A 63,963-nucleotide genomic window follows, 5' to 3' on the forward strand; every position below is an offset into this window, starting at 1 on the left:
CTCCTTTCTCCCAGAACATATCCTTTCCCACTGAAAGGGATTACCAGTTGGGTCTCACCTCTGTTGGGCTTATCTGCAAAAGAAGCAAAGGTTTTTCCTGACTCGAAATCAATACAGTAACCGATGTTAAGCTGATGGACATTCTGCAGAGGTCAGGGAGCTTCTGGGATGGAGAGGACACAAAGGATAAAAAACATCTTCTCCTATTCAGATAAGGAGTTCCAGCAGCCAAACACTACCAGCAAAGGAACTTTTACCTTGAAAATCCCCTAGCATTCTAGAAGTTTAGTTCCAGAGGGAAAAGTACGCTCCCACATTCTCACCTTTCCTTGTACTCCCACAGAATGAGGATATACAATCTCACCACGTGATTCTTCCCTAGCTCCTCTCAACATTTTGGATTCAGGAACAGTAGTTTATTATGTTTCTGGATCCAACCAATAACTTCCCAAGGGAAGAAGCCTTAACTTTAGTGACCTGGGTCCCCTGTCAAAACTCGGTTACTCTGAACTTCATAGGAAAGAGATAAATCTGGAAGATGAAGAACCGGCACATATATGTCATATCCTTTTCCCATTTTTCTCCCAATGAAAATACATACATCAGCAGCAGAAGTCTCTCGGCTACAGTCCAGCTGATAGGAAGGGGTGGAGTTAGGACTAATTCCGGGCATTGTTATTTGAATTGTTGTTTTTATTTTGACAATCATTTTGCCTTCTGTTTCCCAATGACTCATCGGAGTCAAGATAGGGAAAGGGACTTTACCCTCTAGTATTATCCGTGGCAACTATTGCTACTTTAACTCACATCTACATAGAGCAAAGCACATTTTTCTACTCTCACTTCATAAATGGGAACTGTTTTTCCTAAGTCCACACTTAAAAATATCTATACGAGAAAGAATCCTTAAGCTCATCCTAACCCCCAGCCTGCAGAGGTCACCACTGGCTTTACCCGGTTAGCCGAGGTCCCAGCAAAGGGGGAAGACCAGACAGCAAGGTACCTTTATTTTCTGCGGGTGTTGGCAGCTGCCCTAGTTTCGTCTTTCCTTTGCCCTTCCTGGAGTAATTCTCTGGTTCCTTGATTTTGATGTAAGTGCCGCCGCACGTCTTCTGGTGCTCGGCCCACCAGTAGTCGTGAGCAGAGGGCGCCCGGTTGGTGGCACGTTTAACGTAGCCGTAGTAGGGCTTCCTGTGCTGGCACGGGCCATTGCAACGCCACCAGTGTCGCCGGTACTCGTCCACCTCATCGTGGAAAGTGTGGTACACCTGGGCGAGAGAGCGTGTTCAGTGTTAACGAGGCACGTTAACAAGTTTAAGAAAATAGATAAGCAGCCTTTATTGTCGAAAGGTCCCTGTTTCTGTGAACTTTCTGCAGTGACACTTTGGGGAAGACAATGACTACACTGAGCTTCTGTGCAAAAGTTCATTTTAATACACTAGCAGCAGCTAATCCCTCACAAACTGTCTAAAGAGAGGAAAATCTGAGATTAGAAAAAAAAAATTTTTTAACACACAAAAACCCCTATCAACGCTAAAAGCTTTAGAAACCAAGTTTCAAAATTATCAAAATTTAGGGTAAAGACACAATTTTATATAAGCCATAACATGTAAGAATTGTTCCTACTGCTGAACCGAATTTTCTCCTACGAGTAACACCGCCCAAGGGTTCATTTATACGGAATATAAACGCTCCACCCCTACCAGCACAAGCACCTTGCCGGATGCGGCCTCTGCTATACCCACACCACATGCGCGCAGCTCTTTGCTCCTGTCTCTGTAATGAGCCCTCACGGGGCATCATTTTTATCTGCTTAAGGCAAAGAGCGCCCCAGATTTCAACTGGTTCATCTCTGTGTCCCTCCTGGCTAACACAGGCTCTGGCACAGTCAAGGTGCTCAGTCGCATCTGCCGCCTGCCTAAAGGAAAAGCTTCATTACTGATCCAAAGAATATTCTCTGCGAATGTGCTTTTCAGTCCTTACACGGGATCCTTTAGTTTCACCCTCTAGAAGGAACCTTACTTACGGGAAAAGTGGTCTGAAAGAAAAGTGAGCCCTCCCCACGCGGTGGCCCTGCGGATAGCAGGGCACCACTAAAAAATTGCTAATCCTAAATAACCCTAAATAAATCCTAAATAACCATTACTATTGTACAGGATAAGCAGCATCCATGGATGAGGTTTTTTTAACCAAAGACATTTAACTTTCTCATGAATTCCCTGAGGAAAAGAATGTGAAGCCTCTGGTCACTCTCCAGCAAGGTTTTATCCTGGCCGTCTTAAGCAAAACCCTTGCGTGACTTGGCAAGCGCGCCCAACAGTGCGTATTACGTTTGGTGCACGAGACACCGGGGGGCGGGGGTTTGGGGACAAAGATGTACAGAACACCCTCTTCCCTTACACTGAGAATTCTGCACTTAATTCACTGGCCAAACAGCCAGGGCACTGAATCCGTTTTGCTTCCAAGTCTTGTAACTCCTACAGCCTGGGGATGTGATTTCTTTAACGATGTCGTCACTAGAAGAAAATTGTACAACTGGATGCCCTGTGGAGTTTGTTATAACAGGATGTAACCTGTAAAAGCAAGGGGTGTCCACTTGATAAAACTGCTCCTCGATGAAAACACACAGATGCGCAAGATAAAAGAATATATCCTCTTCCAAATGAACAGTAGGAAGTATACCAGGACTTTGCTTACAGTGAACACCCTGATGAGGAAACTAAAAGCCTTTTGCACCAGCACCTCCACAATTCTTTTGCTAGTCGGGACTTTATGTGACTGTCTTTCAATGCAAGCCACTTTCTTGATGATGAAGTAACTCTATTAATTAAATGAGCTCTCTAGACTATTAAAGCCAATGGCTGGAAAAAAAATATACATAAGGTGAGCACTTTCCATTTTCCACCACACCGGCCTTTATGCCTTTCAAAGGCAGGAAATCTCCGCAGGAATGAATATCCTATTTGGTTCAATTCGATGCCGTACTCATTAAGCCCTCGTGGGGGCGCTGCACCACACAGCTTCTACGGAGGTGCAGAGACCAGGAGAGCCGCCCTGTGTTCAGAGGTTGGACAGCAGAACAAAATATTGGAGAAGGTCCAGGAGCTGCTGAGGACACTCAAAGGACAGAGCAGTCCTGCCTGCCGCAAAGACAAGGGGCATGTGACAGCACAGAGGAAGTGGCACATGGGAGGGAGAGCATGTGTGAGGGGCAGCATGAGGGCAGGAAAGTTCTCTCAGAATCAAGACAAGCTGTGGCTGTGGGAGGCAAAAGACAAGGAACAGGATGGTCACCTGATCAAATGAATCCGTAATAAATAAAAACTTCTAGTATTTACCTTGTACTCAAACTGGGCTAGAATGTTTGTGTGTATTTTTTTCCTTTAATCCTCAAGGACCCAAAGGTAAGTGTCCTTACGGCCCTCGTTTTTTCCTCCTATGCAGACGCCCCACCGTCTGGCATCCGTGGAGCCGGCCTCGGAACCCCAGCCTCAGACTCCTGGGTTTTCTGACCCCAGGCTCTGCTTCCTACAGGGTTAAGTCTTACAGGGACAAGTCTTGCAGAATCAAGACTTCAGGTGATAGGAAGGACACATGATACAGGAACGATCGAAGGAGACTATCACATGGAAACGAAGATGAGGGACAGTTGTGATGACCCAGAGGTAGGGCAGGCCTGCAGCCAATGTGTGTACAGTGTCGCCCTAGCCATGCTCAGAGGCCTTGCAGGGGCCGCAGGGACACCCAGCCCAAGACGGACTGGTCAGCTTCTTTTCACTTGTCCTACCATTTACTGTGGAAATGCCTCAAAAATAGTATTTGTTCCGACCCAGGTGTCTATTTTTAGTTAAATCCCAAGAATTACTGAATAAATAACTATTAAAAATCATAAACATTATACTTATTTAATATTTAGTAAGCTAACTGATTAAATTAATAAATGTTATATTTATTATTTAACTCACATACCGTTATATTAGCTCCTGTCAGGCGATTGATGCGATGCATGTGTTTACAAAACTCTGGCCCATGCCCCTCCCGGTCTTTATCATTATTAGTGACAAATAAATAGGCGTGTATCATTTCATGCAAGAGGGTCTGAAACAGAAAATAAATTAATTTGTTAGGGTGCTTTTGAAAATAATAATGCATTTTCTTACTCTACGTGGGATCTTAACTTTGCTTAGACCACAGGCTCCTTTCAAAGACTGGTAAAAGTCACAAACTGTCTTTCTAGAAAAATTACATACACATACATTGACAAAACTTTGCATATATTCTCCGAAGCTCTGCAGATCCCAGGTTAAGAACTGTGTTCCAAGAAAGGCTTTTTAACTCTTCATTGAAACCCAAAAGGAAAGATCAATGAACTCAACTACATAAGAATCTTAAAATTCTGTGTGGGGGAGAAAACACGGTGACTGAAAAGACTAATTCAGAACGATGTATGTGCAATGCATCCCTCAGGCTATTCTTAAACTATAAAGAGCTATTAAAGTCAACAGAAAATGACCAATAACCCATTTTTAAGTGGGCAAAGGTCATAGATGGATTCTCAGAGAAAGAAATATAAAGTCTCTGTCAGCGGCACCTGGGTGGCTCAGTGGGTTAAAGCCTCTGCCTTCGGCTCAGGTCATGATCCCAGGGTCCTGGGATCGAGCCCCGCATCAGGCTCTCTGCTCAGCGGGGAGCCTGCTTCCCTTCCTCTCTGTCTCTCTGCCTGCCTCTCTGCGTACTTGTGATCTCTATCAAATAAATAAATAAAATCTTAAAAAAAAAAAGCCTGTATCAACGCTGAAAGTTTTCATGTAAAATGATCAAAAATTAGGATAAACCATAAACATGAAAAAAATGGGCAACTTCATTTATAAAACAAATACAAACTAATGCTACACCAGTAGGTCACTTCTGCTTATCTATATTAGTAGAACTCCTGGAGTTTGATACCATTAGGAAAGCTAAGAGGAAACAAACATTCCTGTCTATCTCCGGTAGAACAGCAAAATGAGCCAAAGTCCACAGAGAAAAATGTGGTAACATCTCACAAAACTACAAATGCACTTATCCTCTGACCCAGCAATCCTGAAACTAACAGGAAAAGTCACATGTACCAGGCATTTTCACTGCGGCATTGTTTATTATATTAAGACCGGAAATAAGTGTTCAGCAACGGAGGCCCGGCTGAAGGAACTACGGAAAATCCACAACATAGGATTCTATACAGACTTAAAAAAGAACACAAAGATCTCTATGAAGTCATCTGGAGAAACCTACAGGGTATGTTTTTGAATGAAAAAGGCCAAGTACAAAGAAGAATGTACACAGTCTTTTGTATGAGAAGTATGTCAAGTGATCAGGAGAGGAAATAAGAATGGACATAAATATTTGCAAACAGTGGCACCAGTGAAGCATCTGACCCCTGGTTTCAGCTCAGGTCATGATCTCAGGGTTGTGAGACCGAGCCCTGTACCCGGCTCCATACACAGCGCAGTCTGCCTGAGGTTGTCTCCCTCGCGCCCCCCGCCCAAAGGCTCATGCTCACTCTCTCAAATAAATAAATCTTCTTAAAAAATTTGCAAAACAGAACAGCGAAACAACAAAGAAACTAATAACACGAGTATCTTGTAGTAGTTGGGGAGTTCAGCACAGAGAGGGAAGGGGTAGGACAACGTTTCTAGGTATACAGCTTTCGGTAGCTTTGGGATTTTGAATTGTGAAAATTTCAGAACAAACAAACAATAAAATCTACTGCTCTAGTGAATAGCATCTGATGGAAAATCCTGTGATTGGCCCAAATTTCAACTGAATTTACATAAATCTTGTTTGAATTAAAACAACGGGTGCCTGGGTGGCTCAGTGGGTTAAGCCACTGTCTTCGGCTCAGGTCATGATCTCAGGGTCCTGGGATCAAGTCCTGCATCTGGCTCTCTGCTCAGCAGGGAGCCTGCTTTCTTCTCTCTCTCTCTCTCTCTGCCTGCCTCTCCGTCTACTTGTAATCTCTCTCTGTCAAATAAATAAATAAAAACTTAAAAAAAATAAAATAAAAAATAAAACAACAGCCTACTGCTCATTTGCATACCAAGGATGCCAAAGTGTAGGTGCAAAATTCAGAGAAGTATTTAAGGTTGCAGTTTCATAATGTATCCCAAAGAAATATGAATACGTTTTTTACAAAGTGAGAGTCAGTGGGGCACAAGGGTGGCTCAGTTGGTTAATCGTCTACCTTCGGCTCAGGTCATGATCTTGGGCCCCTGGGATCGAGCCCTGCATCACGGACTCTGGGCAGCAGGAAGTCAGCTTCTCCCTTTCCCTCTCCCTCACCCTTTGTGCCCTCCTTCTCTCTCTCTCTCAAATAAATAATTAAAGTCTTTAAAATATATATATGCATATTTATTTATTTATTTATTTATTTATTTTGACAGGAAGTTGGATTTATTGGTGGGCATGAAGATGACGGGAAGGGGTAGTGCTAAGGTTCTCATGAGTGCAGAGCCCTCCATTTGTCCAAGGGACCACGGGTAGGGATGTATTTGACCCCACAGCCATCTGGGATAAGCCACTTTTCAGCCACCATGTCTTCAAATTCATCCGCATTGAACTTAGTAAAGCCCCACTTCTTGGAGATGTGGATCTTCTGGCGGCCAGGGAACTTGAACTTGGCCCTGCGTAGGGCCTCAATCACAGGCTCCTTGTTCTGCAGCTTGGTACGGATGGACATGATGACTTGGCGAATGTGGACCCTGGCTACTGTGCCCTGGGGCTTTCCAAAGGCAGCCCGCGTACCTGTCTGCAGCCTAAATTGGAGATAGCCATGAGGTCAGACCCCAGCATCCACCAAAAGGGCTGTCTCCAAGGTCCCTTAGGGCAACCCATACAATCAACAGGCTGCATACACTACCGAGGAGGCTACTGTTTGCAGCCATGGCACACTGGGCCCCCATATATATGCTTTTTTAAAAAGTGAAAGTCATGAAGGTCTTCAAGAGCAAACTTTGTTCGTAATGTTTTTACAAAGAATTTCTATCAGAAGAACTAGATTTGCCACTAATGAATTGTAGTCTTATCAAATTCTGCTGAACAGAAAAATGGGTGAATCAAACATTTTAACTTGGTCACTCTGAAAACATCCCAAAATTATCAACTCCATCTCTGAAAATGAACTTAATCGTTTTAAGTAAATGCCTCTCTCTTGGGACTTAAATTCAAAGAGCATTCTACATTTCAAAGGTTTTCCTACATTCTAAAGTAATGATCAGCAACTATTCTTATAAAGGGAAAGAAACTTAGTTCCTAATTTTGGGTACAATTTAAATACCTTGAAAATGGAATGGCCCATAGCACCATACCGAACCATTTCTATCTTTATATATCCACCATTTTCCACATTTAGGCTAGATTCAAGGCTCTAATCAGCACGGTCCCAAAACACCTCTACTTTCTACCACTGTCCTCTATCTGGACAAAAGCAACTACTTCTGGTCCTCAATACACCCTAATTTCAGGCCTCGCTTTCACCTCACCGCATGCCTCATTCCATGCCAAGGGTAGTTTTTCTCCACCGTATCTGCTTGTCAGAATACAGTCCGTCCTGTAAGGCTCACCTCCATGTTCTAATTAGCAGAAGTAATAATTATAAAGTGGTAGTAATGAGGTCAAGTGGTACAGGGGATAGGACAAGAGCTTTGGAGTCAGGGACCTAATCCAAGGATTTGTTCCTTATCACGCTCAAGACCCTGAACCAGTTACAAGGTGCTCCTCACGCCTAAAATGGGGATGCCCTGGCCTTGCAGGGCCATACACACTAGATTAACTATTGTTATTCCAAAATCTGGCCACAATATGTGCTCAACAGTGAGTGGGAGGAGTGGCGATGTCAGTAGTCACAAAATACACAGCCAGGAAGCTTTTCTTCTTTGTCCTTAACCACACAAAATCTTTTCCTTTTCTGAACCCTTTTCATGATAACTTAGGTCACACTCTATGTACAAACCAGAGTCACACGGTTCCTTCTCAGTCCTTCTCACCCTGATTTGATACTGTAACTTTCTGACAACAGAGAATGCTCCCTTGATAGCATTACTAAGCGTTTCCCATTCTCTTCTCACCCATTACCTTAAAAAAAAAAATTGTTCGTGTGTTTAATCATTTACATAATAAATACTCATTAAGCAACTACTGTTCTAATTAGAGCTCCTCATAAGGTTGATTTGGTTTAATCATGTTCAAATTTTTTTTATGCCTACTTTTTCTGCTTATTCACTGTGTTACCAAGAGAGTCGTATTAACACACAACTATGATTGTGGATTATTTCTCTTTTTGCTTCTACTAATTTATGTTTCATGTAGCTTAAAGCTGTATCATTACTTTAAGGGTCAAATTATGTGTTTTTATTTAATAGATTATTTTATCATTCTAAAATGTTAACCTTTTTTTCTAGTAAAACTTCTTCCATTAAAATCCTTAGTCTGATACAATAGCTTTCTGTTATTGTTCGGATGGTGTACTTTTTTCAACCTTCTACATGTAATGTATGTGTGTCTTTATCTTAAGCCTATTTCTTTTCATCTAGTATGTCATTCCAAGTCTTTAGTGCTTAGTCTGTTTATATGTAATATAACTACTGATATTGTCTTTATGCCTACCTCTTTTTTTTTTTTTGCAGGACTTTGTTCCTTTATCCCTCCTTCCTTTTTTAAATTATTTCTGTTGTACCATTCTATACTTAGTAGCCATTTACTTTTTTTTTCTAATTGTGGTAAAAAGCACGTAACATAAAATCTACCAGCTGAACTATTTTTAAGTGTACAGTTCTGGAATGTGAGGTATATTCCCATTGTTCTGAAACCCATCACCTTCTATTATCCTTAAAAACACCATCTTTCTTATTTCCGAGCATGTTTTAACATATTTCCCATCCAATCTCTACCACCCTATCCTCTTTATAATGCATATGCTTCAAGTGACATAACTGGGGCAAGATCAGTCACACTGGGGGCATCTTAGGGAACTTCAGGCGTGTTCTAGACTCAACTAACCTTAATCAGGGAGCCCCTACTCCTCCATTTTGCTAGTGACGCGTGCCCTCACTCATGCTGGCTGGTTATACCAGCTCAGCTAGATATTCTGGGAGGGCAGCACCACAGTGTCTGAACAGAGAATCAAAGTTTGTGTGACTTGGTTGGAAGATATGGGTCCTAATTTTTTCTCTGCTGCTAAGTATGAAACTTAAACCTGTTACTTACCCTCTCTGAGCTTTAATGTCCTCATTTACAAAAAAGAGGACAACACACGTAGTACATAAACAGGGTTGTTGCAAAGATCAAATCAGATAAAACACCTGAAAGCCTTTAGCTGTGAAAAACTATAAAAATATAAGGTAATTGTTATCATTTACCCTGCAGTTAAAGTCTGCAATGACAAAAAAGACACTTTGGTTTTGGTTTTACATTACAGGTTAAGTCACAGCAATCTAAACCAGTAATAAGCATTTTCAAATTACTCAGCTAAGAATCAAGTTTATGCAAAGAATACCTCTACGAGATCCTTTCTTGGTCTCAACTTTAAAAGAGGTTCACTGAGACGGATGGAACACATTCCACCCCTCCCTTCATAGCTGCATATCCCAGCACACCTGGAAAACAACCACCACAAAAACATTATTTACCTAATATACAACAAAAGAAATAGAGATGAAAGAGGAAATCCTTATACATTCTTGGGCAGGTCACACCAAGTACCTTCTTGGTTAGGAGAGATTTGCATTTCACCCCAGTGAGATGTGTCAACAGTAATGCATCCCTTGCCCTCGCCAGGCTGCAGGGGCCCCAAAGAGGACAATCCTGTTCTGTGGCTCCCAGTCTCCTCCCTCCAAACTGTAATCAGTTTGTGTTAACAACCAGATCTCCAACAGCACGACTGGAAAACTGTAACAGAAGCATCTGTGAAAGAGACTGGTTCTTTACACACAGTTCTGTGTCTGATTTTAATCTGTCTTACTTTAGGAACTTGGAACACAAGCACCACCGTGGTATAAACTCCATACTGCAAACCCCCTTCAGGTGCAGGAACAGATTCTTTCAAATCGGGATTTCTCAACCTCAGTGTACATCCTTTTGGAGGCATCCCCGAAGATCCTCTGGGTGCAGAAATATGGAAACGTCAAGCCCGTCCCCCTTCTAACACCGGAGCTCACTACGGAGTGGTGTTATCTCCAAGAGCGTGGAACAGGACAACGCACGTCCTTGGGAGGCTTCCCCGCCTCCTCGGCGTTCTTTCTTAGCGACTGACTCTGGATGCTTCTCCCTCCTGGGTCAGAAATGTGTTAATTTACTTTCAAACTGGAGGAGATCCAAAGACACTTCCTTTTCCCTCACTGTGTCCTCTACACATCAAACTGCTACCGGGATGGGCCACACAGCTCCCGAAAGTTGCCGGAGCGGGTGAGAGACAGAGCAGGAAGAGAGAGGAACCCCGAGAGCGGCTGCTGGTCCCAAACAAGACCCCACGTTTCACGCCCCCCCCTCGGCCCATCGGGGCGGAGCGAGAAGGGGAGCCTAGCTAGGGCCGGGGGCTGCGGAGGGGCTGCCAGCCGTTCTCGCTCCCCCAGCGGGGCTCGGGACTCACAGGGTCATTCGCATGCTCCACTTCACCTCAACGGCCTCCAGCTGGCCCCAGAAGAACCGATCGTTGAACTGCACGAACAGGGCCTGCAAATCCGGGGTTGGGTCCACCAACTCCCAGGACGCGTCCACCAGCGACAGGGGCGCCTGGGCCCGGTCGCGCTCCGACCGCTGCAGGTCCCACTCCTCCTGAAGCCGCAGCGCCAGCACAAGATCCTCATCCATCTCTGCCGGCAGCCCAGGCGGCGTGCGCCGGCGTTAGGGGCTCCGCGTCTCCGAAGCTCCGAGGGCCGGCCGAGCTCCTAGGAGATACCCGCTCTCGGGCTGCTCTCGGGTCGGCCCGCCGGTCTCGCGAGAATTCAGGAATAACTGGCTCTAGAACGAGAACTGAGGTTGCCCCAAGCCAAGATTCTGGGGCTTAAAAAAGAGAACTCGGCTAGACGCCTGCTAGTGGGCTCAAAACCTGGGTCTCTAGGGCTTGGACTCCAGGAGGGTTTCAGGAAACTGGTTACCGGCTTTACGCTTCGCCGCTAACTTCAAACACTTACGTCACGCTCAGCTCATGCGCAGTACCCACGTCCCTCTGCCTCGCCCTCCACTCTCTTCCGCAATAGCGCCTCTGGCGCATGAGCCGTAGGTGGCGAGCGTTCCTGCGCAAGCGCGCTCCCTGCGCCCGGCCCCTGCGCAGGCGCGGTGTCCGAAGCTCAGACCCGGGCGCAGGCGTACTCGTCTCCCTTCCATCCTGCTTCCTCAGCCCTGGAGATCGGCGGGGCTTGGGTGGGTCTCAACAGCGGCAGCACCGGTGGCGGCGATAGTGACAGTGACTGCGTGAGACTCGGACGGAAATGGCGATGGCGATGTCGGACAGTGGGGCGACCCGCCTGCGCCGGCAGCTGGAGTCGGGGGGCTTCGAGGCGCGGCTGTACGTGAAGCAGCTCTCGCAGCAGTCGGACGGGGACCGGGACCTGCAGGAGCACCGGCAGCGCATCCAGGCGCTGGCGGAGGAGACGGCGCAGAACCTGAAGCGCAACGTCTACCAGAACTACCGGCAGTTCATCGAGACAGCCCGCGAAATCTCCTACCTGGAGAGCGAGATGTATCAGCTCAGCCATCTGCTGACCGAGCAGAAGAGCAGCCTGGAGAGCATCCCGCTCACCCTGCTGCCGGCGGCCGCCGCCGCTGGGGCTGCCGCGGCCTCCGGCGGGGAGGAAGGGGGAGGCGGCGCGGGGGGCCGAGACCACCTGCGGGGCCAGGCAGGCTTTTTCCCCACTCCCGGGGGCGCCTCCCGCGACAGCTCGGGCCCCGGCGAGGAAGGGAAGCAGCGCACCCTTACCACCCTGCTCGAGAAGGTGGAAGGCTGCAGGCACCTGCTGGAGACGCCGGGGCAGTACCTGGTGTACAACGGGGACCTGGTGGAATACGAGGCCGACCACATGGCCCAGCTGCAGCGGGTGCACGGCTTTCTCATGAACGACTGTTTGCTGGTGGCCACCTGGCTGCCCCAGCGGCGGGGGATGTACCGCTACAATGCCCTCTATCCCCTGGATGGTTTGGCCGTGGTCAACGTCAAGGACAACCCGCCCATGAAAGACATGTTCAAGCTGCTCATGTTTCCCGAGAGCCGTATTTTTCAGGCGGAAAATGCTAAAATCAAACGAGAGTGGCTGGAAGTGCTGGAGGAAACCAAGAGAGCCCTCAGTGAGAAAAGACGAAGGGAGCAGGAGGAGGCAGCGGCCCCTCGGGCACCACCCCAGGTGACTTCCAAGGCCAGTAACCCATTTGAGGATGAAGAAGACGACGAACCTGCCGTTCCTGAGGTAGAAGAGGAGAAGGTGGACCTCTCAATGGAATGGATCCAGGAGTTACCTGAAGACCTGGATGTCTGTATTGCCCAGAGGGACTTTGAAGGAGCCGTTGACCTGCTGGATAAATTAAACCATTACCTAGAGGATAAGCCCAGTCCACCTCCTGTTAAAGAGCTAAGGGCCAAAGTGGATGAGCGTGTCCGGCAGCTCACGGAGGTGCTGGTGTTTGAACTCTCCCCAGATCGTTCCCTGAGAGGTGGTCCGAAGGCTACACGTAGAGCAGTTTCTCAACTGATCCGGCTGGGCCAGTGCACAAAGGCCTGTGAGCTGTTTTTGAGAAACAGGGCAGCGGCTGTGCACACTGCAATACGTCAGCTGCGCATCGAGGGTGCCACCTTACTCTACATTCATAAGCTGTGCCATGTCTTCTTTACCAGCCTTCTTGAAACCGCACGGGAATTTGAGACGGATTTTGCAGGCACAGACAGTGGCTGCTACTCTGCTTTTGTGGTCTGGGCGAGATCAGCCATGGGCATGTTTGTGGATGCCTTTAGCAAGCAGGTGTTTGATAGTAAGGAGAGCCTCTCTACCGCGGCTGAGTGTGTGAAAGTGGCGAAGGAGCACTGTCAGCAACTGGGGGACATTGGACTCGACCTCACCTTCATCATCCATGCCCTTCTGGTGAAGGACATCCAAGGGGCCTTGCACAGTTACAAAGAAATCATCATTGAAGCCACTAAACATCGCAACTCTGAGGAGATGTGGAGGAGGATGAACTTGATGACCCCAGAGGCCCTCGGCAAGCTCAAAGAGGAGATGAAGAGTTGTGGGGTCCGAAACTTTGAGCAGTACACCGGGGATGACTGCTGGGTGAACCTGAGTTACACCGTGGTTGCCTTCACCAAACAGACCATGGGCTTCTTGGAAGAAGCCCTGAAGCTCTATTTCCCAGAGCTGCACATGGTACTTTTGGAGAGCCTGGTGGAAATCATTTTGGTTGCCGTGCAGCATGTGGATTACAGCCTTCGATGCGAGCAGGATCCGGAGAAAAAGGCTTTTATCAGACAGAATGCATCCTTTCTCTATGAGACCGTCCTCCCTGTGGTGGAGAAGAGGTTTGAAGAAGGCGTGGGGAAACCCGCCAAGCAACTCCAGGACCTGAGGAATGCATCCAGACTTATTCGTGTGAACCCTGAAAGTACAACGTCAGTGGTCTGATGCCCGTGGTTCTGTGTCTATGTATGCCTATATATTGCTTATACGTTATTTATATTTATATTAAGTTGCATTAGCATATTCTTTATAGTCTTAAACACAGATCAAAAATAAAAGACGCCCTCTCAAACAGAAATGCAGAATCAAAAAGAAAAAGAAAAAAAAGTTAAAATTAAGCCAAAATAACAAAACATTGGAATTATTAAAATATACGCTTTCCTTTTAAATTATGCTAACTCTCTAATGAATATGTTGTCACACTACAGCATTTCAGTGTATCCTTTTGGGTCAAAACACACTTTCTTCCAGTCTGTATTATGCAGCTCAGAGAAATCGTTATCTATAAATACATAGAATTTAAGTATGTTGTGAGGTTTCCCAGTTCGCTAAAATGTTAGGTCCCTTAAAAGAGTACAGTGCCATACAAACACCCTGCTTCACACACTTCCCCACCTTAAAATGTGACTGAAAAATTTGGGGGGGGCGGGGGGAGGAGTTGAGAGCATTGGTTTTAGCATAAATTTTGGTCAAAAAAATTCCTTCTTGAAAGTGGCCAGTTTGTGGACTCAAATACTTGGATAGCTTTCATGAAATAGCTCTGCAAACATTTTGCCAGTGTGATTTCAGTGACTAATTATTTTCACCTGCTAATTAGCAACTTTCTAATACTTGATTCGGGAGCATTTACTTGAATCTTAAGGACTATGGTAACTTTTCTTTCAACATATTCCTGAACTGCGTGAATTTCTAGCCACAGCTTTTGTCCTTACCATACTAAAACCACCAAAACAGGACAGACTGAGGAACCTGGCAATGGCCAGTGACTTTTAGCTGCCTTCCCTCAATCTCCCTGTAACATATAATGACTCAGACTACATGGAAACGGGAGGAAAGTTTTCAGTGAAATATTTATTGAGATTTCAGGGCCTGGGTGGATGGGAAATTAGAAAAAAAAATCATATGCAAACCCTACTCAAGTATGACTGTTTTGAGCAGAGATTTGGCTTTTGATTTTTTGTAGCAAAGTAGAGAACAAAAAGGTGAGACAATGTGCCCAAAGCCAAGGGAAGAAAAGAACTTTTGGTGACTCCTACTAGAATGCTCCATACTGCCTTTCTCTTGTTTTGTGTTTTCCTTTGTTATGAAAAGTAAATATAATGCTTACTTCAGGTTGTTTCGTAAAACAAAAATAGCTGAAGAAATTGGAGCTTCCCAGGATTTCTGAACTACTGCTTCCACTGTGCATTGATTATATAAGATTCCCCATATGTGAAGAGAAATTGTGCTAAGATCCACCATTTTTCCCTCTTTCCAGTTGTGATTCTTGTCCAAAAGTGCCATTTCTGATGCTGAGGACTTCCAAAGTTCTTTTATCTGAATTAAAATAGTGGTATTAACTGGAAATTATGTAAAACTAAAATAGCTTCCAAGAGTGGCTTAGGGTTTGTGAAGCTCCATGACTCAGTTACTTGCTGTCAGAGGAGCCCTTTTATGTGTTTTTAGCTATGCATTTTTTTTAAAGATTTTATTTATTTATTTGACAGAGAGAGATCACAAATAGGCAAAGAGGCAGACAGAGAGAGAGAGGAGGAAGCAGGCTCCCTGCTGAGCAGAGAGCCCGATGCGGGACTCGATCCCAGGACCCTGAGATCATGACCTGAGCCGAAGGCAGCGGCTTAACCCACTGAGCCACCCAGGCGCCCCAGCTATGCATTTTAAAGGTTGAAAATTATCAAAGTTACAGATTTTCTTTAATTTTTTCACATAAATTTAGAATTTTCTAGACAATAACCATAACTGGATATCTCAGCTGAGCAAAAACAGTTATAATTTGCCTTTTTTAAGATCACTGGAAACTTGAATTTGATAACAATGTTATTATTTTGTGCAAGTTAGTTTCTAAAACTATATTGTATAAAATGTGTGTAAATACCTGATGCTGAGTCCATGAAACGATACTTCTGAAATCAACACTTAAGGCATGAAGTTGTAAAAACGTAAATGTGTATACTCAGATATTTAAATGGTTACTTCTCCATAGAACTGTCTGCTTTTTAAAACTGGAAGTACAGAATTTTCTTTGGGTAAACTTTGTGTGTTGCTTAATCAGAGTTGTAGCTGGAGGAAGTCCGCCGGTGGTGATTCAGTTAGTGTGGGAAGTGGATCAGAGACCGTCAGTGTCATAATGTATCTTTGTGCCAAGACAGAGCCATGGTGTACCATTCCTCAGAGTGGAGTCGGAGCTCTTCCCTCGTTCTTGTTTCATTAGACTCCAAAACAAGTCCTAAAAATCGAATACAGTTAGAGATTATCCAGAAATACAGCACATACTGTAATCCACCACTGTAAACTTGATTGCCTCTTCTTGTCTGCTTCCCACATCACACTGTCACTCGAGCTTGGAATCACAGAGTTGATTGAATTAATTACTGTTGAGAAAAAGACACCGTGTAGAATTAAGTCTTTTTGATTAAAGCCTCATTTCACTTAAAGTGCTGAACACTTACTTTTGTTTAAAAGACTACCTTTAGTTAAATAACCGGCACTTGTATTTTGCAATTCGCTTACCTAGGATTGGGAATTTGGGACTTGACATAAGGTGTAAAATCAGTATATGTACATTTTGCTTATTGATATGCTGTGATATGAGGGATCCTGAAATGTTTATCAAAATAAAGCTTAAAATTTTTCTTACACTGGATAAAATTGGCATTACAATGTTGTATCTCCTTTAATTAGGCCTCAATATTCTTTTTTTTCCTAAAGATTTTATTTATTTATTTGACAGAGATTACAAGTAGGCAGAGAGGCAGGAGGAAGCAGGCTCCCTGCTGAGCAGAGAGGACACTGGGATCATGACCTGAGCTGAAGGCAGAGGCTTTAACCCACTGAGCCACCCAGGCGCCCCTAGGATTCGATATTCTTAGGTTCTTGTTACAGAAGTACCGAGCCTTTTAAAGATTTTATTTATTTATTGACAGAGAGCAGAAGCAGGGGGAGTGGCAGGCAGAGGGAGAGGGAGAAGCAGGCTCCACTGAGCAGAGTCCAATGTGGAACTCGATTCCAGGACCCTAGGATCATGATCTGAGCTGAAGGCAGTCGCTTCATCACGTGAGTGCCCCTGAAATACTGTTTGTTTGTTTGTTTGTTTGTTTTAAAGATTTTATTTATTTACTTGACAGAGAGAGACATCACAAGTAGGCAGAGAAGCAGGCAGAGAGGGAGAAGCAGGCTCCTCGCCTAGCAGAGAGCTCGATTCGGGGCTCAATTCTAGGACCCCAGGATCATGACTCAAGCCGAAGGCAGAGGCTTTAAACCACTGAGCCACCCAGGTGCCCCTGAAATACTCTTTTAAGAGCCGAGGTGGTTTTTGTTTTGTTTTGTCTTTGTCTAGGGGGATGACAGGTAGGAAGCTGTTAGCTAATTTAAATATATGTTCTGCTTACTGTCAGAATTGTGATTCAATCATATCTCAGTTGTTTTTTTTTAAGGACCCCTTTGAATGGGAAATTTCAGATACATAAAATGAATTTGCTCTAAAAAGTGGATTTTATGTCATCTGCACATCCCTGAATGAAGAAAATATAATGGAGGCCATATGACCTAAGAACTGGGAGCATCAATGACAAGGATCTGTTTTTTAATACATATAGACCCTGAGGGAACTTTTACATAAAATTGATTTAAAGCTATTTATAAAAAAATATATATATTCCATGTTATTCCTTACATTGACTATAATGTGGGATGGGGAAGACAAAATAAATTTGAGCATGCTTGCTCTGAAATTCTTGAGAATTGGAAAAGATGGAGGATAAAAAGTTGGAAAAACTAGGTTAGGGAGTCAAATACACAATAGTGTGTTGCAAATTACATTAATGAAATAATCGAATGCAGACAGCGTGTTGCCAAAAAAACAACAGCCCTGTGTGTTGTCATTTTCATGCTCAGTATTTCATGGGAATACTGAGAAGGAAGAGGGCAATGTGTTTTTGAGCAGTTTGGAGAGTCTACGTGGAATTGTTGGCATTTGAGACAAAAAAATAATATTTGACATGAAAAAAATTCACGTATGAGAAGCGATGTGAGAACCTTCCTTTAGGGAATCACTTACTAATGATTGCTGTGTTTCAAGCAGTGTGATAAGCACCTTTATCGGGTTATTTTATCTAATCTTCACATCGGTCTACCGAAGGAGTTGAAGTTTTGTGAAGTAATTTGCAGGTAATTCAACCTACAAAGAGTTCCCTAAGTGGCCCGGATGGGATATGAACTCGGACCTTATCTAGGGCTGGCTTCTGAGCCATTGAGCCATACTACTGGATTGTGTCTGCTGGCTGACATCTCACTAGGGCAGGTGCTCTTTATTTCGAAGACTTACCCATTCACAAGTGTATTCTGTTAAAATTAAAGGTGTTACGTCACAGGATATATAGATTTTTTAAGGTTTTATTTATTTGAGAAAGAGCACAAGCAGGGGGAGAGGCAGACGGAGAGGGAGAAGCAGGCTCCCCACCAAGCAGGGAAGCTCGATTGCAGCACCCTGAGATCATGACCTGAGCCCTAGGTAGACACCTAACCAGCTGAGCCACCAAGACGCCCCAGGATATTTTTTTAAAGATTTTTTTCATTCATTTGAGAGAGAGAGCATGAACAGGGGGAAGGAAGAGAGAGAGAGGGAGATGACAAGCAGGGAGCCTGACGTGGGGTTCAATTCCAGAACCCCAAGATCATGAAGTAAGAGGAAGGCAGATGCTTAACCAAGTGAGTCACCCAGGTGCCCCTGTCACAGGATATTGTAATTTATAACTGCCTTAAAAAAATAAAGTAGCAGACTTGAGTTAATGAGATTGTTAAAACCAGATTGTTTCCATTGACACCAATTTGGTTTTGTTTAAAACATTTCATTGAGGGGCAGGTGTCCGTCGGGCTCGTTCAGTGGAGCATGCGATTCTTGGTCTCAGGGTTGTGAGTTTGAGCCCCACATTGGGTGTAGAAGTTACTTAAAAATAAAATATTGGGGGCGCCTGGGTGGCTCAGTGGGTTAAGCCGCTGCCTTCAGCTCAGGTCATGATCCCAGGGTCCTGGGATCGAGTCCCGCATCGGGCTCTCTGCTCAGCAGGGAGCCTGCTTCCTCCTCTCTCTGCCTGCTTCTCTGCCTACTTGTGATCTCTGTCTGCCCAATGAATAAATAAAATATTTAAAAAAATAAAAAATAAAATATTGGGTGGCTCAGTGGGTTAAGCCTCTGCCTTTGGCTCAGGTCATGATCCTGGGATCGAGCCCTGCATCGGGCTCTCTGCTCAGCGGGGAGCCTGCTTCCTCCTCTTTCTCTGCCTGCTTCTGTGCCTACTATGCTCTCTCCCTCTCTGTCAAATAAATTAATTAATTAAAAAAAATAAAATCTTGAAAAAATTTTAAATAAAATATTTTCTTTCTTAAGTAATCTCCATGCCCAACATGGGTCTCAAGCACATGATCCCAAGTTTGAGTCACATGCTCTGCGGACTGAACCAGTCACCTGCCCCATTATCATCAATCTGTACATTACTGAATTCTTTGTAATTGGTAAAATTAAGTAGCCTTGAACTTGAAGAAATTTCTTTGGGCATTAAGATACATATAACTTAGATCAAGAGTCTCTGTCTTTGGTTTCATCTTCTTTCATTTTCCCTGCCTTCCCCTATGATCCTCTGTCTTGTTTTGTTAGGAAACAAACTGAGGGGTGCTGGGGGGTGTTGGTGGGAGGGATAGGGTAGTGGAGTTATGGACACTGGGGAGGGTATGTGCTTTGGTGAGTGCTGTGAATTGTGTAAGATTGATGAATCACAGACCTGTACCCCTGGGGCAAATAATACATTATATGTTAATTTTAAAAAGAATAACTGGAAGTGCTCTATAAAAATGCAGATTCCTGGGTCCCCTTAATCAGAGTTTTGAGGACCAAAACCACACATCTGAGTATATAACAAGCTCTATAGGTAATTCTTTCTTACACAAAGTTCTGACAAAGTTCTCTGCTTGGCACAGATGTTCATAATTGGTGCACGTATGAGAAACGAAGCAACGGGAATTGCTGCCCTAACCTCTGTACTGGCCATTTTGCCTTGGGAGATATGAAAAGGGTCCCAAAGAGCCTTCCCTTGCTTTCTCAATGGATTTTGGTAAAGTAGCTTCAGTTGAACATAATTACACTGACCTTTAATAGGTGAAAAAGTTCTCAGGGCAAAAAAGTTTCAGAAATGCTCAACCCTATTTTCTCTTTGATTAACATGACACACATTACCAGCATGGGATGCATTCTGGGGAATCCTGCTTCCATAAAATTCTTAAATTTTGATGGGGGAAAAAAAAAGATACATGTAACTTAGCTCCTGTGGTAAGCAGCCAAGCTCCGGAACGGCTGGGTGTGTGTCTCTGATAGAGGACAGTTGCCGGACAAGGGCTTGTTTCTTTAAATGCCACGCTTGATTAGTTTCACCTAATATGCTGACTTTTTCTCAGATTTACACCTACCTCACTAAACACATTAAACAAAGTTACATAAGCCAAGTCAGTGTTGACAAGTCTCTAAAATATTTGTGTGTGTTGTCTCAGACGTTGCTGGTGGGAATTACTGTGAACTGGGCACTGCCTATTTGGCAAGCCTTAAAACCACAGAATTATACAAACCCTTTGACCCCACAACCCACTTCTGGAGATTTATTCTACCAAAAAAAAAAAAAAAAACCTTCCTAAATTAAATTTACCCATGAAATTCATGTGATTTATGAGTAAGTTTTGAAGAACCCTTCTAGTTTCCGCTTTTGCGTGTAAGCTCAGGCGAGGCACTCAATCCTGATAAGGAGAAAGCTGAACAGATCGAAAAATCAACAAGCCTTCTTGGATCCACAAGAGCGGGGCGGGACACAAAGCAAACCCCAGCCAGAGACCGGAGAGCCCAGTGGGCAGATGCAGGAAGTCCTATCCTAGGGGAGCAGGGGCTCAGGGAGAAACCACTGTGGAGCCCAGTGCGGGGGTGGGGGAGCCGTACAGAAACCTCAGTCGTAAGCGACAAAAGCTGGAGACTCCGTGCCCACAGCTCAGAGTTTAAAACTCCAGGGGGATCCAGTCCTAAGGGGAAACCCCACAATATTGTGAACTAAAGAACCCTTTCCAGGTTCTCACACTGAAGTTTCAGAGGGAAACCCCTCGGGCTTCCAGCAGGGGGCGGGACAGGGAACCTTCTGAAAAGGACTAGAGCCCTCTGTTTTTCTGAACAAGACCTGCCCTTAGGGGATCCCGACTAGTTAACCTGAGCCTAACCTGCTGGGGAGTACCAGAGCCTGGCTGACCAGCAGAAGGGAACTAGCCCACCCCACAGCCCACTCTAGCCATCCTGTCCCCCGAAGGGGGAGAAAACATCTGAGAAACTCTCACGAAATTCATTGACAGACCTAATCACTAGATGACAGAACTCTGCTCCCCCACACTCAGGGCACTTCAGGAAAGACCTATTTACAGCAGTCCCCCTTTCCGGGTAACTCCACATCCAGCTACCGGGAAAAATTGCAAGGCACACCAAAAGGCAAAAACACAATTTGAAGAGACAGAGCAAGCATCAGAGCCAGACATGACAGGGGTAGTGGAACTACCAAACTGGGAATTGGAAACAACCACGATTCATACCCCAGGGGCTCTGACGGATCAAATAGACAGTCTGCAAGAACATATAGGCAATATTAGCAGAGGGATGGAAATCTGAAGAAAGACTAAGAAGAAAGGCTAGCCGGGCGCCCGGGTGGCTCAGCTCAGGTCATGATCCCAGGATCCTGGGATCGAGCCCTGTCAGGCTCCCTACTCTGTGGGAAGCCTGCTTCTCCCTCTCCCTCTGACTCTCCCCATGGCTCATGTGTGCATGCTTGCTCTCTCTCTCTCTCTGTCTCTCAAACAAATAAATAAAATCTTTAGAGAGAAAAAAAAAAGAAATGCTAGAGATAAAACAACAATAAAGACCCACACTGTACTAGAAATGAAGAGCGCCTTCGATGCGCTGCCTAGTAGACTGGACCGTGCTAAGGAAAGAATCTGAGCTGGAGGATGTATCAATAGAATCCTTGAACACTGGGGCGCCTGGGTGGCTCAGTGGGTTAAGCCTCCGCCTTCGGCTCAGGTCATGATTTCGGGGTCTTGGGATCGAGCTGTCAGGCTCTCTGCTCGGGGAGCCTACTTCCCCCTCCCCCTCGGCCCGCCTTTCTGCCTACTTTTGATCGCTCTCTCTGCGTCAAATAAATCTTAAAAAACAAAACAACAAAAACGAATCCTTGAAAACTGCAAAGCGAAGAGAACAAAGACAAAACAAAACAAAAACAAACAAAACCCCAGCATATCCAAAGACCGAGGAACATCCGTAAGAAGTATGACATGGTGGGGGCACTGGGGTGGCTCAGTCAGTTGAGCAACTGACCTTGGATTTCAGCTCAGGCCACCATCTCAGGGCTGTGCGATGAGCCCCACACTGGGCTCCACGCTCCAAGGGGACTCTGCTTGAGATTCTCTCTCTTTCCTTCTCTCTGCCCCTCCTCCTTCCACTCGCCCTGCTCTCTCTCTCTAAAAAAAGAGGAAAAAATAGCATCAGATAATATAATGAGAATACCAGAAGGAGAAGAAAGAGAAGGAAATAAAAATATTGGAACAGGTCTTACTAAACAGGTTACAAATGTTGTAACAGCAGGAGAAGAGACCGCCCAGAGGCGTACAGAACTTCAGGGCGCGCATACAATGTACCACCACGCAGCTTAACAGTGACAGCCCTGGCCAGGTCTGAGGTGGAAAGATGTCTATAACAGGTTGCCACCAGGTGCCTGGTTCTCTCAGTGGGCAGAGCATGTGACTGCTGATCTCAGGGTTGTGAGTTCAACAGTCAGACCCTCAAGTGACTGAGCCACTGAGGGGCTCCTAAGGATACTTATTTTTAGACTTTCATTTTGAAATTTTTCGGTGTATAGAGAATAACAGAGGCACATAAAGAATAAAGAATCCCGGGGCGCCTGGGTGGCTCAGTGGGTTAAGCCTCTGCCTTCGGCTCAGGTCATGATCTCAGGGTCCTGGGATCGAGTCCCGCATCGGGCTCTCTGCTCAGCAGGGAGCCTGCTTCCCCCTCTCTCTCTGTCTGCTTCTCTGCCTACTTGTGATCTCTCTCTCTGTCAAATAAATAAATGAAATCTTTAAAAAAAAAAAAAAAAGAAGAAGAAGAATAAAGAATCCCATGCCCTCATTACCCAGCTTCAACAACTGTCAACATTCTGTCATTATTTCGACTATACCCAGCAATGGTCCATGCCCTCCACACCCTGCCCAACCCCGCTGGGTTGTTGTTGATTATTATTATTACCTACAGTTTTGCTGGAGATAAACTTTATACTTTTGTCTTTGTTCTCTTATACACATATTGTGATGTATGAATCTTAGCTCTAAAATTTTAGAAAGTGGATCTATTTACGTAACAACTCCCCAGTAAAGATGTCCACCATTTTCATTTCTCCATGTGGTGATGAGGGTGTCACCTCTCTCCTGTATAGCTCTTCTTCATGTTCTTTCCTGTACCTTAGATTATTTTTCTGGAAAAGAAAATCATGTTTTCCTACATAATTGAGAGTTGTAACTTTTAGACCGTGTTGCCTGGAGGTTGAAGGTCTCGGTGAGTTATTCTGAGGAGCCTGATCGACAGAGGTACGAGGCACAGTCCTACAGCTGTAGACTTGCAGCTCTTGGTATGCTGGGAAGCTGGGAAGGATGCAAGGGGAATGTGGGGTGGGAGGTTCTAGTCTAAGTGATGAAACATCCAGTCTAAGGTCGGACTGTCCGGTATGTAGTTCCTTTGCCACGTGTGGCTGTTCAAATACGAATTATCTAATAATCATCATCATAATAAAACTCAGTTCCTCGGATATCCTAGCCCCATTACAAGGGCTAAATAGCCACAGGTAGCAGTGGGCATCCCACCGGACTATGCAGACAGTGGACATCTCCATCATTACAGAATATTCTAGCAGACAGTGCTCATCCAGGAAAGGTGGAAAGACGGGTGAGACATCAAAGAAATGGAAAGTGAAGTTTGCAAAATGCAGAACTAAAAGCAAATGCTGCAAGTTTTATCTTTGCCCCAAATGTGCCCTCTACCCTCAGTTCCTCCTTGTAAATGATCATTCCTGTCTTTGTGCTTCATTTCTTTTTACCTGCTGCCCCACCCCATTTGACTTGTTGCTGTGAAAGGGTTCCCAGTCCCCTACCACCTGCCCCTTCCTGGGTCTCCAGGGCAACACAGGCATCTGGCTGACAGGCGGGCTCCCCAGACAAAATACAAGGGACAGCTCAATTTGAATCTCAGATAAACAACTTTCAGCATAAGTATGTCTCAAATATTGCCGTACTTGGGACAAATACGAGCATCCCTATACTTAGGTTAAAAAAATAAAGAAGAACGCCATTCCAGGCTAGCTGCCCGCAGGACACAGGGCCTTGGCTGAGCCCCTCCTGACCGGCTAGGATTTGGCATGAGGGGAAGAGAAACAAACCCGCTTCTGCCTATGCACGGTCTGGAACCCAGTTTTATCAGGAATAAAACTATTTGGCTCTCCATCCATCCAACACTCGGGTCTCTTTCTCAAGGAGCTCCAGACCTAAGGAAGGAGCAGCGCCTGGTTCAGGATCATCATAAACTCTAACCTTAACCTGTTGGTTAAGCAGCTGTTGGGGCTGCTGTCCCCAGGACACCCGGCACAGCGCTTTGTGTGGTGTGGTCACCGGCCCCAAGTCCAGAGGGTTACTGCACGGTGTCCCCGTCCCCCCCCGCCCCCCCCCCCCGCCGCGCCTCCCAGGGACTCCTTCAGAGGCTGTCACAGCCCCATGCACATTGGGGGACCCTTTTCTGGGAGATGGCTCTTCAGCATCCTGCTGTGTTCTGATGTGGCCTGGGAGACAGTTTGCCCACGACGACGGCAGCCACTCCACCAGCCCGGAGGAGCTGCTTCCTTTTCGGGGTCCGTGGGGGTCAGCGGGGGCGGCGTCTCTCCCTGCGCGCTCTGTTCAAGGCACTCCACTTCTTTCTGCAAATTCCATTTCCTGCCTTGGTTTTGTTTAAATCACAGGAACAAAAGTTTGCTGGCGACTTGCTCCCATCTTGGCTGCTAACTTCCCTCAAGACAGGGAAAACGAAGTCTAACTGTGTGCTCCGACGGTAAACAAGGAGAAAGGAAAATACAAGGAGAAAAAACCGAGAACATCAAAAAATATTATTCATCCATATATGTAATAGGTATATACACCAGTTCTCGCCAGGATGAGGGGTTTAAGTACAGAGAGTAGGGGGGAGAGGGGATGGGGGTAAGAGAGAGAGGGATCCAAGCCCCCCCCCCCCCACCAACTACTGCCCCCAAATTAAGCGCTTCAGTCTCACAACTGTTGCCCAAGGTCGTGGGCTGGGCTAAAGCTGCAGGTTTGTTTGTTGTTGTTGTTGTTGTTTAAGATTTTATTTATATCTTTATTTATTTATATCTTTATTTATATCTTTGACACAGAGAGATCACAAGCAGGCAGAGAGGCAGGCAGTGGGGGGAAGCAGGCTCCCTGATGAACAGAGAGCCCGATGTGGGACCATGACCTGAGCGGAAGGCAGAGGCTTTAACCCTCTGAGCCACCCAGGCGCCCCAAGCTGCAGGTTTTTGAGCCTAACGTTACCGTCCAGTTTAATCAAGCCCACAGCGGGGGCTTCACATGCGTTAGCTGCTGTGATGGCTGTTGCCATCTGAGCGCCAGGGCGCCAGCAACACCCCCTCCCGAGGCTCAAAGGAGCCGGGGCATTGCTTGGCCCTATGTCCTGTTCCCACAAAGTCGGCAGAGAGAAACAAAGCAGCTGCTGGCGAGCACGGAGCAGTGTTGTTTCTTGTGAACACTGGTGCGGCACGCCGAGAACCCGCAGCTGGAAAATACGTAAGTTGGCACTTCCAACACGAAAGGGGATTGAGATTTCCTAATTTTAAACCTTTTAAGGCACTTTTATTTTTTTTTAATTTTTAAAAAAGATTTTATTTATTAATTTGGGAGAGCGAGCGAGCATAAGCCGGGGAGGGGCAGAGGGAAAGGGAGGAGCAGGATGCCCAGCGTGGGAGGCGATGCCAGGATTCTGGGATCATGACCTGAGCCCAAGGCAGAGGCTTTAGGGACTGAGCCACCCAGGCACCCCTTTAATGCATTCTGAAGGAGTCTAGTCCCCATCCCCAAAAGAAACATCAGGAGGAAAAATCAGATCAGAATTTTTTTGTTGTTGTTAAAAACCATGCCTTTGAGAACATGTAGCTATTGATTCTGCTTTGGCCCCTGAACCAACAAGTGCCCTGCTCCGGTCCCAGAATATCCTGTTTATTAGCCTCAAATGCATGTGCGAAGCTGCCACTGAGCGCATGCGCGCAGGGGTGCCACGTGCCTCCACTGCTCTCCCCGCCCCCAGCCCGGGTCTCAGATCCCACCCCTTCTTGCACGTGGATGGTGTGCTCAGCACACCGCCAGAGCTTTTGGTCTGGCTCAGCTCCACGTGCTCGCAAGCGTATCCCTGGGATGGAGATGGATGCCCCCCGAAAGCCGTCAGACTTGGGCACCACACCTACACCCCAGCCTGCCCCTATGCCTACGGGGGACCAGCGGGCCGTGTGCACACAGATGCCCCCCGCCCCCAGCTCTCCGGGCGCGCCGCCTGCGCACTAGCGAGAGCGTGAAATGGAGCGACTCACAACCAAGTCTACAGACGTGGTCTGTATGCAAGGTCAGTGGGGATGTGCTCCCCAAGCCCGGCTTAAGGAACTGATGAGGGCTGTGACGAGCCCCGGGTGTTACAGCGACTGATAAATTATTGACCACTACACGGGAGCTGATGATGTACTGCAGGATGGCTAGTTGAATTTAAATTTAAAAAAAGAAAGAAAGAAACTGAGGAGTCGTTCTACCTCTGGGACCAAAAAGCTGGACAAATCTCTTTGCCTCTTTGTCAAACTGAAACTGTCAGAAAACTCATTTTTTGTTCCCAGCTCAAGCAGCAGAGGCAGGCTCAGACTCTAAGAAATTTCATTATCATGTGTTTGCGATTTGTGGGGTTGTTTCCTTTCTGCTCTCCGTATTCCGTGGCCCAGCTTCCAAAGAAAGCACGTTTGGGACACGGAAGCAGCACTTTATGGACCCCACAATCCGTTTCTCCCACCCCATGAGAGGATTGTGACCTTTCCTCTCCTCTTTCTCTCACTTCATGGTCAATACCTTCTAACAGGTTTCTCTTTCCTGACTCCCGGGAACTGTTCTCCATCTGGTTTTGTTCCAGACGAGGCAGAAGATGCTAATTCAAGCTTCTGGTACCGACCTGCCCAGTAAGCACAGTTCGGCCTCAGAGACGTGTGGGTTCAACAGCTGTTTGCAAATCCGTAAAAGCTGGGCTTTGGGGGCCCCCAGTGGCCTTCTAGACTGTTCCAACCATGCTGGTGCAGACTCTGATAGTACATTCAGCCAAAACCTTTCCCTTCATGGGCAAACTGGTTTTACAGATGGTCACCTATTAGAAGTCACAGTAAGAATGAAAAAAAAAAAAAAAAGTTCAGAAGGGCCATTCTTTCACAAGGAGATAACATGCCCGCTTTCAATGACCAAGCCTTTGCTTTCTCCATGTAGGCGATGGAGAGAACACCAGCAGAAGGCAGGCAAGCTGGATCCTTGCAAGCTGAAAGGCAACAAATGAGCGGTTGGCTTCACTGACTTAGGAGGTCCCAGCCTTAACCTGCTGGGGACAAAGCCAACCACCGTGGGCCAGAGGACCCGAGCAGGGCTCAGACACTGGGTGTGCGGGAGAGGCAGGGCCATGAGGGGGAGGTCTGCTCTTGGGAGTCTGTGAGAGAAGAAGTTCGCACCCCACACAGCCTCTGGGTGGGGGTTCCTCTGCCTCTAGATGAGAGACGTGCTTTCTGAAGAGGTTGAACTAAACTTTCAGTAGTCTTGGAGTCACTGAGCACAGCTGGGTCTAGATGTTGTATAAGCATATTTGCTGAATGAGACCCTCAGCAACCCACCCCTCAACCCCGGCCACCGCCTCCCCCAATGCAGGCAGGACTTGCAGAGATGGAGTGATTCCTCTCTGGGGAAACTGACTGGCCAAACAGAAAAAGACCACAATCTACCGAAGTTCTGGATCTCTCAACAAAACACTGCCAGGCTTCTGTCCTAGGCCCTCCCTGGGCAGCCCACTCTGGGGAGCCTGCCCCCGCGGAGAGAGCTGCTGACTGCTCCGTGGTGTCTCAGGGCTGAGTGTGAATGGGTAGGCAAAGGCCACCGGATGCTCTGGGGGATTTCAAACCAGAAAGGGGAAAGCATAGCAAAACCCTGGCAGAGGTGTGACTCAAGAGGCAAAGAAAATGCCACAAACCGTCAGTGTAATCAGCGAGAGGAAGAGGATAGCCCCTCCGGGGGACAAAGACAGGGGGTTAGAAAGTCAGAAGCCAGGAGGCCCTAAAATAAAATAATACAAATTTTAGCAACAAAGGGTCGAGAAAACAGAAGGGAGCCAATGATAAAGGAAGTAACACAAGAACATTCTTGAAGAACTGAAGAACACGCATCTGTTAAGTACCCACCGAAGGCCCAGAATGAAGGATTTATTTATTTATTTATTTATTTTAAAGATTTTATTTTTTTATTTGACAGAGAGAGATCACAAGTAGACGGAAAGAGAGGGAGAGGGAAGCAGGCTCCCTGCTGAGCAGAGAGCCTGATGTGGGACTCGATCCCAGGACCCTGAGATTATGACCTGAGCCGAAGGCAGTGGCTTAACCCACTGAGCCACCCAGGCACCCCAGAATAAAGGATTTAAAGACGTTATTTATTTATGAGAGAGAGAGAGAGAGAGGAAGCAGGGGGAGGGACAGAATCTCAAGCAGACTCCTCACTGGGCACGGAGCCCGATGTGGGGCTAGATCTCATAGCCCCAAGATCATGACCTGAGCCAAAATCAAGAGTCAGATGCTCAACTCACAGAGTCACCCAGATGCCCCCAGAATAAAGGATTTAAAAACACAGACAACCAACCAACAGAATGAAAAGGCAACCAATTGAATAGGAGAGAATGTTTGCAGATCACATTTCTGATAAAAGGGTTACTATCCAAAATACATGAAGAAATCCCACAACTCAATAGCAAAAAAACAATCCAATTAAAAAATGAGCAGAGAAACTGAACATTTTTTTCCCAAAAAGGTCAACAAGTACATGAAAAGAGGCTCAGTGTCACTCATCATCAGGGAAATGTAAGTTAAAACCACAGTGACAGACGCCCTCACATCGAGTAGAACGGCTGCCTCAAAATCTGAGAAAGAACGCGTGCTGGCCAGGATATGGAAAAGGGACCCTTGTGGGCTGTCGGTGGGAGTGTCACTGGTGCAGCCACTGTGGGAAACCGTGTGGAGCTTCCTCAAAATATTAACAAGAAAACTACCATATCACCTAATAATTCCACTTCTGGGGATTTACCTGAAGGAAATAGACACAGTAGCCTGAAAAGACATCTGCAGCCCCATGTTCACTGCAACGTGATTTGCCATGGCCCAGACATGGAAGCACCCTAGATGTCGTTCACGTCCACGCATGAATGGATAACAACGTTCTAACACACACACACACACACACACACACACACACACACACACACACATTATTCGGCCATTAAAAAGGAAACCTTGCCATTTGCAACCATATGGATAGAACTTGAGGGTGTTAGGCTAAATGAAATAAGGCAGACAGAAAAAGATAAATTCTCCATGATCTCCCTAACAGGTGGAATCGAAGGAAACACCAACCCCCCCAAGAAAACCAACAAAAAACCAAGTTCACAGACCTAGAGAAGAGATTGGGGGTTGCCTCAAAAGGGCTTGGCAATGGACAAAATTGTTGAAAGCAGTTAAAAGGTACCCATTTCCAGTTACAAAATAAAGTCATGAAGAGGTAATGCACAGCACGGTAACTATATTTACTGCTGCATCACATATTTTAAAGTAGACAAGTTATGGGGTTGCCTGGGTGGTTCTCGGGGTTAAGCCTCTGCCTGCAGCTCAGGTCATGATCTCAGGGTCCTGGGATCAAGCCCAGCATCCGGCTCTCTGCTCAGCAGGGGGCCTGCTCCCCCCCCCCCGCCGCCCACCTCTCTGTCTGCTTCTTTGCCTACTTGTGATCTCTGTCAAATAAATAAAATGTTCAAAATAAATAAATAAATAAATAAAATCTTTAAAAGAAATTAAAAACATTTTTTAAAAAGTAGACAAGTTACATCTTGAAAGTTCTCATCACAAGAAAAACAATTTTTTTACCTTTATGGTGACAGATTAACTGGACTTGTTGTGATCATTTTGCAGTATATACAGATGTCAAATCCTTATGTTGTACTCCTGAAACTAGTTTAATGTGTCAGTTATAGCTCACCTAAAAAAAAATAAAAGTGGGAGGGGAAGACGGAGGAGAACACCGGGAAGATCCCGAATGAGGAGGCCGCCCAATGCTGCGGCATTTGAGGGAGCCGGGAGCCAAGGCGGGCTGCGGCGAGTTGCTGGGAAGGGCAAGGAAAGATTCTCCCACTCGAGCCTCCTGGTCAAGCCGACACCCCGATTTTATCCCAGGGAGATTCCTTTTAGGCTTTGACCCCCTCGACGGTAAGATCATCAATTTATCGAAGCCACAGAAAACAAAACCTGCAACACCGACAACAAACACGTCATCCAAAATTCCAAAAAGCGAGGAAAAGAGATCCTCAAGATTTCTGAAAAGGAAAATAGTTTGTGTTCAGGAATCAGAATGCTCTTTGGACTTGAGAAGAATAACTTCAGAAACTAGAAGATAATGGAGAAAGAATTTTCAAAATTCTCAGGGAAAATGACCTAGAATTCACCCAGCTGAGTCATCAGACAACTGTGAGAGTAGGAAAAAGACATGTGAGGTCTAAAACATGAATCCCTCATACAGCTGAAAGACAGGCCTCCACTAGAATTGAAAAACAATCAAAAAGGAAGAAATGGGACCAAAAGAGGAGAATCCAACACAGAAAGGTAAAAGGAATTGCCAAGAGGGGCAGTGATGGGAAACCCCAGGTTGAGAGCCCAGTAGGCCCAGAGTGGGTTCTAGAAAAAAGCGACATTTGAATCTATCGACGGGAGATTTGTACTTCTGTCAAAGTTGGTCATTTTAATTGAGGAAAAGAAAGAAATGAACAAAGTCAAACAAGGCATCAGAATCTATTTTCTACTTCAAGTTGAACGTTTCCATTCTGTTAGTGGACGTTGAGATGTAAGGCAACTATGTGATTTCTATCATGGCTGCGCTGAACTTGGGATGTGGCAGGTGTGTCTGCGTGAGGTACTGAGCGATGCACAGAGGGAAACGCCGTTGGGCTGAGGCAGGCCCTCAAGGTCAGGGACACGAGCACCTCCAGCCGGAGCGTCCTCTGGACAGCACCCGATCTTGTCAGAGAAGCCAGCGAGGGTACCCATTAGTCATGGTAGCAACAGATGACACTTATTGCCAAAGACGGTTTCAAATATTTGACCGACATCCCTCTTTCCTTTTTTCTTTTCTACATAAGCTTTATGCCCAACATGGGGCTTGAACTCGGGACCCCGAGATTCAGAGTCACCTGCACCACGGACTGAGCCAGCCACGAGCCCCTTCACGTTCCCATTTCTCACAGCCCAAGAGGGATTAGCATCATCCTTAGCTTACGGATGAGGAGCCTGAGGCTTTGAGTACGAGTAAATCACACCAGAACACAGGACTAGTGCATGGCAGAGTTGGATTTCAACCCCAGCTGGGCTCCGGACCTTGCATTTTCAGCTGCTTCATAATATTGTGTTTGGTGAGGAGACTTTCTTGGAAAGCCACATGCTATGGGTCTTTTTTCTTTTCTTTTCTTTTTGAAGATTTTATTTATTTGACAGACAGAGATCACAAGCAGGCAGAGAAGCAGGCAGAGAGAAAGAAGAGGAAGCAGGCTCCCCGCTGAGCAGAGAGCCCGATGCAGGGCTCCATCCCAGGACCCTGGGATCATGACCTGAGCCAAAGGCAGAGACTTAACCCACTGAGCCACCCAGGTGCCCTGCCGTGGGTCTTTTTATTTCTTTCAAAGCAGTGGTAGCTTCACATTCTGTAGACTGGTGGGAGCAGAAGAGCTGAGGGACAGCATATGGCTTAGAACTATGGCTGGGTACGGGTGTGTGTGTGGGGTAGGGCCCGGGATATGTGCTTTGAAAGTACATTAGCATAGGACACCTGCTAGCCTCTAAGATGTTAGGTTTCCTTAAGTTGCTTGAGAGGGTCGGAAGAGACAGAGGTCCGTCTCTCACAGCAACCGAGGCCACCTTTGGTTTTGGTCGCACCCCGTCTTCCTGCCCCTCCACTACCTTCTTAGCTGCTGGCCAGGAGCAAGCTGACAGGGGCTGGCTCCCGGAGCTCCAGGATTTGCCACCCAGACCTGAAATGTGTTTAGTGTAAACAAGTCATCTTACCCCGCCTTCAGACCTTAGATGCACAGTATGACTGTCACGGAGAAAACCAAATAACCAGAGCTGAGTGAATGGGGATTCAGTCTAAGGTGCACTTGGTCAGCAACGACCCGCCCGGCTCCCAGGCTCTCAGCTGTCTGGACTCACACTCTCAACGTGGGCGGCAGCAGCTGGGTGCCCCTGCCCGTCGAGCTGGCGTGCCATGAAATCCTTTGCCAGGGAACATTGCTTAATTGCCACCTTAGTATCAACACACATGAATCTCCGACTTCCCAAACAAGCAGAGCGACACAGAGGACATCCCTGATGCTGGTGCACAGACTGGCCTGGAGGCTTTCCACAAACTGTGTGGGCAGCAGAGACAGCCTGGCCTTTGCAAAACCAGTGCCCATTCCAGGGCTCTGGACACTGCCAGCCCTGGCGCCACATGCCAAAACTCTGCAACGTTTTCCGAAGCACTTATATTCCCGTTCCGATGTTTTACGAGTCCCTAAGCCCTCATCTGTGTTGACCCTGTTGCTATGGACTGACTTGTGGCCCCCCAAATTCTGATCTTGGAGCCCTAACCACGCCGCCCCCACATCACTGAGGAGATGGAGCCTCTGGGGAGTAGCTGGGACTGTGCCGAGTAGTGAGGCCGGCGGCGCCATGGGGGCACGAGCAAGGTGGGGCCTCCTGTGAGCCCAGAGAGAGGCCTGAGAGGGAATCCCACCTTGCTGGCACCTTGATCTGAGGACTTGTAGCCTCGGACACTGGGAGGAAAAGAAACTTCTGCTGTGTAAGCCACCCTCCTCCCACCTGGTAGCTCATCGTGGCAGCCCAAGCCCACTACCACCCCTGCCTTTCCTGTGTCAGCCACGCTGGTCTTTCAGGTGCTCCAGAAGCAGCCCCGGGACACTCTGATCTCTCTTCTCTCTGCACAGCTCACCCCCGGACTCCTAATCCCACACAGGGCTGGCACTGGCTCATCTCAGTGCTCGACTTCAATGTCACTCCCAGAGGTGGCTGTCACAGCGTTTGGTATTCACCCATCTTATTTCAAATTTTTCCAAATTTTTTTTAAAGTTTACTTTTTATTAAAGATTATTTGAGAGAGCAAGCGAGTGAGCACAAGCAGGGGGATGGGCAGAGGAGAAGGACAAGCAGACTCCCCACTGAGCAGGGAGCCCGATGTGGGGCTCGATCCCAGGACCCTGGGATCATGAACGACTGAGCCACTCAGGCGCCCGACAGTTTAAGTAATCTCTGCACCCAACATCGGGCTTGAATTCACGACAGCAAGAGCAAGAGTCACACGCTCTACTGAGCCAGCCAGACCCCCCCCCCCAATTCTTAGGCCCATTTTTTCCCCTTAAGCCTATTCCTGCTACATCACCAACTTCTCTTTGTCGCACGTACTTCCTCTGAAGCACTTTTAGTGATGAGGCCCTTGGGTGGCAAACTTTTACGGAAGCTAGCGAAGTGATTACACAGCTCTGCCCAACCTGGACCGGACTGAGGCCTCTGCACGGAAGGGCAGCCACAAGAGACGGAGCTGTGCCCTTCCCGGTGGTTTGCTCCTGACAGCCGCGCCACCAGTGTCCATGTCACAGTGTAATTCACAAGTCGGCACAACAAGTTTAATACACGTGATGGTAAGATAAAAACTGTTAGTGAAATAGGACTGGGATTTGTTTTTCCAAACATATTTCCAAAGGCTATTTTATTTTAAAACACACACAGAGTTGGACACGAAAGCCTTTTTAAGTGTCGTGGAGAGCATTACACGGACTGCCCTTCTACCGGTCACCTCTTCCTCTCCGCTGAGCCCGAGGATGTCCTAAGAAGCACGAGCAGATGGCTCTCTTCCTTCATGTCCCTGCTTGCTGGAGTGAGTCCTTGGATGACAGCAATTATGTGACCGAATTTCCTGTAACTGTTTGGCAATATTAAAGTTTTGCAGTCACTGGCTTTCCTACTGGTGTCTTACAACCTAAGGGAAAAAAAAAAGCCCATGAAATGACCTTGAGTTTGCCCTTCCTCACCAAGCTGTTTAAGCCTCGTGGTTTCAGAGGCTGACCAAGCAGCGAGGGAGAACACCCGCCCCTCTGCGGGGGAAGCAGCAGCGGCCCCCACCCACGGGCCTACAGCCAGGAGCAGAGCCAGAATCAGAACAGTTTGCCTTCGGGACTTTTGTTCTAGTATGTTCTAGCACATTCATACCCATGTCATATCTGCCACCTGTGATTAATAAATCAGTTCTGTCATCCTCACAGAATGAGGGCTTTGGAGGTTGTTTCAAAGCTAGATGCTCCTCTCACCAAACTCAAAATTGAGTTTCAAGGGTACACATTCTCAGAATTCAGACATAATATAAACAGAAGACGGAGATTTCAACCTTCACGTTTTCTTCAACAAGAAACTAGTATTTCCATCTTCCCCACTGATGTCAACCATTTCTTTGCCTTCTACCCTTTCTCTTCAGCCATTCTGCTTTACCATACGTTTTTCCCTCATCCCACTGGACGTCGACCTGAAGCTCTTCCATGCAGGCTTAACAAACGTACTGCATTTGGGTTAGGTACAAGAATACTACTTACAAGAATATCCATTCAAAAATGTCGTGCTTATTCAATACAGTCAGCAGATAGTATTTTTTTTCTTTCAAATACTGATACCCTCCCATTCCAAAACTACCCCATTATTCCTAAGAGAAATGTTCGCTACTTCCTCTGACCTCTTAGATCTCTTTCCTTACATCCACACTCTTGACTCTTCGTACTGCAAACAAATGACCTTGCCTTTCTGGACTGAACTACCTATTGATAAGCTGATGGTGTCTGGAGAAGAGTACGGGTTGGATTATTCACCTAAGGATACGCTATCAGCTCCAATTCTGAGTTCGGAAGTCTATATGCCGTGAACACTGAACCCTTTGCCAGGGAAAGAAGGGATCCAAGAGTCGAGAGGAGGAGAATAAATCCAAGGACTCAGACAAGAGGTATTTTCTCCATGTCCACCAAGACGGGATGTGAGGGTCCGGATCTCAGACCCTCATTAGTTATGGTAGATGCTGACAGTTATGTTGCAGAAGATCGACCATGTTCAGCCTGTTGTGTTTCCTCTGCACTTTCTCCTTACTTCCCTTGAGAAAAACCCAGATGATATAAATAATTCTGTTTGTATTAAAACTCTGTTGGTTCATTTTGATAAAGTATCTGGTGCCACAGTCTACTTTCTCGTCTTACTGGATGGTGATAAATACAAGTGAAAACCCACCATGGGTCCCTGAACTGTACTTACCGAGCATTTCTTCTAATTTTGTCAGGGCAGGTTCGTTCACATTAAATACAGTGTCACTATTTCTGGGGAAAAAGGCAAAAAGCTCTTATTACATAAACTTGGTGGGGGAAGTTGACATTCATTATTATCTTATATAGTAAGACTTCTTTTCTTCTTAAGATTTTATTTATTTGACAGAGACACAGAGAGAGAAGATAAACAGGGGGCAGTGACAGGCAGAAGGAGAAGCAGGCTCCCTGCTGAGCAAGAGGCCCAATGCGGGGCTTGATCCCAGGCCTCGGGACCATGACCTGAGCCAAAGGCAGACGCTTAACTGACTGAGCCACCCAGGCGTACCAAGACTACTTTTCAAGTTTATTATTTTTATTTATTTTTTTTAAATCTCTACATCCCATGTCGGGGTCTAACTCATGACTCCAAGATCAAGAATCATAGGTTCTACCAACTGAGCCAGCCAGGTTCTCCAAGACTACTTCTCGAAGGCCAAGTCTTTCAGTAGCCGACAATCCTGTCGCTCCTGTCCTACTCGCTGGCTTCACACTTCATCCCCCTGATGACAGGAGAGATATACTACGAGACTCTCCCCGCGAAGCTGGGTCACTCTTCAATTCCTTCACTCAGAGAGGAAACCGCGAACTATCTGCACACACAGGTGTGTCTTTATGTACTATACATGCATGTTTGTGTGCGTATATAAGTGTGCGCGCACATACACACACACAAACACACACACTCTTTCTCTCTCTCTCTACTACACTCCCCAAAAATCTCTCTTATATAGTTCATCTATACATTTCAATAGTAGGTCAAGGCCAAAATGCTGGCCTAGAATACTTTGTCTTTGCTTCAATACTGTCTTCATTCATAACCACATAAAACTTGCACAGTAACCCATACTGACATAACTCATCGGGAGGCAGGGGAGGGAAGCAGGATATCCTGTTTCGAGGACTTGCTCTGCATTCCGTGCTCAGCGGCCGTTAGCCGCCACCGTTCACCCGGTCCCGTACGCAGTACTTACACTTTCTTCTTCTCTACCACACCTAGCCTCACAAAAGCTGCTAAGGCATTTTTCTGCACGTCGCAGGACAAGACATCGTAACACTGCGAGGCACCTGCGAGGGAGAAAGAGTCAGTGGACCCTTTTGTTCTCAACTGCAAGAAGTCGCCACGCACGGTAGTGTGACTAACCTTGATCCAGAAGCTGACCCGCGAACTTTCGGACTCCAGCCAAGTACTGTTTCTCAGTGAAGTAGTCTTCTTCATTCAGGAGGTATTTGCAAATTATCTGATTTTAACAGAAAGGGTGAGGGGAAACGAAAGAGGAAAAGGCAGCCAAACACCCTGCACTGGCGACGGCCGTGCCGTGGCACCCATGATAGAAAGCTAGTCGTGTGGGAGCAGAATAAAGGCTCTCTAATGCTGGAGCACAGAGAAGCTACAGAATTCTTAGGAGGTCGCCCTGGAGCTGGTATCACTGCTTATAGTTGGAAAACAAAGAGCGTGAACTTGTACTGACATTGTTTAAAATACACTTCCTCACTTGAATGGTTGCGAGTTGAGTGAATTACCATCAGCTGAACTGGTCTTACACTGCTTAGGAAGAAAGTGGCCAGATTCTGTGTAACTGCTTTTTCCCTAAAAACACCTAAGAGCCTGTCGGGCCCCCAGATGCGTGAAGACTTACACCGCAGAAAGTGCTTACGGGTAGAAGGAGCATCTCTCAGCTACCCGCTCAGTGCGGGACTTGGCGCAGGGGCTCACTCGGTCAGGGGTCAGAGCACCCCCTGCCAGAATGTCGGTCCCAGGGGCCACTGATCAGTGCTGAGCGCTCAGAGCTCAGAGCCAGGGTCCGCTTCTGGTGAATACACACAGCCCCTGTGAGGGGCTCTGCTGCAAACTCCCCTTGCCCTTGGAATCCTGGCACCATTCTTGCCCGGCATCTCTACCCTCCCCCTCTGTTTAACCACTCCTTAGAGCTCTGACAAGCTCTTCTGGGTACTTGCACTTGAACCTTGACTTCCCTTTTCATTAGCCTTTAGTGATACAATCGCTGACATGACGAATCATTCCAGTCTTGCACTGACTGAGTGCCTGCAATATAGCAAGCATCGAGCTACGAGAAAAGCCTCGAAGGGACAGTATGATGGCTCTCGGGTCTAGGTGTGGTTCTGGGCATCCTGGGGTCTGTAAGGGACTCCTTTAGGGGAGCAAGGTCTCCACCTGAGAGGTGACTCTTCCAACCTGCTGAGCAATCTCTAGTTCCACCATTCCCCTGGGGAAGGCACTTGCCCTCCGTACCACAGGGTGGGAGGTCTTAGTTATACTGGATACGGGGGAATGAAGGAGAACTTGCAAAGGAGATACATACTTGATAACATTCCACAAAAGGTTTAAAGAGACCTATTAAAAATTCTAGCACGGTATTTCCTTTCTCTGTAACTAGGATGTCTCTTGTCGTCACTTGTATCGTCTCATTTTTACAGAGGAGGTAACAGCCTTCTTCAAAGTCCTAGGAAGGGAGGGGAGAAGACAGGGAGCATCGACTAATTTAGGTTAACAGGAACTCTGCTGGTCTCAGTAAACACAGCCATGGGTCTTCAGAACTAGAGAACACCAGCTAATTCCACAACCCATCCAAAAGGTTCTGCTTATTAGATAGCAGCCAGAGAAGCATGTGTTCGAACACTCAAAATGTTGAACCCCAAACACAGCAAACACACAAGAGATTTAGGAGCCTTAGAAACCATGACCTGGGTGATGGCTTTTTCTCACTTTGCACAGCCACATTCCTTAAATTTAAATAGAGCATATAACTGGTCCTAAAAATATGTGGAATTATGCTTATGCTCAAAAAACTGCTGACTTCGTTCTCAACGGAGTAAAACCTGGGCTCCTCGGCACAGTGTACAGAAACCTGACCACCTTCTGTCTATCCTGGTATATCCCCTGCCCTAGCACACCTGAAGTCCAGCTCCGAGGGTCCAATCCCTCACGAGCTGTCTATATTGTCAGGCAAGACTACTGCTCTCTAATCTCAAAGCAAAGGGCCCCATATATTGCAACAAGTTGTTAACAGGAAAATGTGTACTGGCTGATAAATTTTTTAACCAAACAGTGTGGACTTACAGTGGCTACACTCAAGGTTTAAGGTTTAAGACTTTCTTTTCACCAAATAATCCCTACGTTACTGATTAACCTTGACCAAGAATCAAAACAGAGCTCATGAAATGTGAGTTTCCAAGAGTTTTGTTATTTCTGCTGCATACAGCCTTGGGGAAAGGGAAGTCGCACGTGTGAATCCAAGCCTACCACTTCTAGAACTCACACTGTGAACACACTCGTGCTCTTTGGCTGTAAAGATTTACCTTTAGTGTGTTTCCTGGAAGGAAGATGAACTCATCTGAAAAAACACTGAGCAGGAAGTGAAAGCAACTGTAGACATCCTCTGGAAATAAATAAATTACATCCAATTACAATGCTGGTTTTAAACTTTCAGGAAGTACCAAGAAGTCTAAAATTCTCCAAAGTGCAGCACTCCAAAGGCATATTATTCAATGCCAAGGACGAGAATGCAGGCCCCCAAAGGAAGTTATAGAGCCAATCCAAATTTTACCTACAGAGCGCACTATAGTATAGCAGTGCCAAGAGCTAGACCTGAGTCACAGCCAGGCCTCTACCCAGTCAGTGTGCTGATGTGTGAGAGGCTAGATTTCTCAGAAGCTAGGGTGCTTCACGTTCCCCTGCCCATGGCTCCCGAGTAGAGAAGGAAAGGAATGAATTACTTCGATTCCTTCTCTAGTCCTTTTTCCTGTTGTCTTTCCCGTATCTTTAGCACTAGAATACACCAGCACACAACAGAAAATACTGTTTCATTCTCCAGACACATAGGTCTCCCTGCCCATTAGTTAATGAAGAACAGAGGTTTCTTCGTCTTTCTGACACATGCTATGAACACTCTCATTAGAAGAGTATGTAGACATCTGGACACGAAGTGCTGTCTCCATGTTCAGGGTGGTCCCAATACTCTAGAAGACCACGCAGGTACCATCCCCGCAGCTGTGAACAAACTCTGATGTAAGAAACCTCAGAACTAAGACCAAGATTTAAGTTTTGTGTGTCTTGAACTAAGCTGACTTCTCTGGCCCGTTTCCTCATTCACGAATGAGGGTATGGACACAGGACCTCAGGTTCCTTCCGAGGCTAAAGGTCAAAGTCTGACTCTTCCTTAGAATGATCTATGGAGCGTTGAAAAACAAAAATGAGAACATCAGCATCTGACCCCACCCTGGACCAATCGAAAGGTGGGGCTCACCCTCCAGTAACTCCAGGGGAGCCTGGGTAGAACACCCTGGACCTTGACGAGAGGTTCCTGGGAACAAAAGGGTGTTATTCATGGTTCCGCTCCTCAGTGCCACTAGAACACGCCTGCGTATCCACATGGCACTCCTGCACTGCTGGACTGTTTACCCACTCCCCCACCCCCCCACCTTCTGTCAGATAAGGGAGAAAGGGCCTCAGGCCAGGAGAGGGAGAGCTGTGCTCTAATCTCACAGCCAGGCTCAGGGAATTACATAACTTGCTAAGCCTCACTTTCCATATTTATAAAAGGAGAGGTCTAGGTTAATTTCTTCCGTCCCTTTTCATTCCCAAATTTGAAGCAGAGGGCCATGTACTGGGGGCACAAACCTAACTGCTTCTGAGTATACAGGCCCCACTTTTGCTGCTGTCTGGGGTGCACACATGTGGCTGAGCACTGTAAGGCTTCAAATGTTGCTCCCTAGGTGGAACTGGAAGGCCAGGTCTCTTCCAAAGTTCAAGACCACTTTCCTATGAGTTACCTTTCCGGAACCCCGGGGTCATCTGCAGTGCCATAGCTACCAAGGAAGGGCGGACGAAAATGTTGAGCAACTGGTTCCTGTAGGCCGAGCACATGAGGAGGGTGATATGCTGGAAAATAAGTCCATCGACCACTTCGGAGTCTCCAGAGTCCATATTCAGAACCACCTGGTCTTTGACGAGGCTAGCGATGTTGGAGTGCAGGAGAATGTTGGACTGGATAACTTCCTCAGCAGGCTCATTATCTACACACAGAGACAAGGCATTCAGGCAGGCGGCGGAGACAGGACGGGCTTCTGCTGGGTGTCCAGCAATGCTAGTGGCCTGGCACATTCACTTTCCAGTGCCAGGTTCGAGCTCTGGACTCTACCAATTGAAGTAATGAGACCCCATGGGAAAGACACATTTTTTTTTCCTGGTTATTTATTTATTTATTTATTTTTAAAGTAATCTCTGTGCCCAATGTGGGGCTCAAACTGATGACCCTGAGCTCAAGAGTCACACGTTCTTCCAACGGAGCCAGCCGGGCACCCTGTGAAAGAGACTATGAAAGTACTGTAACTCTCTCTCTAAAGACATTTAACACACCTTCTTATCTACTCCCAATCTGTCCGCTCTTCTGAAATACATGCATGAAATCGATCCCCACTCTGAAAACCAACACTTCCGCAGGAACCAAGTGTGTCCCAAGGACTGTAAAAGCAAGTTACAGGACAAGAAAATCACATACCAGAAGGTTCACGCTTAGAATGTGCTTCATTCGCTCACACACACACTCCCTGCTTAGACCAATTAATTCCAAGACTGCAAGAATATCGCTTTGCAACTTTGCTGATGAACCAAAGAGCAACCCAAGAGGCACTCCCCTAGCACAGGCCTCCGTGGTGAGATCTTCTGGTTTTCCCACATCTGAGAAAACGAAACACGGGGCCCGTTCAGATCCTGGTAACTCACTCCACTGACACTTCACTAGCCTGGAGATAGCCAAGGAGTTAGAACTACCAAAGTACAAGGAGACATGGTGACAGTCAGCCTTCTTGGCAAGGGAGATCATTTTCCTGTTACCCTGGGCCACACAGCAGGCTGCCAGGCTACGTAACCATAGGGACCGCTCCAGCTGGCCAACGAGGTCGACTGAGGGGTGTGGCTTTCCTTCTGGGCTCACAGGCCTTGGGCCAGCTTGTTCGAGGTTATGATACAACCTATGATACTGTTATACACATCACAGAGCATGGAACAGTATGCCAGGACAATAGGATACAGCAAAGAGCTCCAGCCATGAGATCGTAGGGGAGATGAGTGGAGTAAGAAGAAAAAAGGAACTGAATTAGGAAATGTGCCGAATCACTCTCCATGACGGCTACTTAATACCCACATGGTAGCTGGAGTTACTTTAGCTGCTCAACAGAGACTCTCAGCCATGGACTGGCTGCGCATCGACCCCACCTTGCAAGAGCAAAGTACTTGGAAGGAGGCGTTTGTGTTCTCATAGGCTCCCGGGCCGGCAGGAGTCAGCACTTTACCAGTTCTTTTCCAGGATCTCCCACCTGAATCACACTCCCAGGAGACCATGAAAATACTGGGACACGTGTCTGACTCATCTTCATTTCCTCATTAGTGACCACTGTCCAGTTTTATGTCCCTTCTGTGAGCAGTTCCGCCTACACATCTGGTAGCTCGTCCCTGGCTCTGCCGCAGCTGGGTCAGGCTCCGGTCCTTCTCACCATGGCGGAGCAGCCTCCCATCCCCACCCCCAACACCGTGGCCCACCTTTAAAGCTGACATGGGCTGTTTGCTATAGCTGTTTTCAGTCATGCTTCCCTGCTTAAAATTTGCTCCTGTGTGAGCAATCCTTCACCCACTCGTCTTCCTGAATGGCTCCCACCTGACATCAAAAGTCACTTCTATGAAACCTTCCCAGAGCGGGGACCCTTCCCTACAGAGTATTCTCAGCAATTGTCTGTGGTCCGTCCATAGCTCTTTTTTTTTTTTTTTTTAAATATTTTCTTATTTATTAGAGAGAGAAAGAGTACACATGAATACAGGGAGCAGCAGAGGGAGAGGGACAAGAAGACTTCTTGATAAACAGGGAGCCTGACCTGAGGCTCGATCCCAGGTCCCTGAGATCATGAACTGAGCCAAAGGCAGACGCTTAACCAACTGAACCACCCAGGTGCCCAGATCCATAGCTCTCTCTGTTTACTTCACTGGACCTTGTCTCTAGGTCACCCAGCCCTGACTTCCACAAGCCAGGAGAACCTCACAGAGGCTGCAGCTTGTCCCCTTTGTATCCCTGGCCATTCCCAGCACAGACCAGACTCAAGAGGTTTAATGACTGAACAGCAGGGAGCTGCATATAAATGGATCCCACTTCCGATGACGGTCTCTGCAATTTTAACCCAGAGAGATTGAAAATGGGACTAAAGCTAACACTTGTCATATAACATCCCACACTTCCAGCATAGTATTTATAACTCTAAGGAGGCTTTTACAAAGCTATTGTTTTCAGAGAATTGTATAAAGTTCTATACGACTGGCCCTTTAGTCCTTAGGACGCAGTGAGGCAAATGGGTTGCGAATACAAGAAGGTTTAAAAGGAGGGCGTAGCACCCCGGTCGTGGCAAGCACCGAGTTGTGCACAGAACTGTCACACCAGTGCTGCACACCAGAAACAAGTGGGACGTGCTATGCCGTGTTTCGGTAACAAAAATTTAGAAAAAATGAAAATAAAGAGGTGGCATGGAGGGAGGAATGCGTGGAGAACGAGAAGATCCACTTACTCTCCGGGCCGCTGGGTGCCGAGGAGACAGTGTTCTCCCTCTCCAGGTACTGAGTCTCCAGTAGGACATGGCATGTGAACTACTATTCATTCTCGAGGGATCACTGTGCTGCATAATGTTCCAGAGTGATACAGACAAGTAAAGTTTTCTTTCTCTTGGAGCAAAGCTTTGCTCCGTGTCCCATATAGGCTTTTTCATGCCTGGGCAAGGATTCTTCTAGAGTAGGAAACAAAAAGCACTCTCAGGACATGCACCCCACATACGTACCAGGCCAAGAGAGAAAGCCCCCGAAGGCCTGGGTTAAGCCTTTGAGCCATAAAGTCTTCTCCACAAGGGCGTCGAAGTCCATGGCTGGCCGGTTCTGGAGTAGAACGGCGGCCGTTAGGGCCCAGGGGCTCAGGACCAGGTTCTGGATCTGCAGCAGCTGCATCTTATAGGCCACTTCTGTGACGAAGGCGTGCACGTCCTCCGGCTGCTTCTGAGGAATATACCTACGAGAACAGCAAAGACTGAGTCACCGCTCTGCGGTGTGAGTGGCGGGGGGTGGGGGACGCGGAGACAGACCCTTGGGAAGGCTTCTCCGAATTCTCTCAGGTCACAATGCGAGACTACACCCTGACTTCACTACAGTGTAGCCTGCCCAACGGGACAGATTCCTATTCTTTTGGGTTCCAGGCAAAAAAACCAAACAAACCCACAAAAACCACAACTGCTGCTGCTGTATAAATGGATCCATCAATTCCCCTGTGAGAACGGAGGCCTCCGCCAGTAGACTAAACAACAGGGTCCCTGGAATCCTCTGTGCTCTGAACACCTGTTTCCCAGAACACGTGTGCTAGGGAACATGTGACCAGTCATGTCTGTGCTGCACAGGCCATCCAGTTTGCCTGGCAGCCACCCTACCCTTCTAAAAAGCACAAGGTCGCCTGTCACATACTGCCACCATCCTCGCCTGACAGATTCTTCAGGCCTGTGTCAGCAACCTTGGAATCAGACGCTCTCCGGAGCCTGTGCAGAGCGGGATGAAGCAGGGATAGGTGCAGGACCTAAAGCAGCCCCACAATAAGGTGGCTTCACGTGAAATCTAGGACCAATGAGGGCGCCCGGTCCTAGAGAACACCTGGCGGACCCAATCTGAGAGCTCGAGAGGGAAAGCTAACATCCGCTTCAGAGCGGAGGAAGCTGCTAGTGATGTACGCCGGTGGCCACGGGCCCCCGGCATGACAGATAAACGATGAGTGATGCTGTCGTCACAGTCAGCCTGGCTGAGCAGAGGGGTTCTGTCTCCCTTACTTCCCCAGGTGTGCTTCTCCAGGTTAAGAAAACCCAGGTGTGTATCTGTACCTGCAGCCTGAAAGAACCTAACACATATCTGTGCCCACGAACCTACAACCTTCTGGGGGCCCCTGGGTGGCCCAGTTGGTTAAGCATCTGACTCCTGGTTTCAGCTCAGGTCACGAGCCTGTGTCAGGCTCTGTGCTCAGTGCAGAGTCTGCTTATCCCTCTCCCTTTGGTCTCCTCCCCCACCTTCCCACTATCCCCCCCCCCCCAAATAAATAAATAAAATCTTAAACAACAAAACAAAACAAAACTGTAACCTTGAGGGTAGGGAGTCACCCTCATTCGTTATCATGTAATCGCTTCTAGGATCAAAAATAATACTTACCATATACTTTGGCTGACCTACTAGTAGTGCTCAGCCACTGCCCTGCCCACAGAATGGGCAGGGTACTAAGTGGCGGAGTATAGTATAGGCAGGAGGGTACTGGTTCTCCTGAGAAGAACAAGCAGCACCATCTGACTTTGGGTATTCGACATATATATCCTGCGGCTGGCTGTATAATTGGCAAATACAATTCTTTTCTTAAAAAAAATTTTTTTTTACCTTTTATGTAATTCTCCATACCCAGTGTGGGGCTCAGACTCACAACCCCAAGATCAAGAGTCACAAGCTCCACCCGCCGAGTGGCCGGGCGCCCCGCAAACATAGTTCTTTAACTGGAGCTTTCCACTTCCCTGCTATGTGATCTCAGATAACCAGGTTCAGTCCTAGGAGGGGTCAACTCAAGAAGCCCAACCACACTTCCAGATGCTCATTCTTATTTTACATCAGTTATGAAAACACAGGTCTTGCACCTTGGAACCAAATTATATGGGCTCCGACTCATCCTCCCAGCTGCCAGAGATCGAAGTGACACCGGGTCTCCAAAGTACACATGGATATTTCCAAAATTTTCAGAGAGGATCTTCCTGGCTTTCAACAATCCCTAATAGTATCAAAACAGAGGGAATGGAACAAAGAAGAGTAAGTTCAGAAAGGAGCTGGTGTACAAACTAGCATTTTCTCTAAATTCAAGGAAAATCAAGTTTGGTTTTCCTTTACGTACAGTTGTAGACTCTTTTGGTTTTGGAACCCCCAGAAGCTCGTACACGTAAAGAGTTTCTTCCAATACTTTATCATAACTGATGCTGACTGGAACAAGGTAGGTATCAAAAACTTCCCTTTTAAAAAATGGTTCCATCACAATATTCAGAAGACCTGTCAACAGGGAGAAATGGTTTTCTGTATGTAGTGAAATGTGGAGCGAATGAGGGTCCGTAAATAGGAAGTATACATTATATCCAGCCCATACATAGAAACAGTTACAACTTAAAGAAACAGTTACACTTATAAAGAAAAAAATGATCTTGCCATAAAAAAAGTGTCCAGCCATATTTAGCAGCTATGATGACCCCACACCTGGACATGTATTCTTTCGATCTCAAAAGGACCTACCAAATTTCGGAGTCAATGTCTTGGCAGAGCGACTTCTTGTCCCTTCGAGGAAAAATTCAACAGGAGCATAACCATTCTTTAAAGAGAAAACACAAACAAACAAAACAAAACACAAAACCCTTTGCCTACTCTCAAAGCGAGAAAAGGTTCTTTTGATTCCTTTCAACAAACTGTCCCCCACCCCTAGCCTGAAACACACTGTGGGGGACAAGTAGCCAAGTGGGCCATTCGGGAGTGAAAAATTTAAGTAAGATCCTATGGCAAGCTCAAGCTTGAGCGAAAAGGAAATGTGGCTTGAAGGTACTGGGATATTATCTGCCTTTACCCGCAACATGGTTTTCACGTATTCAGAGAACACCGCCCAGTAGAGTTTATTGCCACCAAAGGTGCGCCGCATGAAGAAGGCGCCCGACATCCGCAGCAGTTCCCCGACCATCTTCATTCCCAGGAAGTCTAAACAAAACACAGAGAAGGGGTTCATCGGTATTTGCAGATCCTGAAACTTTCTATAAATACCTAAACCCACATTCTGTAAAGAAATATCAGAAGACCACACGATGATATCACTACTCATACTTCCTGAGCTGAATATCTGTCCGAAGAAGCATCTAATAGAATCATGGGAGAGAAGGGACAGTGGGGGCAGGCCTACTGGGAGGCTACCTCATGCACCCCCACACACCTCCGTGTTTACAACCCAACCGACCTGAGACGGGGACCACGACAGGCAACCTGACAAGCTCAGTGACATCACCATAATCGAGTACTTTAGCTACTGCTTCTGCTTGATGACAGAGCAGCCTGTGTCTTCCAAGCTTGACAGCTGGACAGATCAGCTCCCACCTTCCTTTTTTTATTTTTTTTTTAACCCAGGAGGTAAAAATATCAGCCTTCTTTTAGTGGCACAGATTAAATAAAGCAACCCTGGGATGCTTTATTCTACCATCGGTTTTAAAACCCTCCTTTTTCCCATTTTCCCTAACTTTCAAAGAACTTCCTCACATGTCTGTATGGATGAAAATGCTTTTAAAGTACTTAAGTCCCTGGCAATTTTTACCTTACTGTTGACTGCATTTATTAACCAAAGTGTATGCCTGAATCCCAACTTTCCTGGCTCCCTCCAAAGGGAGAAGATAAATAATGTTTGCATGAGCAATCCTGCTTTTAGGAATCAGTCCTCCAGAAATAAAAGTACCGATACGAGAACATACTGTAGAACTGCAACCACAGTACATCTATGCTGCTGAATGTTATAATGTTAGACATGAATTTAGGCCTTGATCTTACACTGCATGTAAAATTAACTTGAAATGGATCAAAGGCCTAAATGTAAGACCTAAAAGTATAAAATTCTTAGAAGAAAGCATAGAGGGAAAACTTCATGGTGTTAAATGTGGCAATGATTTCTTGGACAGCACACCGAAAGCACAGAGGACAAAAGACACTGACAAAGAAACTGGGCTACATCACCATGAAAAACTTCTGTGCATCAGAGGATCCACTGACAGACTGCAGAGTCCAACTTTGGGAGAGATTCGATGGGTGAAGGGAAAAAATGTTTGCAGATCATGTATCTAATAAGGGATTCTTCTCTAGAATACATAAAGAACTCCTACAACTCAAGAACAACAATAACAGAAACAACCCAATTCAAAAATGGGCAAAGGACCTGAATAGATAACTGTTCCAAAAAAGATACAGAAATGGCCAAAAGTACATGAAAAGATGATCAACACTGCTTGTCATCAGGGAAATGTAAATCAAAATTACACTGAGTACCATGTCCTACCTGTTAGGATGACTGTGATTAAAACAAAACAAAACAAAACAAGAAACAGGGACGCCTGTGTGGCTCAGTCGGTTAGGTGTCTGCCTTCGGCTCAGATCACAATCTCAGGGTCCTGGGATTGAATCCTGCAGAGCAGGGAACCTGTTTCTCCCTCTCTGCCTGTCCCTCCCCCTGCTTGCATTCTCTCTCTCCTCTTAAAAAAAAAAACAAAACACAAAAACCACAAGAAATTAAGTGTTGGATGCAGAGAAACTGGACCCTCGGGCACTGCATTGGTGGGATGTGAAATGGTACAGTCACTATGGAAAACAATACGGTGATCCTCAAGAAAATTAAAAATTAAAAAAAAAGGAAAGAAAAAAGGAAAAGAAAATTAAAAATAAAACCAGCACATAAGCTAGCAATTCTACTTCTGGGTATATACCTAAAAGAATTTAAAGCAGAGACTCAAAGAGACATTTGCCCACCTATGTTCATAGCAGCGTTATTCATAATAGCCAAAATGTGGAAGCCACCCAAGCGTCCACGGGCAGAACAACGGATAAACAACATGTGCTCTGAAGTCCAGCCAAACAGGACTCAGCCTTTAGGAAGAAAATTCTGAAACATGGTGAAACATGAGCAGACCCTGAGTACATGCCCTGAGTGAGAGAAACCAGCCACGAAAGGACAAATCCTGTAAGTTCCACTCGTATGCGGTATCTAGAGCAGTCAAATTCCTAGGGACAGAAAGTAAAATGGTGGTGGCCAGCAGCTGGGGGGAGAGCAGGAAGGAGTCAGTGCTGACTGGGGACAGAATTTCAGGTCTGCAAGATGAAAAGTAGGTGGAGATCCGTGTGTGGATTCACAGCGTGAATGTACTTAATACCACCAAACTATATGTTTCAAGATGGTTACGGTGGCAGACATAACATTTTGTGTATTTTACCATAATTAAAAATATGTAAAAGAAAAAAGTTAGATTTCCTGACCTTAGAGATAACCACGTATAAATTAACAAATAAAAAAAGCAAAGGCAGGTCATATATACAAGTGGTATCTCATTTACAAATCTAAACCAAAACCCCCGTGTGCACTTATCCTTGTTTCTGTCTGTAATGAAGCACAGCACAGAGAGACCTAATCCTGACTATCTGGGGTTATATTTACAATATATCTATTATATTATATTAATTATCTATTATAATATTTATAATATATTTATTATATTTGCGACATGGGGTCAGACGGCAGAAGGGAGAGGGGATCTGCATCCTCATTCTCAATCACCAGTAAAATCATTTCAGTGACTATTTTCATTCTAATAATGAAAGCAGAAGAGGAGAAAAACAATACGCACCCATTCCCGCAGCTATGACGGGTACCGGTAAATCATAGTTGTATAAGAGAAAAGACAACATCAGAAAGTCAATGTAACTTCGATGACTGGGCAGCAGGACGACTGGGTGCTCCTGGATGGCTCGTTGTAGCTTTAAAAGAAAAGTTACAGTTCAAATACTCTCAGTTTTCCTATTATTAAAATCACATGTCACATCAGCAAACGGAAGAACGGGTATATATGGACAGTCAGAATACTACCCATGCCTCCCTAATACATACAGAAAACTTATGTCAGAGTTCTAGTTAAATTACCTCACATACTGCAAGAACATTAAAAATGTACATTTTATAGATCATCATAAGAGAGATGATCACTAACATATTAATTGGGCACCATATTAAGCATTTTACATGCACTGTTTAGTATCACATATTTGTAAATAAGGCCTAAGCACTAGGTTCCCCAGTTGTGACATGGTCACACGTCTCATCAATGGCCAAGCTGCGAGTGGAACTGAAGTGAGTCTGAATTAAAAAATCAGCTGTTGGGGCGCCTGGGTGGCTCAGTGGGTTAAGCCTCTGCCTTCGGCTCAGGTCATGATCTCAGGGTCCTGGGATCAAGCCCCGTGTTGAGCTCTCTGCTCAGCAGGGAGCCTGCTTCCCGCCCCACCTCTGCCTGCCTCTCTGCCTACTTAGCTGTTACACGCAGTGTGCTAGACCGGTTGAGTTGCAGTAAGAGAGAACAAACTGTCTCTCAGGTAGATTAATAAAAACAAATCTGCATTGGTAGGTCAAATGAGCGGTATGGTATTTCTCTATTTATATACCGGACTTTCCACCAGGAAGAATGGGTGCCCTTAGTTAGAAGGAATTTGAACTTCCAGATATGTTCCATAGGCTCTGAGCCTCAAAAATATTCACTGGGATCAGTGTGTTATCTGTTTTTTTAAAAATCTAGATAAAATTCACCAAGGCAAGGTCATGTGTGATCAGTTAAGAAGATGTGGCCAGTCAACATTCTCTGGATGGCTGTATCAAACACTTTTTTTTTTTTTTTAAGATTTATTTATTTCTTTGAGAGAGTGAGAGAGTGCAGGAGCACGTGCAGTGGGGCGCAGAGGGGAAAAATCTCAAGCAGACTCTCCCTGCCGAGCACAGAGACGCAGGGCTCGATCTCATGACACATGAGGTCATGACCCCAGTCGAAACCAAGAGCTGGATACTCAACCGACTGAGCCAGCCAGGTGCCCCCCAAACATTCTCTGAGACAGGGCCAGAGACTAACCCAGCAAACTACAGAATAGTCATTAGAGGGGAAAACAAGAAATACATGAAAGTAAATGACTGAAAAAAACATTAAAAGACATATGGAAGAAGGCCAACGGAGGTAAGAGCTTCTTAATAAGAGGCAAAACATTAAAAATCATAAATGAATAAAAATAGGAAAAGCTCTTCTTTCCAGAAGAAAAAAGACTACACCGTGCCTGTTAAATCACTCTGGAGTGATGCAATTAGAAAAATCGCCATCTGGCAATCAGGAAAAATCATCAGTGTGAAACCTGTGGCAGAGACTCTGCTGGAAACCAGGACCCCTCACCATCCTTAGAGTCTCTCTTCACATGATTCTTGTTCATTGCCAAGGGAAACAGAGTAACTTCACAGCGGCTGATACCAGATGACGAAAGTGAACACTACCAGTAAGGGGACAGACAGCCACCATGCACTCCTTGAAGGAGAAGGATACAATGTTGTGTCCTGCCCAAGCTCTACAGAGTGAGTCTAATCCTGAGAAAACATCACTCAAATCCAAATCAAGACATGCTACAAAATAACCCGTCTTTTTTTTTTTTTTTTCCTAAACTAAACACAGAGACTAAGGAATTGTTCTACATTAAAGGAGTCGAAAGAGATACAGAAGCTGAATGTTAATCCCATGTAGGATTTCTTGCACTATACAAGATAAAACTGGTGATCCATGAGATATGAATGAGGTCTGTACTGCTGTGTACTAGTGTTGTATCAGTGCTGTATAGTACTGTGTACGAGTGTTGTATCAATGTCATTTTGCTTATTCTGATAACTGCACCATAAGGGAATGTCCTTGCTTATGGGAAAAACATAGCAGAGTATTGAGGAGAGGATAAAGGAAATGCTGTAAGGGGATCCAGGTGGGTCGTATACAGAAATTCTTGGTATTACTTCTGTAGCTTTGCAGATACCTAACATGAGGTTAGTCTGGAAGTCTTACTGGACCAAGTGAGTTAGTCTGAAGTCTGTAGGTCCGAAAGTAAACAAGTACCACTCTCCAGAAAAACAAAGCCTCCTCCGCCCAGCCAGGAAGCCAGCGGGCGAGGGCCTGCTTGTTTCGTGCAATGTGAGAGGTCTTAAAGTTGACTAAATCATGAGGTGGAAGAGGTTTCTTTTTAAACAAGCAATACTTACTTTCTGAATACCTTCTTCATTTACACACACTTTTGAGAAAATTTGTTTAAATATTTTGCTCAGGGCAAAGGCAAAAAACCGGATGGCTCCCAGACGCAATTTGTGGCTCATCTCATCCAAAATCTCACAGACTTCCTCTCGGAGGACATCGATGGATTGAAGGGATTCCTTAGAAAGCTAGAAAGAAAGGGAAAGCAGGGATGTGTCTTTGAAGAAAAGCCAGAACTCGTGTTCACTCAAACCGCTACAACTAGTTCCAAACGGACCCTTATTACATAGCTCAAAAATGCTACATTTGCTTTCATTTCAACCGGCGCAATTTACTTTCCAACATAACTTAAGTAGATAAATGATCCTATTTAGACAACTTCAAAGATGGTAATTCAAAGAGAACAGGCCCTCGAGGAAAGCATCTCACCTTTCCATCTGATTTGTTAAGCTGACAACCAGGGGCGCCTGGGTGCCTCAGAGGGTTAAGCCTCTGCCTTCGGCTCAGGTAATGATCTCAGGGTCCTGGGATCGAGTCCCACATCGGGCTCTCTGCTCAGCAGGGAGCCTGCTTCCTCCTCTCTCTCTTTCTGCCTGCCTCTTTACCTGCTTGTGATCTCTGTCTGTCAAATAAATAAATAAAATCTTAAAAAAAAAAAAAAAAAGAAGCTGACAGCCAAATTCTCTGAAGCAAGCTGCTGCCCATGAACCAGTGTGCTTTTAGCGGATTGCTGCCGCTCATCGACCTGCCCCTTGCTATCACAAGGTAAACGTATAAGGTAATACACAAAGTAAATAGAAGATCAGGTTGAAGTAACCATTCAGACTGTATCAGATCTACAGGTCACTGGGACAAACCTTTCCAAAGTATCCATGTAACTAGTGAAGCCAGTGCCCTCACACTAGAACTCTCTTTACTCCGAAGGGCACCACATCTTTTTCTAAAGAGAACAACATGTTGGCTGTATGCTAGGCCTGGAGACGGGGATAAGCAAGGCAGCTTCTGTCTTCAGGAACTCCAATTTGACCCCTTAAGCGAGCGCGCTGAGATAGAACGGTGTCTATGTGATAAACTGTATTTGTCCTTCACAGAGGAGAATGTTCCAGGATGTGGGCCAGAAGATGAGAGGGTAGGATGCTGGAGTCCCAGTTACCTCAATTACATGCAGTGGAGAAATAGCTTCTTTTTTAAAAAATAATTGAGGTGAAATCAACACACATAAAATTAGCCATTTCTTTTTTTTTTTTTTTAAAGATTTTGTTTATTCAACAGAGAGAGAGAGAGATATCACAAGTAGGCAAAGAAGCAGGGAGAGAGAGGAGGAAGCAGGCTCCCCGCTGTGCAGAGAGCCCGATGTGAGGCTCAATCCCAGGACCCTGAGATCATGACCTGAGCTGAAGGCAGAGGCTTAACCCACTGAGCCACCCAGGTGCCCCAAATTAGCCATTTCAAGCTAAATTCTGTGGCGCTTGGTACCTTCACAAACGGATAATCAACCTCTCCCTAGCTTCGTATTTTATCTTTTTTCAGGGGAACAGAGGAATCAATGGATTGGTGGTAAGGATGGATTTCAGGAAACAAGCCTAGGCAAAGGGAATACAGTTGGAAAGCCATCACGACAGTTCAGGGGAGAAACAGAAAAGGCCCCCAAAAGGCAATAATAGGCTGAAGGGAAGGGGAAGGGCAGTGAGATGCTCGGTTGTTTCGGGCAACAGAATGGATGGTGGGGCCGTCCTGAAATTGGGGATGGAGAGCAGGTGTAGAAGACAGTGTTGTGCAGGGGTTGAGAAGGTGGCTATACTGATTTTGATGTGTTTGGAGACGTATAAAGTAACTGCAGAGGGGAAGACAGTGGGAGATAAGAGTCTGAACCCCGATTATCTAGCCAAGGCTAGAGGTCCTCTTTGTGAATCAGCAGACTACAGATAAAAATGGAAATGACAGGAGTGTATAAAATGGACCAGGGAGGCTGCAGGATGATAAGATAAGATAAGAAGGCTGAGGGTTCAACCTTGACAAACACTTACCCATGGGATAGAAGAACTTGTAAAGAGACTAACAAGGAAAATGGCAAGAGAACTGTACTGTGTGATACCATGATGTGAAGGTAAGAGAGGTCCTGCAGGAGAGTGTCCAACAAAACTGGGCACAGTAGAAACACAGTGCAGACTAAAAGGACCCCCTGGACCGGGTCACTTGGAGATGCATAACAACCCTTATGGGAATCAAGGGCAGTGACCTGCTGAACGTGGAAGGTGCACGGGAAGGACACACGACACCTTTGAGGAGGTGGGATGAGAAGGGAAAGAGAAATGGAGCATTAAAAAAAAAAATACATGGCTGAAAGGGGCTTCCTGCCCACCCCACCCCCCACCAGGAAGTGCTGGCCCATGCAGAAGGCTGAAGAGGAGGACAGACAAGTCTTCAGGGGATCTAAAGGAAATGGACAGATGGAAGAACACAGGTGAGCAGGTTGGTCAGTTCAGAAGGAATGGCCTTCTCCAGGACTGGAGGAAAGCACAGAAGCAGAGAATGACCTATTCTCTGATTTTGTGCAATCGGGCTTCTCATTCACCCAACAGATATGTCTCCCCTTCCAGATCCTTCTTCCTGGAAACCTAAGATAAGATTAAAAGATGAGCATTAGCTCTGTAACTCCCCGCCCAGCATTGTCCCTTCTCAGTCTGTTCTCCACATCACAAACCAGAGTGGTTTCTTTTTTTTTTTTTCTAAGACTTTTATTTATTTGAGATAGCATGAGCAGGAACAGAGGCAGGCAGAGAGAGAGGGAGAAGACGACTCCCCTGCTGAGCAGAGGGCCTGACATGGGGCTCCATCCCAGGACCCCGGGGTTATGACCTCAGCCAAAGGCAGATGCTCAACCCACCGAGCCAGCGGTGATTTGCCTCTGGCGATCATATCCTAAATGCAGAAGTAATCTCATCTTTCCTGGGCTGAAAGCCCTTCAACGGCTGTATAGCATTCTGTGAGACAGAGGCAGCCTGAGTTGGCAGCAGAGATGGAAAGAAACAGACAAGAGCTTTTGAGGAGAGCAAACTGGCAGCAGCTCTTAGTGACCCACAGCACAGGAAGGAAAAAGCGAGAAGCCGAAGACGGCGTGGAGATTTTTGGTAGGAGCAGCAGGCATATGGAAGGGCCGTTCTTGGAGATATGCAGAAGTGGGTGTAGGGGATGTACATGGTATAGTGATGCGGGTGGGAGGGTCGAAGACTTTGACTCAGATATCCCTCATGTGAGATGCTTTTGGATTTTCCAAGTAGGGATTCCGGTGGACATAAAAATACATGTATGAAACTCAAAAGAGATCTGGGCTGAAGCAATAGATACCAGTTATTATTTACTACATATTGTTATTTATAATAATATATTATAAAAATATAATAGGGAGACATCAGCATAAGGAAGGTATTTACAATTCTGGTAATACATAAAACAGCCCAGTAAGTAGGCAGAATAAGAAGGGATTAGAACAAAACCTTGAGGAGCAGCAGCATTTAAAGAGACAGGCAAAGGGAAAGAAGCCCACAAAGACAACTGAGGAATGATGAAAAAGATTTGGTGGGGGGGGGGCACCTGGCTGGTTCCGTTGAAGCCTGTGTCTCTTGATCTCAGGATTGTGGGTTCGAGCCCCCCAGCGGGTGTAAAAATTACTTAAAAATAAAATCTTAAAAAAAATTTTGGTAGTAAGGGGGAGAATATGGTATCACAGAAAGAAAGGAGGGAGAGTGTGCCAAGGGCTACAAAGGGTGTCAACAAGGTTGATTTTAGAAATCAGGAAGGAATCATTCTCAGTCTTGGAAAGAGAAATTACAGTGGGTTAGAAACCGGATGCCTGGGAGCTGCGTGTACAAGGAGGGTGAGAGAGTAGAGCCCCAAGTATGGCAAACACAGCCGACTTCTTCCCGGAGTAGAGAAGCGGGAAAGGAAGAGCCGAGTCACAAGGAGAGAAGGAATCTGCTCAAACGAGGCTGATCTCGGCAGGAAGAGGACTGCTCGCGAGTTCAGGGATGACGGTAAAGAGCCAATGAAAAGGAAGAGGTTGAAGACATTTGAGGGGAGAGACCATAAGCAAAGTCCCTGATAAGGACGGAGCCGGTCAAGTTCAGAGCTCAGCAATAGAGGAGGGGTTGAACTCCAACAGGAGAGAGAGCATCCTGTCCTGTTTTCCCTGGAGGGAAGAAGAGAATGAGGGTATCGGATGCAGGTAAATTTGTAGCTTGATCGCATGAAGTTGAGAGTGGTCATATAACGGTATACATTTTCTTTGGGAAGTAGGAAGAAATGTCACCTGTTGAGGGTAAGGGGCGGAGGCTGGAGGTTCAGAAAGTCCTCGGTTGGAGGACTGACACTGACACTCCAGTTCGGAGAACGGGAGAGAGTTCCCTGGGGAAACAAGGAATTCTTGGGTAACACAGAAGGCCCAGCTGTGCTGCATGATCTTGAATTTATAGCAATTCCAATCTACCTACATTGAGTGATTTATTTTTTTTCTGCAGTAGAACAGCCAAGTCTGAGAAACACTGGCCTATATCAGTCAGGCTTAACCTGCCTGCATATGAGAATTCCTTGGGGAACTTTTAAAAAAGGAAAAGAAAAAAGAGATACCTGGGTCCTATTCCAGACCAATTTATATCAGAATCACTGTGGACAGGACAAAAGCATTTTTCATTCATTCATTCATTCAAGAAATATTTATTGGAAGTGTACTATGTGCTAGGCACTATAATACAGCAAAAAGAGAGAGAGGGAGACAGAGATAAATATATAGAAATACAGGAAAAAAAAGGGAGTCATAAGGGAGATAAAAATTTTTGCCTTCATGGAGTTTACGTACTAGTAGAAAATAATAGCTAACCTTCTTATGAAAGTTCTGCGGTAATTTTTTTTTTCCCCCTCCAGGTAATTCTAACAAAGAGCCGTATTGAGAACCACTGTCTTTAGGTTTTAACTGATAAGGAAACTTTCCTTCACTTATGAAATAGCCTGAGTCAGACAGGACTAGTAGTTTCTCCCAAGACAAATCACTGACAGGCAGATTAAACCAAAAGGATTAGGAGCACAGGTCATACGTTCAAATCATAAAAAAGCAGACAGAGGCGCTTGGGTGGCTCGGTTGGCTAAGAGTGTGCCCTCAGCTCAGGTCATGATCTGGAAGTCCTGGGCTTGAGCCCCAGGTCAGGCTCCTGCTTCTCCCTCTGCTCCTCATGCTACTCATTCTCTCTCTCTCTCAAATAAATAAATAAATAAAATCTTTAAAAAAATGTTTTTAAAAAGAAGAAAACAGACAGCAGAGATAAAGAATTTCTCTGAGGTTGTAGGCCTGACTAAATTCCACTTAAAAATCAATAGAGGGGGCACTTTGGTGGGTGGCTCAGTGGGTTAAGCCTCTGCCTTAACCCACTTAATCTCAGGGTCCTGGGATCGAGTCCCACATCAGATTCTCTGCTCAGCAGGGAGCCTGCTTCCCCCTCTCTGCCTGCCTGCCTCTCTGCCTACTTGTGATCTCTCTCTCTTCTCTCTGTCGAATAAATAAATAAATAATCTTAAAAAAAAAAATCAGTGGGGCGCCTGGGTGGCTCAGTGGGTTAGGCCGCTGCCTTCGGCTCAGGTCATGATCTCAGGGTCCTGGGATCAAGTCTCGCATCGGGCTCTCTGCTCGGCGGGGAGTCTGCTTCCTCCCCTCTCTCTCTCTGCCTGCCTCTCTGCCTACTTGTGATCTCTCTCTGTCAAATAAAATAAATAAATAAATAAATTTTTAAAAAAAAAATCAGTGGAGGGGCACCTGGGTGGCTCAGGTTAGGCATCTGCCCTCAGTTCAGATCATGATCTGGGGGTCCTGGGATTGAGCTCAACATCAGGGTCCCTGCTCAGCAGCGGAGTCTGCTTCTCCTTCTCCCTCAGCCCCTGCTCGTGTACTCTCTCTCACTATCTCAAATAAATAAATCTTAAACAAACAAAAAAACAAAGTCAATGGAGCACAGTCTCTACAGGTAAACCTCAAAGCCTGGGAGCACCTGGACAATGTGACAGAGAGCGCCGGCCATGAGGAAGCTGTAATCGCGCCCCCTGAATACTTCTATCTGATGTCTTCAAATGACATGCCCAAAACAGACCTAGCTTTTCTCCCAAGCCCAATCCCTCTCCTAAGTTCCCTATCTCAGTGACTGCTTCTGTCATCCTGTCTCTCTTTTCCTTCCCATCATTCATCCAGTTGATCATAAATAAGGTCTACCCCACCTCTGAAATTTTTCTTTCTTCTCTTTTCTTAAGAGACGGAGAGAGAGAGGAGGAGGAAGAGGCAGAGGGAGGATCTTATGCAGGTCCCATGCTCAGCACAGAGCCTGATGCAGGGCTCTAGCTCACGACCCTGAGATCATGACCTGAGCCAAAATCCAAACACGGACACTTAACCAACTGAGCTACCCAGGCAACCCTACCTCTTAAATTTCTTAAATCTGTCCATCTCTGTTTCTACAACCGCAGTCTAGGCAACTGTGATCCTACAAAGGGATTACTGGAAGAGCATCATAACCTCACTTCCTGTCTCCATTCGTTGGTGTTTCTAAAACATTAACTGATCAGGCCACACTCCAATCTGGAACCTTTCATCGGCTTTGCACTGTATGTGGGTTCAATCTAACTCCTCTGGATGGTTTATAAGATTTATTATTTATTTTTAGAGAGAGAGAGAGAGCGTGCGCACACAAGTAGGGGGAGGGCAGAGGGAGAGAGAGTGGAGAAGAGAGAATTTCCAGCAGACTCCCCACTGAGCAGGAGCAGAACGTGGGGCTTGATCTCAAGACCCTGAGATCTGACCCAAGCTGAAGTCAGACACTTAACTGAGATGCCCAGCTGCTCCCTCTGCTCTGGATAGTTTATAAAACCCTCTGTGATGCGGCCCCCGTTTGGCTCTCTACATTCTTTCCATTGTACCCTGTCTTCGCTCTCTTCGGTCCGGTCATACCAAACTGCTTCTAGGACTCTGCGTATGCATGTTCTCTAGTTGCTAAAATGTGCTGGTGGTTGACAAGCTCTGCTATATTTTGGAACCAACAGGGTTTCTCCTCCTTCTTCTTCTCTCTCTCTTTTTTTTTTTGAGAGAGAGAGGGAGGGAGAAACAGAATCTTAAGCAGGTGCCACGCCCAGCATGAAGCCCAACGAGGGGCTCCATCTCACGACCCTGAGATCCTTACCGGAGCTGAAACCAAGAGTCAGACACTTAACCAAATGAGCCACCCAGGTACCCCTTGACTGGGCTTCTTTAAAAACTACTACTAGGATGTCTGGCTCCTTCCCCAACATTCTGATTTAATTCATATGGGGGTGAGATCTATGCACAGGGACTCTTGACACTTTTTCCAGCAATTTTAATGTGCAGTGAGATTTAACCATGGGGAAAAAGTTATTTGCTCTGCTAGGAATACTTCTTCACCCACTTCATCTGGAAAACCACTAACCATCTTTTAGGCATCATTTAAAAAAAAAGTCACTTTTCTAATTCCTTACACAAAATCATTTGCCCTATAATTACTGCCCCTGTACACTGGGCTCCCACTGGCGTGTCTTGTATCATATTCATTGTAATTGTACAACTGGCATCCTTCCCTGTCAGATTACAGTTGACCCTTGAAGAACATGGGGGCTGGGTGCCGATCCCCCATGTGCGTTGAAAATCCACGTGTAACTTTTGACTCCCCCAAAACGTGACTAATAGCCTACTCTTGACTGACAGCCTTACCGATAACATCAACAGTGGATTTACAAATATTTTTGATGTTACATGCATTATAGACTGTTTTTAAAGAAAAGTGTTTTTAAGAAAACTATAAGGAAAACACATTTACAGTACTGTACTGTATTAAAAAAAAAAAACAAAACACTAAAAAAAGCCCCAAACCAAAACAAAACTATGTATAAGTGGACCTGTGCGGTTCAAACCTGTGTTGTTCCTTACTGACAATGAACAAGTCCAGCTGTGGTTGAAGACGGAATCACTTACCTGTTTAATGACATAATGAACCTCTTCGGAACTGAGAACACTAGATTTAATATCACTTGGCTTGCAAGGAGTAATTCCCTTATAGACAAGAGGTGTGTAACACTTCATTGCAAATTTCAAGTCACTGACATGCCTCCTCTCCTCTAAAATGTCTTCAAATTCATCCCATTTTTTGAGCTCCTTCTGTGGGTAAGGCAAATGAGAGAAAGTAAAGCTTACAATGTAAAGTAAATCAGGATAGATTAGAGACTACATTGGTAAGGTTTCATCTTTGCCCACATTCTTATGCTATGACATATGAATACACTGATAACACGTCTTTCTATACTAAGGAAAGGAAATGTAAGGGCGCCTGGTGGCTCAGTCGTTAAACATCTGCCTTTGGCTTAGGTCATGATCCCAGCATCCTGGGATCAAGCCCTACATCACATCCAGCTCCCTGCTTGGCGGGAGGCCTGCTTCTCCCTCTCCCGCTCCCCTTGCTTGTATTCCCTCTCTCACTGTGTCTCTCTGTGTCAAATAAATAAATAAAATCTTAAAAGAAAAGAAAAAAAGGAAATGTAATGATAGTTTGGGTCACAAAATGGATATTGAGTATAATATTTTATTATTTCTGCTTGTTGTCTTTGTAAATCCAGGATCCCTCCAGGGAAGTTAAGAAAGAGAGCAAAGACTGAGACTTTAAGCTCGAGAATAATCTGATTAACTTTACAATCAATTTTATTTGATCAATTTTATCAAACACATTGATGAAATTTGTTTGTCTCTTCTACTTAGCTTTAAAATAAGAGCATACAACAGAAATTCAAAATTATGTTAAACCGAATAAAAATATATGGGTGCAAATAAAAGGAAAATTCACTTAAGAAAAAAGTGCTCCCAACTATCATATGGTCTCCCTGATATGAGGAAGTGGAGATGCAACGTGGGGGGTTTGGGGATAGGAAAAGAATAAACGAAACAAGATGGGATCGGGAGGGAGACAAACCATAAGAGACTCTTACTCTCACAAAACAAACTGGGGTGGGGGTAGGGAGAGCGTGGTGGGGTTATGGACATTGGGGAGGGCATGTGCTATGGTGAGTGCTGGGAAGTGGGTAAACCTGGCGACTCACAGACCTGGACTCCTAGGGCTAATAATATAGTATATGTTTATAAAAAAATTAAAAAATATATTTAAAAAAAAAGAAAAGAAAAAGTGCTCCCAGAGAAGCTACTGGCGAGCAGTCGGTTCTTGCTAGGACTACTTTCTTATCCCCTTTTGACTCCGGACAGTTTAGCTTCCATCCAACCAGCCCCTGAAACTGCTATTTATCAGGTTACCTATGACTTCTGAATTGTTAATTCTTAAAATTCTGTTTTTCTGATTATAAAAGTAATAATAGTAATAATGATAATTTTAGCTAACGTGTGCAGTTGTTTGCTAAATGTCATGCCCTATTCTAAGGCATTATTCCTAAATACAGGAATGATCCTCACAAAAATGGGAAAACCAAGGCACAAAGAACCCAAATAACTTACTTCGTTCTACAGCTCGCAAAGGGCAGAGACATGATTCAAACTTGAGCCTTATGGCTTCACAGACCTTGCTCCTAACCTCTATCCCACACTGCTCACCATATTAACTATGGAAAGTTTGGAAACATGGAAACATATAGGTAAACATATATTGCCCACAATTTTATACCCCAGGAATAACAACTCTTTACCACTTCCTACTTTTCCTTTTTTTTTCTCATTCACAGCTACACAAATACACAGTTTTTATTCAAAATGTGGACCATACCAAATATAGTTTTATCTTGCCTTTTCAAATATGGTATGCACATTTTCCTGTATTAACTATTGTTTTAAAGCATTTTAGTGGAGGCAACTTCAACTTCTTCAAATACTTTTTTCCCTGGTGACGGAGGGCTGGGGTTTGGCCTTTACCCTCCTGGAGAAGTGCTGCTGAGATGGTGGAGACGCCTGGTCATGCATGGCTCCCGCCACTTCCATCTATGGGGCTGTGATGGGAAGCCAAGAGCCATATCCCTTCTCCCTGGCTACTATGGGTTTTGCTGACACAAGGCTGTCTTCCATCTGGGGCTGGGTAGACCCTAGGAACTTAACATCTATCCTGCACTAACCTATGGGGCAGCTGTCAACTTACTGGAGAAAATATGCTTAGCAATCAGGTCACTTTTACTTCTTTACTTTATCTCAAACAGGTAGACGGTTTCATAAAAAAAAAAAAAAATTCTCCTAATTACCAAAGCGCTTATAAAAATCTGGAAGATACAGTAAAACACACAGAAGAAAATTAAAATCACCTGTTGTCCAATGATCCAGGGTCCATTTTAGAGGATGCTTTTTTTTTTCTGGGCATGTAGACACACTCCCTCCCCTGACACACATACATTTTGATTTGCCCACGTAATTTTTCCACCTTATGTTATAAATGCTTCCCTCTCTTTTAAGTTCCTTCCACCGCATTATTTTTAATAATGGACATGTGAATTATTTTTCATGCGTTGCTATTAGAAGAAAATGCAACACACATTATTACTTCTTTCAAATTTAATCCTTCAACCCTGGTCTCTTTCTAGTCTTCAACTTCCTAGACCTCCCTCCAGCCTGATGCCATTCCCAAAGGCTCCTTCCTTTCCCCATCTCCAACCATCCTGAAATTTTCCTACTTTGGTTTTTAGTTCACTACTCTTGTCACAGCAAAAGATCTACCCCATTGCCCTAAACCAGTGGTTCTCAACCTGAAGGGAAACCCCCCCCAAACTAAAATATGTCTTCTTTCTTCCCACTTCCCTTAATGTTAACATCTCCAACCCTCCTATCTTCATACATGGTGCTGAGTCCTCACACCTACTCAGCTGGCTTTAGATCCTAATTATACACGCTGTTGAATTTCCTGCTGTTCTCTTCACCCATGTGAGCTCCTGACAAACACATTTAGTTGCAAACACTTCACCTTTGGCCTTTCCCAAACTGATCTCATTTCTCCTCAGTAGGATCCTATAACCTGATTATTTCCCAGAAATCTCAACAACGGCCATGCCACATACATCCCTTTGCCTTATCCTAGACCCTCTTCCCTCACCCTTACACATGATCCATCTAATCCTGTCCAGGTGGCCTTTCAGGATGTAGCAGGACTACTCCTCGGTCCCAGGTCTAGCCTGTGCACTTTATCACTCTAACCCCCTCACTCCTTGCCCCTTTGAATCAACCCTCCATGCTGCCATGTGCTCTTTTCAAAACACAATTCTGACCAAATTATTCCCTGGTTAAAATACTTCAATGACTCCCCACCTCCTTCAGAATTATGGCCTAAGCCACTTCTGGTATCATACAAGAAACTCTATGAACTTGTGCTTGTCCTTTCCCTCTCTAGACTCACTGCCCACCATGCTCATGGTCTACTCGATAGCAAGTGATTCACCTTTCCCTAATACAATCTATTGTGGACATGCTTCTGGGCCTTGATCCCTGCTCATCTCTGGGCCCTGAAGGCCTTTTTGTTCCTCTGTCATTCTTGCTCAAGCATCCCTGCTATGAAAACCCTCTGTGAGCTGCGCACAAGGATGCACTCTGCCTTTCTCATTACAATGTCTTTGCCTACTACCTACATATTTTAGGGTATGTAGTCATAACCCTGCAATCATTTGCATGTCTGTCTCCCTAAGATGCAATTATCTTGAAGGTGGGAAACACGTGTATTTCCCAACACCAAGCTGCTTTTGGAATATAGCATAAATGAACAACTACATGTTGAAGTAATGAAAAAGATACAGAATGTTAAACTGAGAACACGACCAGGTTAATAAGAATATAAACAGAAGACCATTTGTGAGTTTCAACATAAAAAGGGTAGCATGTAAAACATATGAATATACAAACATCAACACATATATGGAGAATATACATGGGAAAAATCTAACTGCTAGAATTCTGGTGGAAAACAGCAACTCCCTGTAACATACTATGCTCTGGACTCTAAGTTTCAAGAACCTTCTCAAACTTCACATTTCTCATTAGAAAAACAAAAGGCAGTTTATATATAGACTCAGACTTGGTACAATGCAACAAGCTATCATAAATTATATAATTTTAGAGATAAAAGGGGACTCAGAGACTTTCCACTTAGTGGTCCTGGGGGTGGAAAGAGAAAAGGATCAGAATCAGCTGGGGAGACATATATATTATATATATATAATATATATATATATTATATATTAACATACAGGCATTTATAAACAGGTTACATATGTTTACAAATATGTAAAATACATACAAAATACATAAAATACATACAAGTATACGTGTGTATATACATATATACAGAGGGGGAGGGGGAGAGAGACAGAGAAACAGGGAGAGACCCTTTCTGCACTGTTCACCTGGGAATACTCAGCCATCAACCACGGCTCATGTTTACCTCTGTGTACCATTTCCCGATTCCCCCCTCAACCGAGACTTAATTGATCATCTTCTTTGAGTCCTGACTGAGCCTTTCATAACAGCATCTAAAATACTTC

At 45.6% G+C, this 63,963-nt stretch overlaps 3 protein-coding genes across 4 annotated transcripts in view; 1 reads left to right on the forward strand and 2 right to left on the reverse strand.

Annotated features, from left to right (window-relative positions):
* Window positions 1–11,241, reverse strand: part of SPRTN (SprT-like N-terminal domain) — a 13,512-nt gene extending 2,271 nt beyond the window's left edge. Inside the window, exons 1-5 of the mRNA XM_082751005.1 lie at window positions 10,625–11,241; window positions 9,533–9,632; window positions 3,970–4,098; window positions 1,004–1,268; window positions 1–73 (exon numbers count right to left, since the gene is read on the reverse strand). The exon at window positions 1–73 is cut by the window's left edge and continues 2,271 nt beyond it. Coding sequence (XP_082607131.1) covers window positions 1–73; window positions 1,004–1,268; window positions 3,970–4,098; window positions 9,533–9,632; window positions 10,625–10,845 — 788 coding nt within the window. The 5' untranslated portion in view covers window positions 10,846–11,241. The remainder of the gene's footprint in view (window positions 74–1,003; window positions 1,269–3,969; window positions 4,099–9,532; window positions 9,633–10,624) is intronic.
* A 69-nt stretch (window positions 11,242–11,310) lies between these two features.
* Window positions 11,311–16,346, forward strand: EXOC8 (exocyst complex component 8). Its single transcript, XM_082751004.1, has one exon. It carries the CDS (start codon window positions 11,466–11,468, stop codon window positions 13,641–13,643), a length of 2,178 nt encoding a protein of 725 aa, XP_082607130.1. The 5' UTR covers window positions 11,311–11,465; the 3' UTR covers window positions 13,644–16,346.
* Window positions 16,347–33,863: 17,517 nt separating this feature from the next.
* On the reverse strand, window positions 33,864–59,628 carry GNPAT (glyceronephosphate O-acyltransferase). Of its 2 annotated transcripts, none has more exons than XM_082751003.1 (15): window positions 59,432–59,628; window positions 51,423–51,599; window positions 49,000–49,129; window positions 46,197–46,324; window positions 45,872–45,947; window positions 45,483–45,634; window positions 45,232–45,362; window positions 43,363–43,586; window positions 40,318–40,560; window positions 38,845–38,924; window positions 37,848–37,988; window positions 36,686–36,764; window positions 36,498–36,591; window positions 35,477–35,538; window positions 33,864–34,166 (listed from the first exon to the last, which is right to left on the reverse strand). In XM_082751003.1, exons 1-15 carry the CDS (start codon window positions 59,537–59,539, stop codon window positions 34,123–34,125), a joined length of 1,869 nt encoding a protein of 622 aa, XP_082607129.1. In that variant the 5' UTR covers window positions 59,540–59,628; the 3' UTR covers window positions 33,864–34,122. The 2 variants fall into 2 exon arrangements, with proteins under 2 accessions (XP_082607129.1, XP_082607128.1); XM_082751002.1 differs by having other exon boundaries at window positions 36,668–36,764.
* Window positions 59,629–63,963: the final 4,335 nt, after the last annotated feature.

The sequence above is a fragment of the Mustela nivalis genome, assembly GCF_964662115.1.
Source record: "Mustela nivalis genome assembly, contig: HAP1_SCAFFOLD_2183, whole genome shotgun sequence".
Lineage (NCBI taxonomy): Eukaryota > Metazoa > Chordata > Mammalia > Carnivora > Mustelidae > Mustela > Mustela nivalis.

Coding starts and splice junctions, on each gene's coding strand:
- GNPAT (XM_082751002.1), bottom strand. CDS start 59,539: ATGAAGTGTTACACACCTCTTGTCTATAAGGGAATTACTCCTTGCAAG. Junction 51,600..59,431: donor TTCATTATGTCATTAAACAG/GTAAGTGATTCC, acceptor CTTTCTTTCTAG/CTTTCTAAGGAATCCCTTCA. Junction 46,325..48,999: donor CGTCATAGCTGCGGGAATGG/GTGCGTATTGTT, acceptor TGTTTTGTTTAG/ACTTCCTGGGAATGAAGATG.
- EXOC8 (XM_082751004.1), top strand. CDS start 11,466: ATGGCGATGGCGATGTCGGACAGTGGGGCGACCCGCCTGCGCCGGCAG.